We start from the raw sequence: 71585 nt of genomic DNA on the forward strand, positions 1-71585 counted from the left end.
TCTGCCGAGCATTGCTCCCTGGATCTCGATGGCAGTGTTGCGAGAATCCGTAGTCGCTGGGTCCATTGTGGTCGGATCTTTCTGTTATGCTGGTGAATGAGGACCCAAAAGCGACTTAACAAAAACAGAGTCTTTATTCCAGTCTTAAACAAAACGGTACTCCAGGATATATCTTAGATGACACCTGCTCACACGCAGCATCTGTTGAAGGCAAAAACACGACAGGGCGGAACCAGGACACAGAACAGCAAACATCAAACAAAGATCCGACAAAGACAGAAGCGGAAAACAGAGGGAGAAATAGGAACTCTAATCAGAGGGCAAAATAGGGGACAGGTGTGAAAGATTAAATGAGGTAGTTAGGAGAATGAGGAACAGCTGGGAGCAGGAACGGAACGATAGAGAGAGAGCGAGAGAGGAAGAGAGGGAGGGGAAGAGAGAGGGATAGAAAGAGGGAAAGAACCTACTAAGACCAGCAGAGGGAGACAAATGGAAGGGAAGCACAGGGACAAGACATGATAATCAAATGACAAAACATGACATATTGCTTGCTTAAACCTTAACATTAACACCCTATACTGTATTAATTTGACCTGCACCATCTTCCTCATCGTCATTCCTGACCCTCTACCCTCTATTCACTCATTCACGGGAAATGCTCACTTAGACATAACCACCTTTTGTCTTTTCGCGGCTTAAAATGTTAATAGCAAAAGTTCAGTAGTCAAACCAACCTCAGTCAGTTTAGTAGTCAAACCAACCCCAGTCAGTTCAGTAGTCAAACCAACCTGTCAGTTTAGTAGTCAAACCAATCCCAGTCAGTTTAGTAGTCAAACCAACCTCAGTCAGTTCAGTAGTCAAACCAACCCCAGTCAGTTTAGTAGTCAAACCAACCTGTCAGTTTAGTAGTCAAACCAATCTCAGTCAGTTTAGTAGTCAAACCAACCTCAGTCAGTTCAGTAGTCAAACCAACCTGTCAGTTCAGCAGTCAAACCAACCTCAGTAAGTTCAGTAGTCAAACCAACCTCAGTCAGTTTAGTAGTCAAACCAACCTCAGTCAGTTCAGGATTCAAACCAACCCCAGTCAGTTCAGTAGTCAAACCAACCTGTCAGTTCAGTAGTCAAACCAACCCCAGTCAGTTTAGTAGTCAAACCAACCTGTCAGTTTAGTAGTCAAACCAACCTGTCAGTTCAGCAGTCAAACCAACCTCAGTAAGTTCAGTAGTCAAACCAACCTCAGTCAGTTTAGTAGTCAAACCAACCTCAGTCAGTTCAGGATTCAAACCAACCCCAGTCAGTTCAGTAGTCAAACCAACCTGTCAGTTCAGTAGTCAAACCAACCTGTCAGTTCAGCAGTCAAACCAACCTCAGTAAGTTCAGTAGTCAAACCAACCTCAGTCAGTTTAGTAGTCAAACCAACCTCAGTCAGTTCAGGATTCAAACCAACCCCAGTCAGTTCAGTAGTCAAACCAACCTGTCAGTTCAGTAGTCAAACCAACCCCAGTCAGTTCAGTAGTCAAACCAACCCCAGTCAGTTCAGTAGTCAAACCAACCCCAGTCAGTTTAGTAGTCAAACCAACCCCAGTCAGTTCAGTAGTCAAACTAACCTCAGTCAGTTCAGTAGTCAAACCAACCTCAGTCAGTTTAGTAGTCAAACCAACCTCAGTCAGTTCAGTAGTCAAACCAACCTCAGTCAGTTCAGTAGTCAAACCAACCTCAGTCAGTTCAGTAGTCAAACCAACCTGTCAGTTCAGTTGTCGAACCAACCTCAGTCAGTTTAGTAGTCAAACCAATCTCAGTAAGTTCAGTAGTCAAACCAACCTCAGTCAGTTCAGTAGTCAAACCAACCTCAGTCAGTTCAGTAGTCAAACCAACCTCAGTCAGTTCAGTAGTCAAACCAACCTGTCAGTTCAGTAGTCAAACCAACCCCAGTCAGTTCAGTAGTCAAACCAACCCCAGTCAGTTCAGTAGTCAAACCAACCCCAGTCAGTTCAGTAGTCAAACCAACCTCAGTCAGTTTAGTAGTCAAACCAACCTCAGTCAGTTTAGTAGTCAAACCATCCTCAGTCAGTTCAGTAGTCAAACCAACCCCAGTCAGTTCAGTAGTCAAACCAACCTGTCAGTTTAGTAGTCAAACCAACCTCAGTCAGTTTAGTAGTCAAACCAATCCCAGTCAGTTTAGTAGTCACACCAACCTCAGTCAGTTCAGTAGTCAAACCAACCCCAGTCAGTTTAGTAGTCAAACCAACCTGTCAGTTTAGTAGTCAAACCAATCTCAGTCAGTTTAGTAGTCAAACCAACCTCAATCAGTTCAGTAGTCAAACCAACCTGTCAGTTCAGCAGTCAAACCAACCTCAGTAAGTTCAGTAGTCAAACCAACCTCAGTCAGTTTAGTAGTCAAACCAACCTCAGTCAGTTCAGGATTCAAACCAACCCCAGTCAGTTCAGTAGTCAAACCAACCTGTCAGTTCAGTAGTTAAACCAACCTGTCAGTTTAGTAGTCAAACCAATCCCAGTCAGTTTAGTAGTCAAACCAACCTCAGTCAGTTCAGTAGTCAAACCAACCCCAGTCAGTTTAGTAGTCAAACCAACCTGTCAGTTTAGTAGTCAAACCAATCTCAGTCAGTTCAGTAGTCAAACCAACCTCAGTCAGTTCAGTAGTCAAACCAACCCCAGTCAGTTCAGTAGTCAAACCAACCCCAGTCAATATAGTAGTCAAACCAACCTCAGTCAGTTCAGTAGTCAAACCAACCCCAGTCAATATAGTAGTCAAACCAACCTGTCAGTTCAGCAGTCAAACCAACCTGAGTCAGTTTAGTAGTCAAACCAACCTCAGTCAGTTTAGTAGTCAAACCAACCTCAGTCAGTTTAGTAGTCAAACCAACCCCAGTCAGTTCAGTAGTCAAACTAACCTCAGTCAGTTCAGTAGTCAAACCAACCTCAGTCAGTTTAGTAGTCAAACCATCCTCAGTCAGTTCAGTAGTCAAACGAACCTCAGTCAGTTCAGTAGTCAACCCAACCTCAGTCAGTTCAGTAGTCAAACCATCCTGTCAGTTCAGTAGTCAAACCAACCTCAGTCAGTTTAGTAGTCAAACCAACCTCAGTAAGTTCAGTAGTCAAACCAACCTCAGTCAGTTCAGTAGTCAAACCAACCTCAGTCAGTTCAGTAGTCAAACCAACCTCAGTCAGTTCAGTAGTCAAACCAACCTGTCAGTTCAGTAGTCAAACCAACCCCAGTCAGTTCAGTAGTCAAACCAACCCCAGTCAGTTCAGTAGTCAAACCAACCCCAGTCAGTTTAGTAGTCAAACCAACCTCAGTCAGTTTAGTAGTCAAACCAACCTCAGTCAGTTTAGTAGTCAAACCATCCTCAGTCAGTTCAGTAGTCAAACCAACCCCAGTCAGTTCAGTAGTCAAACCAACCTGTCAGTTCAGTAGTTAAACCAACCTGTCAGTTTAGTAGTCAAACCAACCTCAGTCAGTTCAGTAGTCAAACCAACTCCAGTCAGTTTAGTAGTCAAACCAACCTGTCAGTTTAGTAGTCAAACCAATCCCAGTCAGTTTAGTAGTCAAACCAACCTCAGTCAGTTCAGTAGTCAAACCAACCCCAGTCAGTTTAGTAGTCAAACCAACCTGTCAGTTTAGTAGTCAAACCAATCTCAGTCAGTTTAGTAGTCAAACCAACCTCAGTCAGTTCAGTAGTCAAACCAACCTGTCAGTTCAGCAGTCAAACCAACCTCAGTAAGTTCAGTAGTCAAACAAACCTCAGTCAGTTTAGTAGTCAAACCAACCTCAGTCAGTTCAGGATTCAAACCAACCCCAGTCAGTTCAGTAGTCAAACCAACCCCAGTCAGTTTAGTAGTCAAACCAACCTGTCAGTTTAGTAGTCAAACCAATCTCAGTCAGTTTAGTAGTCAAACCAACCTCAATCAGTTCAGTAGTCAAACCAACCTGTCAGTTCAGTAGTCAAACCAACCTGTCAGTTCAGCAGTCAAACCAACCTCAGTAAGTTCAGTAGTCAAACCAACCTCAGTCAGTTTAGTAGTCAAACCAACCTCAGTCAGTTCAGGATTCAAACCAACCCCAGTCAGTTCAGTAGTCAAACCAACCTGTCAGTTCAGTAGTCAAACCAACCTGTCAGTTCAGTAGTCAAACCAACCTCAGTAAGTTCAGTAGTCAAACCAACCTCAGTCAGTTCAGTAGTCAAACCAACCTGTCAGTTCAGCAGTCAAACCAACCTCAGTAAGTTCAGTAGTCAAACCAACCTCAGTCAGTTTAGTAGTCAAACCAACCTCAGTCAGTTCAGGATTCAAACCAACCCCAGTCAGTTCAGTAGTCAAACCAACCTCAGTCAGTTCAGTAGTCAAACCAACCTGTCAGTTCAGCAGTCAAACCAACCTCAGTAAGTTCAGTAGTCAAACCAACCTCAGTCAGTTTAGTAGTCAAACCAACCTCAGTCAGTTCAGGATTCAAACCAACCCCAGTCAGTTCAGTAGTCAAACCAACCTGTCAGTTCAGTAGTCAAACCAACCTGTCAGTTCAGTAGTCAAACCAACCTCAGTAAGTTCAGTAGTCAAACCAACAAGTCAGTTCAGGAGTAAAACCAACCTGAGTCAGTTTAGTAGTCAAACCAACCTCAGTCAGTTTAGTAGTCAAACCAACCTCAGTCAGTTTAGTAGTCAAACCAACCCCAGTCAGTTTAGCAGTCAAACCAACCTGTCAGTTTAGTAGTCAAACCAATCCCAGTCAGTTCAGTAGTCAAACCAACCTGTCAGTTCAGTAGTTAAACCAACCTGTCAGTTTAGCAGTCAAACCAACCTCAGTCAGTTCAGTAGTCAAACCAACCCCAGTCAGTTTAGTAGTCAAACCAACCTGTCAGTTTAGTAGTCAAACCAATCCCAGTCAGTTTAGTAGTCAAACCAACCTCAGTCAGTTCAGTAGTCAAACCAACCTCAGTCAGTTCAGTAGTCAAACCAACCTGTCAGTTCAGTAGTCAAACCAACCTGTCAGTTCAGTAGTCAAACCAACCTCAGTCAGTTCAGTAGTCAAACCAACCTGTTAGTTCAGCAGTCAAACCAACCTGAGTCAGTTTAGTAGTCAAACCAACCTCAGTCAGTTTAGTAGTCAAACCAACCTCAGTCAGTTTAGTAGTCAAACCAACCCCAGTCAGTTTAGTAGTCAAACCAACCTGTCAGTTTAGTAATCAAACCAATCCCAGTCAGTTTAGTAGTCAAACCAACCTCAGTCAGTTCAGTAGTCAAACCAACCCCAGTCAGTTCAGTAGTCAAACCAACCCCAATCAGTTTAGTAGTCAAACCAACCCCAGTCAGTTTAGTAGATAAACCAACCCCAGTCAGTTTAGTAGATAAACCAACCCCAGTCAGTTTAGTAGATAAACCAACCCCAGTCAGTTCAGTAGTCAAACCAACCTGTCAGTTTAGTAGTCAAACCAACCCCAGTTAGTTTAGTAGATAAACCAACCCCAGTCAGTTTAGTAGATAAACCAACCCCAGTCAGTTTAGTAGATAAACCAACCCCAGTCAGTTTAGTAGATAAACCAACCCCAGTCAGTTCAGTAGTCAAACCAACCCCAGTCAGTTCAGTAGTCAAACCAACCTCAGTCAGTTCAGTAGGCTCGGGATAAGCAAAATCCGGATTTCCTGCATATTCTCTCCCGATTCCGGGAATCTTCCAACTGGGATATATGGGAAACCTAAACATTTTGGAAAAGTTACCGGACCAGGACAGGACTATGTTTTTTGTCAGGCCAAGAACACGTTTTTGGAGCACTACAATACGGTTCAGTTCAGAAGAGAGGAAGTCCCTTAAACTTTTATTCCATAGTTTGGGATCCGGACTGCGTTTGATGCAAGAGCGCATTGTTCACTTCCTGTTGAATCTGCAGACGTGTTGCTGTGCGTTTTGTTGCTGTGCGATTTGCTGCAAACTTTACTTTACTTTGCTAGCTGACAACTTTACGTTTTTTGTTTTGTTTCTGTTTTTAATTACCGTTTATATTTTTAGTTTTTCCATCGCAACTTTTTTCCCTCATTCAACCTTTTCACTCCGGACGCTTTATCTGGACATGGTTCGTCAACACCTTCAACAACCGAAGCTAAGTAGTAACATTAACATGATGTCTTCTAATTGCAGTCGCTGTACTCATAATATACAGGAGAACGATCGCCTTAAGGCGAAAATAGCTGTGCTGCAAGCCCAGCTTCAGACGCAATCGTTAGGCAAGGGTATTTTCAGTGTAGGAAAGGAAGAAACAGCGTCTGTGCCACCAGTAAGTACAGATAGTAACGTTAGTATAAATCCCCCCGCACAGTCCCCGCAGCCGGACAACTTTCTCATGGCTTCTGGAGGGAAATGCTGTTGGAATGCTCAACCGGTGTCGCTCATTCAGCCGACAGAAACTTTCAACCGGTTTTCCCCATTATGTAGCGAGTCGGAGTCTGAGTCTGAGTCTTCTCTTGTCTCTACTCCTCCCGTTACGGGGTCTGAGACGCCGAAGGCTCCCACCGTTAGCTCTGACAAATTGAAAACCCTAGTCATTGGCGACTCCATTACCCGCAGTATTAGACTTAAAACGAATCACCCAGCGATCATACACTGTTTACCAGGGGGCAGGGCTACCGACGTTAAGGCTAATCTTAAGATGGTGCTGGCTAAAGCTAAATCTGGCGAGTGTAGAGAGTATAGAGATATTGTTATCCACGTCGGCACCAACGATGTTAGGATGAAACAGTCAGAGGTCACCAAGTGCAACATAGCTTCAGCGTGTAAATCAGCTAGAAAGATGTGTCGGCATCGAGTAATTGTCTCTGGCCCCCTCCCAGTTAGGGGGAGTGACGAGCTCTACAGCAGAGTCTCAGCACTCAATCGCTGGTTGAAAACTGTTTTCTGCCCCTCCCAAAAGATAGAATTTGTAGATAATTGGCCCTCTTTCTGGGACTCACCCACAAACAGGACCAAGCCTGACCTGCTAAGGAGTGACGGACTCCATCCTACCTGGAGGGGTGCTCTCATCTTATCTACCAACATAGATAGGGCTCTAACTCCTTTAGCCCCACAATGAAATAGGGTGCAGGCCAGGCAGCAGGCTGTTAGCCAACCTGCCAGCTTAGTGGAGTCTGCCAATAGCACAGTCAGTGTAGTCAGCTCAGCCATACCCATTGAGACTGTGTCTGTGCCTCGACCTAGGTTGGGCAAAACTAAACATGGCGGTGTTCGCCTTAGCAATCTTATTAGGATAAAGACCTCCTCCATTCCTGCCATTATTGAAAGAGATCGTGATACCTCACATCTCAAAATAGGGTTACTTAATGTTAGATCCCTCACTTCAAAGGCAGTCATAGTCAATGAACTAATCACTGATCATAATCTTGATGTGATTGGCCTGACTGAAACATGGCTTAAGCCTGATGAATTTACTGTGTTAAATGAGGCCTCACCTCCTGGTTACACTAGTGACCATATCCCCCGTGCATCCCGCAAAGGCGGAGGTGTTGCTAACATCTACAATAGCAAATTTCAATTTACAAAAAAAAAAATGGCGTTTTCGTCTTTTGAGCTTCTAGTCATGAAATCTATGCAGCCTACTCAATCACTTTTTATAGCTACTGTTTACAGGCCTCCTGGGCCATATACAGCGTTCCTCTCTGAGTTTCCTGAATTCCTATCAGACCTTGTAGTCATAGCAGATCATATTCTAATTTTTGGTGATTTTAATATTCACATGGAGAAGTCCACAGACCCACTCCAAAAGTCTTTCGGAGCCATCATCGACTCAGTGGGTTTTGTCCAACATGTCTCTGGACCTACTCACTGCCACAGTCATACTCTGGACCTAGTTTTGTCCCATGGAATAAATGTTGTAGATCTTAATGTTTTTCCACATAATCCTGGACTATCGGACCACCATTTTATTACGTTTGCAATCGCAACAAATAATCTGCTCAGACCCCAACCAAGGAGCATCAAAAGTCGTGCTATAAATTCTCAGACAACACAAAAATTCCTTGATGCCCTTCCAGACTCCTTCTGCCTACCCAAGGACGTCAGAGGACAAAAATCAGTTAACCACTTAACTGAGGAACTCAATTTAACCTTGCGCAATACCCTAGATGCAGTTGCACCCCTAAAAACGAAAAACATTTGTCATAAGAAACTAGCTCCCTGGTATACAGAAAATACCCGAGCTTTGAAGCAAGCTTCCAGGAAATTGGAACGGAAATGGCGCCACACAAAACTGGAAGTCTTCCGACTAGCTTGGAAAGACAGTACCGTGCAATACCGAAGAGCCCTCACTGCTGCTCGATCATCCTACTTTTCCAACTTAATCGAGGAAAATAAGAACAATCCAAAATTTCTTTTTGATACTGTTGCAAAGCTAACTAAAAAGCAGCATTCCCCAAGAGAGGATGGCTTTCACTTCAGCAGTAATAAATTCATGAACTTCTTTGAGGAAAAGATCATGACCATTAGAAAGCAAATTACGGACTCCTCTTTGAATCTGCGTATTCCTCCAGGGCTTAGCTGTCCTGGATCTGCACAGCTCTGCGAGGGCCTGGGATCGGGAGAGACACTTAAGTGTTTTAGTACTATATCTCTTGACACAATGATGAAAATAATCATGGCCTCTAAACCTTCAAGCTGCATACTGGATCCTATTCCTACTAAACTGCTGAAGGAGCTGCTTCCTGTGCTTGGCCCTCCTATGTTGAACATAATAAACAGCTCTCTATCCACCGGATGTGTACCAAACTCACTAAAAGTGGCAGTGATAAAGCCTCTCTTGAAAAAGCCAAACCTTGACCCGGAAAATATAAAAAACTATCGGCCTATATCGAATCTTCCATTCCTCTCAAAAATTTTAGAAAAAGCTGTTGCGCAGCAACTCACTGCCTTTCTGAAGACAAACAATGTATACGAAATGCTTCAGTCTGGTTTTAGACCCCATCATAGCACTGAGACTGCACTTGTGAAGGTGGTAAATGACCTTTTAATGGCGTCAGACCGAGGCTCTGCATCTGTCCTCGTGCTACTAGACCTTAGTGCTGCCTTTGACACCATCGATCACCACATTCTTTTGGAGAGACTGGAAACCCAAATTGGTCTACACGGACAAGTTCTGGCCTGGTTTAGATCTTACCTGTCGGAAAGATATCAGTTTGTCTCTGTGAATGGTCTGTCCTCTGACAAATCAACTGTACATTTCGGTGTTCCTCAAGGTTCCGTGTTAGGACCACTATTGTTTTCACTATATATTTTACCTCTTGGGGATGTTATTCGAAAACATAATGTTAACTTTCACTGCTATGCGGATGACACACAGCTGTACATTTCAATGAAACATGGTGAAGCCCCAAAATTGCCCTCGCTAGAAGCCTGTGTTTCAGACATAAGGAAGTGGATGGCTGAAAACTTTCTACTTTTAAACTCGGACAAAACAGAGATGCTTGTTCTAGGTCCCAAGAAACAAAGAGATCTTCTGTTAAATCTGACAATTCATCTTGATGGTTGTAAAGTCGTCTCAAATAAAACTGTGAAGAACCTCGGCGTTACTCTTGACCCTGATCTCTCTTTTGACGAACATATCAAGACTGTTTCAAGGACAGCTTTTTTCCATCTACGTAACATTGCAAAAATCAGAAATTTTCTGTCCAAAAATGATGCAGAAAAATTAATCCATGCATTTGTTACTTCTAGGTTAGACTACTGCAATGCTCTACTTTCCGGCTACCCGGATAAAGCACTAAATAAACTTCAGTTAGTGCTAAATACGGCTGCTAGAATCCTGACTAGAACCAAGAAATTTGATCATATTACTCCAGTGCTAGCTTCCCTACACTGGCTTCCCGTCAAGGCAAGGGCTGATTTCAAGGTTTTACTGTTAACCTTTAAAGCGTTACATGGGCTTGCTCCTACCTATCTTTCCGAGTTGGTCCTGCCGTACATACCTACACGTACGCTACGGTCACAAGACGCAGGCCTCCTAATTGTCCCTAAAATTTCTAAGCAAACAGCTGGAGGCAGGGCTTTCTCCTATAGATCTCCATTTTTATGGAACAGTCTGCCTACCCATGTGAGAGACGCAGACTCAGTCTCAACCTTTAAGTCTTTACTGAAGACTTATCTCTTCAGTAGGTCATATGATTGAGTGTAGTCTGGCCCAGGAGTGTGAAGGTGAACGGAAAGGCTCTGGAGCAACGAACCGCCCTTGCTGTCTCTCCAGGGCCGGTTCCCCTCTCTCCACTGGGATTCTCTGCCTCTAACCCTGTTACTGGGGCTGAGTCACTGGCTTGCTGGTGCTCTTTCATGCCGTCCCTAGGAGGGGTGCGTCACTTGAGTGGGTTGAGTTACTGACGTGAACTTCCTGTCTGGGTTGGCGCCCCCCCTTGGTTGTGCTGTGATGGAGACCTTTGTGGGCTATACTCGGCCTTGTCTCAGGATTGTAAGTTGGTGGTTGAGGATATCCCTCTAGTGGTGTGGGGGCTGTGCTTTGGCAGAGTGGGTGGGGTTATATCCTTCCTGTTTGGCCCTGTCCGGGGGTTTCTTCGGATGGGGCCACAGTGTCTCCTGACCGCTCCTGTCTCAGCCTCCAGTATTTATGCTGCAGTAGTTTATGTGTCGGGGGGCTAGGGTCAGTTGGTTATACCTGGAATACTTCTCCTGTCTTATCCAGTGTCCTGTGTGAATTTAAGTATGCTCTCTCTAATTCTCTCGTTCTCTCTTTCTCTCTGAGAACCTGAGCCCTAGGACCATACGTCAGGACTACCGGGCATGCTGACACCTTGCTGTCCCCAGTCCGCCCGGCCTTGCTGTTATTCCAGTTTCAACTGTTTCTGCCTGCGGTTACGAAACCCCTACCTGTCCCAGACCTGCTGTTTTCAACTCTTAATGATCGGCTATGAAAAGCCAACTGAGATTTATTCCTGATTATTATTTGACCATGCTTGTCATTTATGAACATTTTGAAAATCTTGGCTCTCTCTAATTTTCTCCTTCTCTCTTTCTCTCGGAGGACCTGAGCCCTAGGACCATACGTCGGGACTACCGGCCGTGGTGACTCCTTGCTGCCCCCAGTCCGCCTGGCCTTGCTGCTATTCCAGTTTCAACTCTTCTGCCTGCGGTTATGGAACCCCTACCTGTCCCAGACCTGCTGTTTTCAACTCTTAATGATCGGCTATGAAAAGCCAACTGAGATTTATTCCTGATTATTATTTGACCATGCTTGTCATTTATGAACATTTTGAAAATCTTGGCTCTCTCTAATTTTCTCCTTCTCTCTTTCTTTCTCTCGGAGGACCTGGGCCCTAGGACCATGCATCGGGACTGCCGCCCGTGGTGACTCCTTGCTGTCCCCAGTCCGCCTGGCCTTGCTGCTATTCCAGTTTCAGCTGTTCTGCCTGCGGTTATGGAACCGCCACCTGTCCCAGACCTGTTGTTTTTCAACTCTTAATGATCAGCTATGAAAAGCCAACTGAAAATTATTCATGATTATTATTTGACCATGCTTGTCACTTATGAACATTTTTGAACATCTTGGCATAGTTCTGTTATAATCTCCACCCGGCACAGCCAGAAGAGGACTGGCCACCCCTCATAGCCTGGTTCCTCTCTAGGTTTCTTCCTAGGTTTTGGCCTTTCTAGGGAGTTTTTCCTAGCCACCGTGCTTCTACACCTGCATTCTAGCTGTTTGGGGTTTTAGGCTGGGTTTCTGTACAGCACTTCGAGATATTATCTGATGTACGAAGGGCTATATAAAATAAAATTGATTGATTGATTGATTGAAATGTTAATGTTAATAAAGTGAAAGACATAAAAGTATGGTGATACAAATCACAGCAATAGAATATCTTCAACTCCACAATAGATGTGAATTTATTGAAGACTATACAGGTTTGGATCACATTGGCATGTGAAAGACAGATATTTTAGGCCATTGTTGAATACAAAAGTACATTCAAGTCAATTTAAGAGTAGGCTTTTTACCCCCTAATGTGAGAGATAATGTCTATTTTATAAACAGTACCAGTCAAAAGTTTGGACACACCTACACCTACTCATTCAAGGGTTTTTCTTTATTTTTTACAATTTTCTACATTGTAGAATAATAGTGAAGACATCAAAACTATGAAATAACACATATGGAATCATGTAGTAATCAAAAAAATGTTAAACAAATCAAAATACATTTTATATTTGAGATTTTTCAAAGTAGTCACTCTGACTTGATGACAGCTTTGCACACTCTTGGCATTCTCTCAACCAGCTTCACCTGGAATGCATTTCAATTAATAGGTGTGCCTTGTTAAAAGTTAATTTGTGGAATTTCTTTCCTTAATGTGTTTGAGCCAATCAGTTGTGTTGTGACAAGGTAGGGTTTGTATGCAGAAGATGGCCCTATTTGGTAAAAGACCAAGTCCATATTATGGCAAGAACAGCTCAAATAAGCAAAAAGAAGCGACAGTCCATCATTACTTCAAAACGGAAAATTCCAGAACTTTGAAAGTTTCTTCAAGTGCAGTTGGAAATACCATCAAGCGCTATGATGAAACCCTCCTCTCATGAGGACCGCTACAGGAAAGGAAGACCCAGAGTTAGCTCTGCTGCAGAAGAAAAGTTAATTAGAGTTACCAGCCTCAGAAATTGCAGCCCAAATAAATGTATCACAAAGTTCAAGTAAGAGACACATCTCAACATCAACTGTTCAGAGGAGACTGCATGAATCAGTCCTTCATGGTTGAATTGCTCCATAGAAAACACTACTAAAGGACACCAATAAGATGAAGAGACTAGCTTGGGCCAAGAAACACGAGCAATGGACATTAGAACGGTGGAAATCTGTCCTTTGGTCAAATTTGAGATTTTTGGTTCAATCGCTGTGTCTTTGTGAGACGCAGAGTAGGTGAACGGCTGATCTCCGTAAGTGTGATTCCCACCGTGAAGCATGGAGGAGGAGGTGTTGTTCCCACCGTGAAGCATGGAGGAGGAGGTGTGATGGTGTGGGGGTGCTTTGCTGGTGACAATATCTGTGATTTATTTAGAATTCAAGGCACACTTAACCAACATGGCTACCACAGCATTCTGCAGCGATACGCCATCCCATCTGGTTGGCACTTAGTGGGACAATCATTTGTTTTTCATCAGGACAATCACCCAACCTCAACCCAATTGAGATGGTTTGGGATGAGTTGGTCCGCAGAGTGAAGGAAAAGCAGCCAAGATGTGGGAACTCCTTTAAAACTGTTGGAAAAGCATTCCAGGTGAAGCTGGTTGAGATAATGCCAGGAGTGTGCAAAGCTGTCATCAAGGCAAAGAGTGGCTACTTTGAAGAATCTAAATGCTAAAATATATTTTGATTTGTTTAACACTTTTTTGGTTACTACATGATTCCATAAGTGTTATTTCATAGTTTTGATGTCTTCACTATTATTCTACAATGTAGAAAATAGTACAAATAAATAAAAACCCTTGAATGAGTAGGTGTGTCCAAACTTTTGACTGGTACTGTATAAAAAATAGATATCAGAAAGGATAATCTAATGCAGTCACTCAGAGAAGATCTCATGTTGCCTATTCTCTCTGAGAGACATGGTTAAGATCTAAGTAGAACCCTATTCTCTCTGAGAGACATGGTTAAGATCTAAGTATAGAACCCTATTCTCCCTGAGAGACATGGTTAAGATCTAAGTAGAACCCTATTCTCGCTGAGACATGGTTAAGATCTAAGTAGAACCCTATTCTCTCTGAGAGGCATGGTTAAGATCTAAGTAGAACCCTATTCTCCCTGAGAGACATGGTTAAGATCTAAGTAGAACCCTATTCTCCCTGAGACATGGTTAAGATCTAAGTAGAACCCTATTCTCTCTGAGAGACATGGTTAAGATCTAAGTATAGAACCCTATTCTCTCTGAGACATGGTTAAGATCTAAGTAGAACACTATTCTCCCTGAGAGACATGGTTAAGATCTAAGTAGAACCCTATTCTCGCTGAGACATGGTTAAGATCTAAGTAGAACCCTATTCTCTCTGAGAGACATGGTTAAGATCTAAGTAGAACCCTATTCTCTCTGAGACATGGTTAAGATCTAAGTAGAACCCTATTCTCTCTGAGACATGGTTAAGATCTAAGTATAGAACCCTATTCTCTCTGAGACATGGTTAAGATCTAAGTATAGAACCCTATTCTCTCTGAGACATGGTTAAGATCTAAGTATAGAACCCTATTCTCTCTGAGACATGGTTAAGATCTAAGTATAGAACCTTATTCTCTGTGTACAGTACCTATGGGATTTTGGTAGGGAGCTATTAGGACCTTGCTGTCTATAGTGTCTACCTTCACCCCCCCCCAGAAAACCAGGAAAACAATAGCAAAGAGGCCTCATTCACTACAAAGGTCGTAGTGCAAAGGCATGGTTATTGTATATTTTGACGGAACCTGGTGTGGCTCTGAAATAATTATTTTCAATGAGCAGAATACACTTCATGACATTCTGAAGACAAGGAAATATTTCAACGATATTACATGTATAGAAGCAACATTCGTGATTTCTTGTCAGATTAGTTATTTCTTTTTAAAACAGAGAAGAACAATGAAGCTAAAAAAAAAACACATATCCCAAAGATACAGCATATAAACTTGAAAAATATAAACATTTGATTACTTTACAGACAGGGCATTTTGATAAAACAATATACTCTTCCCCACAGTCATTGAAGAAAGGCATTTCAGTCTTCATAACTTGTAGCTTTACAGATGTGTTTCGAAAGCTTCACTTCACAGAAGACTGCTCCCTATTTTTACCTCTAGGTATCTTTGTACATTTCATTTTTTTTTTTTTTACGTTAAACCTAGAGCTAATAAAGCTTTGCTCCAATGTTTGTCTCTTGTGGATCTTGTGCTCTGCCCTTGTGGTTGTTTTTATCCTGGGAGGACCTCCTCTTCATCATCACCTCTACAGAGTCACGACAGAGTCCTTCATCGCTGGCGGCTTGGAGGCTGTCGAAGGTCCCCTGTCTCTCCCCATTGGTCCTCAGGGTCTTCTCCTGCCTCCTCCTCCTCTTACACTGCTCCGTACAGCGGTCCAGGTAGCTGAACTTACATCTAGTGTCGGTGGTGCAGGCGTACATCCCCACGGGCACCGCCAGCACCATGGCACACATGATCACAACAATATGGATGAACTTCTCCCGTTGTTCCAGCTGGCCGATGTCACTTCCTGTTAAGAACACGATGCACTGACCGGCGCGAGGTGTCTGGTTCTTCAGCGTCACACACACCTCGTATTTACTAACCGGTAGGAGGTCGTTGACCTCATAGGTGTTGATGCCCGGTCCGATGTATGTCAACTCCTTTTTGTCAGAGTCGTATTTCCCCAAGTGGATGGTGAACCAGGTCTCTGCCGGGTTGTCCGTCGCAGCGTACCACTCCAGAGTGATGCCGTAGACCGTCTGCTTGGAGATACGGATGTCGATGTAGACGTTCTCGTCAGTTGAGGACAGCGGGAACGGGGGACGAGACATGGCGGTACCGCCGGAGGAGGAGGCGTTGAAAGACTTGATGTTGATTAGGAAACTGACGGAGAAGTTGCCGATAAAGTTGTTGGCGAAGCAGGTGTAGACGCCTCGGTCTTCCAGGTGCAGGGATGGGATGATCAGCTGAGATCGGATGGTCTCATCGTCCATACGGGTCTCTGACACTGAAGAGGGAGAGAAAAGGAGAATTATCCCACTTGGCATACACTGGTTGAATCAACGTTGTATCCAAGTCATTTAAGTGAAATGACGTTGAACCAACGTGGAATAGACGTTGAATTGACATCTGTGCCCAGTGGGATGTTACAACTTAATAAACAAGAAAGATCTGCATTCATTACTGTGGGTGTTGAGATGTTGGTGTTTAAACATGCACATATTGAATATTTACAGTATTATGTTGCATTAGGAAAAGGGAAAGAGGGGGATACCTAGTCTTTATTGTATATTTACAGTATTTACAGTAATATGTTGCATTAGGAATAGGGAAAGAGGGGGATACCTAGTCTTTATTGTATATTTACAGTATTTACAGTAATATGTTGCATTAGGAATAGGGAAAGAGGGGGATACCTAGTCTTTATTGTATATTTACAGTATTTACAGTAATATGTTGCATTAGGAATAGGGAAAGAGGGGGATACCTAGTCTTTATTGTATATTTATGTAACAGTCCTGACCTATTTATGTTAGTTTTTATGTGTTTTTGGTCAGGGCATGTGTTTTGGGTGGGCAGTCTATGTTACCTGTTTCTATGTTGGTTTCGGTTTGCCTGGTATGGCTCTTGATTAGAGGCAGGTGGTTTGCATTTTCCTCTAATCAAGAGTCATATTTAGGTAGGGCATTATCACTGTGTGTTTGTGGGTGATTGTCTCCTGTGTCTGTGTTATGTCTTACACCATACGGGATTGTTTCGGTTGTTCGTTTCGTTTCGGTTTATGTAGTCTGTTCCTGTGTCAGCGTGCTTCGTGTATATGTAAGTTCGTTTGTTCAGGTCTGTCTACATCGTTTTGTTATTTTGTTAGTTATATCCAGTATAGTTCGTTTTCGTCTTTGTCTATTTTGTTTATTTAATAAATCATTATGTGTTCAAACTTCGCTGCGCCTTGGTTCCCTCAATACTCCTCCTTTTCCGAAAATGGAGAGGAGGAGGAACGCCTTAACAGAATCACCCACCAACCCAGAGCCAAGCAGCGGAGTCAAAGGAGAAAGGGACAGGAAAAGAAGGAGCAATGGACATGGGACGATGTTTTGGACGGAAAGGGTTGCTACACTTGGGAGGAGATCCTGGCTGGTAGAGATCGCCTCCCATGGGAACAGCTGGAGGCACTGAGGAGAGCGGAGGCTACCGGAGAGAGGAACCGGAGCTATGAGGGAACGCGTCTGGCACGGAAGCCGAAAAAGCCCGTAAGTAATTCCCAAAAATTTCTTGGGGGGGGGCTAGGAGATAGTGGGCCAAGGGCAGGTAGGAGACCTGCGCCCACTTCCCAGGCTTACCGTGGAGAGCGGGAGTACGGGCAGGCGCCGTGTTACGCAGTAGAGCGCACGGTGTCTCCTGTACGAGTGCATAGCCCGGTGCGGGTTATTCCACCTCCCCGCACTGGGAGGGCTAGATTGGGTATTGAGCCAGGTGTCATGAGGCCGGCTCAACGCGTCTGGTCTCCAGTGCGTCTCCTCGGTCCGGCATACATGGCACCGGCCTTACGCATGGTTTCTCCGGTTCGCCTACATAGGCCGGTGCGGGTTATTCCACCTCCCCGCACTGGTCGGGCAACCGGGAGCATTCAACCAGGTAAGGTTGGGCAAGCTCAATGCTCAAGAGTGCCAGTACGCCTCCACGGTCCGGTATTTCCGGCACTACCTCCCCGCCCCAGCCTAGTACCTTCAGTGTATACACTACGCACTAGGCTACCAGTGCGTATCCTGAGCCCTGTTCCTCCTCCACGCACTCTCCCTGTAGTGCGTGTATCTAGCCCGGTGCCTCCAGTTCCGGCCCCACGCACTAAGCTACCAGTGCGTCTCCAGAGCCCTGAACACACTGTATCTTCTCCCCCTACTAATCCTGATGTGCTTGTCCTCAGCCCGGCGTCACCAGTGCCGGTACCACGCATCAGGGATAGAGTAGGCTTTGAGAATACAGTGTGCCCTGTCCCTGCTCCCCGCACTAGTAGGAAGGTGCTTATCATTAGCACGGTGCCTCCAGTTCCGGCACCACGCACCAGGTCTACAGTGCGCCATATCCGGCCAGAGCCATCCGTCTCCCCAGCGCCATCTGAGCCATCCGTCTCCCCAGCGCCATCTGAGCCATCCGTCTCCCCAGCGCCATCTGAGCCATCCGTCTCCCCAGCGCCATCTGAGCCATCCGTCTCCCCAGCGCCATCTGAGCCATCTGTCTCCTCAGCGCCATCTGAGCCATCCGTCTCCCCAGCGCCATCTGAGCCATCCGTCTGCCAGGAGCCTGCAAAGCCGCCCGTCTGCCATGAGCCTGCAAAGCCGCCCGTCTGCCATGAGCCTACAGAGCCGTCAGCCAGACAGGAGCCGCTAGAGCCATCAGCCAGACAGGAGCCGCTAGAGCCGTCAGCCAGACAGGATCTGCCAGAGCCGCCAACCAGACAGGATCTGCCAGAGCCGCCAACCAGACAGGATCTGCCAGAGCCGCCAACCAGACAGGATCTGCCAGAGCCGCCAACCAGACAGGATCTGCCAGAGCCGCCAACCAGACAGGATCTGCCAGAGCCGCCAACCAGACAGGATCTGCCAGAGCCGCCAACCAGACAGGATCTGCCAGAGCCGCCAACCAGACAGGATCTGCCAGAGCCGCCAACCAGACAGGATCTGCCAGAGCCGCCAACCAGACAGGATCTGCCAGAGCCGCCAACCAGACAGGATCTGCCAGAGCCGTCAGTGAGCCATGAGCAGCCAGAGCCGTCAGTGAGCCATGAGCAGCCAGAGCCGTCAGTGAGCCATGAGCAGCCAGAGCCGTCAGTGAGCCATGAGCAGCCAGAGCCGTCAGAGAGCCATGAGCAGCCAGAGCCGTCAGAGAGCCATGAGCAGCCAGAGCCGTCAGAGAGCCATGAGCAGCCAGAGCCGTCAGAGCGCCATGAGCGTCGTGAGCCGTCAGCCTGCCATGAGCGTCGAGAGCCGTCAGCCTGCCATGAGCGTCGAGAGCCGTCAGCCTGCCATGAGCGTCGAGAGCCGTCAGCCTGCCATGAGCGTCGAGAGCCGTCAGCCTGCCATGAGCGTCGAGAGCCGTCAGCCTGCCATGAGCGTCGAGAGCCGTCAGCCTGCCATGAGCGTCGAGAGCCGTCAGTCTGCCATGAGCGTCGAGAGCCGTCAGCCAGCATGGACCTGCCAGAGCCGTCCAAACAGGACCTGCCAGAGTCCTTCAGCCGGGATCTGCCCCTTGTCCCGGTGTTGCCCCTTGTCCCGGTGTTGCCCCTTGTCCCGGTGCTGCCCCTTGTCCCGGTGCTGCCCCTTGTCCCGGTGCTGCCCCTTGTCCCGGTGCTGCCCCTTGTCCCGGTGCTGCCCCTTGTCCCGGTGCTGCCCCTTGTCCCGGTGCTGCCCCTTGTCCCGGTGCTGCCCCTTGTCCCGGTGCTGCCCCTTATTCCAGTGATGGTCCTTATCCTGGTGCTGCCCCTTGTTTTTGTGCTGCCCCTTGTCCCGGTGCTACCCCTTGTCCCGGTGCTGCCCCTTGTTCCGGTGCTAGCTGATTATTTAGGGGAAGGTAATGTTTGGGTGGTCAGGTGTAGGGGTAGACAGAAGAGGGGAGTGACTATGGTGGTATGGGGACAGCGTCCGGAACCGGAACCACCACCGTGGTCAACTGCCCACCCGGACCCTCCCCTGGACTTTGTGCTGGTGCGCCCGGCGTTCGCACCTTGGGGGGGGGGTACTGTAACAGTCCTGACCTATTTATGTTAGTTTTTATGTGTTTTTGGTCAGGGCATGTGTTTTGGGTGGGCAGTCTATGTTACCTGTTTCTATGTTGGTTTCGGTTTGCCTGGTATGGCTCTTGATTAGAGGCAGGTGGTTTGCATTTTCCTCTAATCAAGAGTCATATTTAGGTAGGGCATTATCACTGTGTGTTTGTGGGTGATTGTCTCCTGTGTCTGTGTTATGTCTTACACCATACGGGATTGTTTCGGTTGTTCGTTTCGTTTCGGTTTATGTAGTCTGTTCCTGTGTCAGCGTGCTTCGTGTATATGTAAGTTCGTTTGTTCAGGTCTGTCTACATCGTTTTGTTATTTTGTTAGTTATATCCAGTATAGTTCGTTTTCGTCTTTGTCTATTTTGTTTATTTAATAAATCATTATGTGTTCAAACTTCGCTGCGCCTTGGTTCCCTCAATACTCCTCCTTTTCCGAAAATGGAGAGGAGGAGGAACGCCTTAACAATTTACAGTATTTACAGTACTATGTTGCATTAGGAATAGGGAAAGAGGGGTATACCTAGTCTTTATTGTATATTTACAGTATTTACAGTAATATGTTGCATTAGGAAAAGGGAAAGAGGGGGAAACCTAGTCTTTATTGTATATTTACAGTATTTACAGTAATATGTTGCATTAGGAAAAGGGAAAGAGGGGGATACCTAGTCTTTATTGTATATTTACAGTATTTACAGTAATATGTTGCATTAGGAAAAGGGAAAGAGGGGGATACCTAGTCTTTATTGTATATTTACAGTATTTACAGTAATATGTTGCATTAGGAATAGGGAAAGAGGGGGATACCTAGTCAGATGTACAACTGAATGCATTCAACTGAAATGTGTCTTCCACATTTAACCCTCTGAATCAGAGAGGTACGGATGGAGCTGAAATAATCGACATCCACATCTTCGGGCACCTGGGGAAAAGTTGGTTAACTAGGCGGTATTGTTGAGTTTGCCTAACAAGAAAAGCTGTGACACACAGTTGCAATCAATCTTTGGCGGCTTTTCTACTTAGAAACATGGAAACATCAACAGCCTACCAAAGTCATGAATGACATACACATGAATTAGCATGCTTGTCCCCAAATCCTATCATCAAAGTGGTGTAGTTTACAATAAACTATGACTGACATATGATAGCATGGTAAATACCCCACTGCAGCAAAGTCACAGCAATCTAATGGACGGTAGCCTAGAATTTGCAATTAAATAAAACCTTACCAGTAAATCCCTTTATAATCTTCAGGTTGTATGACCAATGGATGGAGGGTTCAGGCCTGGCTTTGACTAAGCACTGGAGGGTTACCTTGTCCCCCAGTGACACTGTCATGTTGGTTTCTGAGGCGGACGCCTCGGGCGTCATACATGTTTTCAAACCGACTTCGTGGAAGAACTTCCCCGCCCTGGAACTCGGGCCTGTGCACGTCAGGTACGAGTTCATCAGAATCAGAGGTGGACTAATGGTTTTGATAAACTCAACGAAACCTTTGAGGCGGCAGTCACATAGCCAAGGGTTGTCGTGCAGCGCTAAAACGACGTTGGCCTCTCCACTGCTGGCCTCTTTACGTCCTTTTCTCTCCTGCCTGTTGATGAGAGGCCAGTTGAGGAAGACATCCCTGGATATGACAGTAAGCTGATTGAAGGATAGGTCTAAATAGGTCAAGCCTGGTAGTTGTCTCAGGGCGGATTCCGGGAGCACGTCTAGTCGATTGAGTTTCAGGTCCAAAATGTTCAGGTTCGGCGTGTCCTGGAATGCTGTCCATGGGACTGAACGCAGCTTGTTTCCCTGGAGCCGCAGTTCCGTTAAATTCGTCAGCCCTTCGAGACTCTTGATGTTCATTAGGGTGATGTCGTTGAAATTCAACCATAGAGACGCCAAGGCAGTAACTTTAGAGAAGGAGCCACGGGGTAATTCGGTCAGGTGGGAATTCTCTATTCGAATTTTACTGAAATAATTTGGGACGTTGTCTGGGATTCGTCCCATGGCGGTTTCCATACAAAGTAAGGATCTAAAAATAAAACCAAAACATTCTGGGTTATGGAAGTACGGTTAGAGGAAGTTATCTATATTCCTTTAATAGACACATGTGGCAGGTAGCCTAGCGGTTAAGTGCCGACTTTGTGGAAAACCTGTGGATGTGCTCCTGTAAATCGCTCTGGATAAAAGCGTCTGCTAAATGACTAAAATGTAAATGTAAAATGTTATCTCTCCATATTGTCCATTGTTAAAACCAGTCATGAAAAGCCACCATTGAGTTCAGTAATAGCCTACACTTGATCAGTCAATACTGCATAATGTACTGACACGGTAATGAAACTCGGGTACAAAATTAGCTAGCTCGCCTACAAAAGAACTAACAACAAACAACTTACCTTCCCAAGTTATCATTTGTACAAGAGCAGCCGTGTAAACAAGATGTCGAGGCAGGAGTTACTTCATAGAATACCCAAGCTATAGCTAATACTGTATACAAGGTGGCCATAATTCCTTAGACAGAAACCCATGTGAAACATTAGAGCAGAGCATCTCCACAGGGAGGGACGGACGGTAGAGGTAAACCTATTACCTTAATCTTCCTTGATGCAATCCCTTTAAGACACCAAGTGATATGTTAAAACACGCTGGAAGTTTGTCTTTTTTAGCTATAATCCTCATTGTGGGGTGGCAGGTAGCATAGTGGTTAGAGGGGCAAGCCAGTAAACCGGAGAGTTGCCCGTTTGGAAACCGGGTCCTACTGGAAGAATCTGTCAGGAAGTGAGCTGGCAACCGGAGGGTTGCTGGTATCAAATAAATCCTAGATGCCATTATCTGCCGTTATGCCCTTAACCCCCCACCCCACAACAACAGTTTACCGGTCGCCCAGTGTGGTAGTCCCTTGCACTTCTCCAAAAAACCTACATGTACGGTATGTATGTCTTTCGGAGGGGTTGGGTTAGCAACGGAAGTCAAATTTCTGTTGAACCTTGTGTGCAATTGACCAATAAAGCGATCTCTTGAGAGACTGTCTGTGTCACTACATGTATGTTCCCTAATCACTAATAAATGAACGGGACATTTCAGAAAATAATATGATTTTTCAGAAAAAAGTATTACTTGATATTAAAAATGCACTGACAGTGATTTAGAGCATCGGGAAGTCCAATATGCAATCTATAGATCAGCGCTACTGCAGACCATTTAGAAAAGGGCACTATATACCCAACGTCTATCATTTGTAGACTGCATGAAACAAAAGGATCCATGGCTATTAAATTGAGGAACAAAGGGAAGAGGTCTTCAGACACATATGTACGTAGTCTGCAAACGATACTGTACAAAGTAAAACGACCACAGTGGCCAAGACGAACGATCAAGTTGTGATCAGCACCGTGGACAGCGGCACTACGATACGCTAAACAAAACATAGGCTATCATGTGAAGCTATCCATGTTGCTGTGTACTAAGACTTAGCTTATGCTATTGCCCGAGCATACTGGTGCTATGCCATGCTGTGGCTTGGCACCTTAATGTTTACATCTGCCTGTTTTCACCTCTTGATAATTGACTATTGACACCAGATGGATATCACCCCATTAGGATGTTCTATATCTTTGAAAACAGAACCTATCCTCGGATTTGCTTGTAAAAAAATGGTTGTAAAAGTGTTCTGGGGAGGAATATGCTGTTATAGAGCAGGTAAGGATTTAAGAGGACACAAACATTTATAAAAATGATTTATTTATATACATACAGTACCAGTCAAAAGTTTGGACACACCTACTCACTCAAGGGTTTTTCTTTATTTTGTACTATTTTCTACATTGTAGAATAATAGTGAAGACATCACAACTATGAAATAGCACATATGGAATCATGTAGTAACCAAAAAAGTCTTAAACAAATCAAAAATATATTTTAGATTCTTCAAATTAGCCACCCTTTGCCTTGATGACAGCTTTGCACACTCTTGGCATTCTCTCAACCAGCTTCAAGAGGTAGTCACCTGGAATGCATTTCAATTAACACGTGTGCCTTGTTAAAATTTATTCCAGCATTTGAGCCAATCAGTTGTGTTGTGACAAGGTAGGGTTGGTATACAGAAGATAGCCCTCTTTGGTAAAAGACCAAGTCCATATTATTGCAAGAACAGCTCAAATAAGCAAAGAGAAACGACAGTCCATCATGACTTTAAGACATGAAGGTCAGTCAATCCGTAACATTTCAAGAACTTTGAATGTTTCTTCAAGTGCAGTTGCAAAATCCATCAAGCACCATGATGAAACTGGCACTCATGAGGACCGCCACAGGAAAGGAAGAACCAGAGTTACCTCTGCTGCAGAGGATACGTTCATTAGAGTTAACTGCATCTCAGATTGCAGCCCAAAGAAATGCTTCACTGAGTTCAAGTGACAGACACATCTCAACATCAAGTGTTCAGAGGAGTCTGCGTGAATCAGGCCTTCATGGTCAAATTGCTGCATAGAAAACACTACTAAAGGGCACCAATAAGAAGAAGAGACTTGCTTGGGCCAAGAAACACGAGCAATGAACATTAGACCGTTGGAAATCTGTCCTTTGGTCTGATGAGTACAAATTGGAGAATCTTGGTTCCAACGGCCGTGTCTTTGTGAGACGCAGAGTAGGTGAACGGATGATCTTCTCATGTGTGGTTCCCACCGTGAAGCATGGAGGAGGAGGTGTGATGTGTGGGGGTGCTTTGCTGGTGACACTGTCAGTGATTTATTCAGATTTCAAGGCACACTTTACCAGCATGGCTACCACAGCATTTAACAGCGATACGCCATCCCATCTGGTTTGCGCTTAGTGGGACAATCATTTGTTTTTCAACAGGACAATGACTCAACACACCTCCAGACTGTGTAAGGGCTATTTGACCAAGAAGGAGAGTGATGGAGTGCTGTATCAGATGACCTGGCCTCCACAATCACCCGACCTTAGCCGAAGTGAGATGGTTGGGGCTGAGTTGGACCACAGAGTGAAGAAAAAGCAGCCAACAAGTGCTCAGCATATGTGGAAACTCCTTCAAGACTGTTGGAAAAGCATTCCAGGTGAAGCTGGTTGAGAGAATACCAATAGTGTGCAAAGCTGTCATCAAGGCAAAGAGTGGCTACTTTGAAGAATCCTATTTTGATTTGTTTAACACTTTTTTGTTACTACATGATTCCATATGTGTTATTTCATAGTTTTGATGTCATTACCATTATTCTACAATGTAGAAAATAGTTTTAAAATAAAGAAAAACCCTTCAATGAGTAGGTGTGTCCAAACTTTTGACTGGTACTGTATATCAGATCAGATCATAGATACATATTACAAAATATATAGTATGTTAGGTTTGATTGGGCAGTAAAACCTGGCACATTAACTTTTATGGTAAATACACAGAGGTACAAAATATCACTACAGATATGAGTTGCTTCACCAATACTCTACATGTTGTCACGTTCCTGACCTGTTTTCTGTTGTTTTGTATGTGTGTGATGGTCAGGGCGTGAGTTTTGGGTGGGCAGTCTATGTTTTCTGTTTCTATGTTGGTTATGGGTTGCCTGGTATGGCTCTTAATTAGAGGCAGGTGTTTTGCGTTTTCCTCTAATTGAGAGTCATATTAAGGTAGGTTGTTCTCACTGTTTGTTTTGTGGGTGATTGTCTCTGTGTCTGTGTTTGTTGCACCACACGGTACTGTCTCGTCTCGTTCTTTCGGTCGTTCCTGTTCATGTGTTCTTCGTTTCATGTAAGTTCGTAGTTTAGGTCTGTCTAGTTCGTTTTGTTATTTTGTATATTTAGTCAAGTGTATTTCGTGTCTGTCTTCGTCTTACAATAAAGTATTATGTATTCATCACCCGCTGCGCCTTGGTCTACTAACTGTCCGAAAGACGACCGTTACACATGTACATTATTTTGTCAAATAAAAACTACCAGAATTGTGAGGTTAGATTCATTTCAGAATAACTGTCATTACTCTTCCTCCTTACAAATCTACGTTAAAAAGATGGGTTTCACGTATTCTGGTAGAACGTGCCATTTTGGGTTCCTTATTCCACCAAGAATATCTGGAAAACCTGGGAATTTTGCAAAAGTTACCATAACTGTGTAACCCTAGTGCCATTTCAGAGAAAGGCAACTGCTTACACTATGTACCCCCTTAAAAGTGCATGACAAATATAAAATGCTTTATTCCCACATTTTAAATTAAAAATGAGTTTCTGTTTTTTTACAGTTCACCAGGTCAAGGTTGGCCTGTATTTCTGCAAGGCTGTATAATCACAGTTATGTCAGCATTTATTTATCCTATTTATCTAGACTCACATATCTACCACACTTGTCCATGCAACTGTCCGTTGATTTCTGCCCAGTCTCTGAGTAGTTTCACTCATCTACAGTACATCACTTGCCAGAAGAGACCAACCAACCAACTTAAGTTCTGCTTGGAAAGGACAGACTTCTCTGCCCTGTACAAGTTGAGGCCTTCATTTGGTATCAACAAAAGTACTCATTAGGGGGTCCCTCATTCCTACAAGTAGCCTCAGAGTCCACACTGGACCTAGCAGAGAGCAGTCTGTTGGACTCGCCTGGCTGTTGCCTGGCAAGGTACTCCCCCTCCATCCCCTTAGGCTTCTGTCCCGGGGAGAGGGTCTCAAATGTTACGTATGAGTCTTGAATATCTTTGGATTTCCTCCCCAGTAGCTTTTTACAGCGCTTCTTGAGTGCCCCGCAGCAGACGATCAGTGTCAGGGGGACAGCGATCACGCAGGCCACGGTGATCACCACCACGTTAATGAGTTTCTGGGTGCCGCTTGCGCTGGCCGCCTCGTCCGTTGAAAAGATTACACACTGCTCTTTCTTAGGGATCAGGCCTTTGACGCAGACGCAGGCGATGTACTTTGTCCTTGGCACAAGGCCGTCGATGGTGATACGGTTCTTTCCCACGCCTACGTTAATCCTCCGCATGTCCCTCTCGCCGAACACGGCATACAGGACGCTGAACTCGGTGGTGTTCTTGGCCGTCGGGGACCGCCAGTTCAGGGAGACGGTGTGATCGGTGTCCCCGATCACCTTCACCGATCGTACCACCCGTTTCTCCGGCGGCGCCGGTGCCTGCAAAGAAGAGGCGTTGGCTGCCAGGTTGCTAAGAACCTCCTTCTCCACTTCGTTAATCGCCGGCTCCATGGCAGGAGGACCGGGCGCCTGTCCATCGGCCACACTGTCCAAAATACTGTAGCTCTCGATATCATACTTCCCTGTGAAACCACTCGGTCCTAGTGGCTCGATGATGGGCGTGGCTGCCGTGGTGGTTAGTGGAGGTACGTATCTGGCAACAAGTTTCTCCTGGTAGGCAGCTTTCCCAAATCCACCGGTTTTCCGTCCTCTTTGGTTTCTAGTCTTGGAGCTGCCACCTTGTTCCTCATTTTTAAAGGAGTCTGTAATAACCAGGGAGATGATGGCATCTGCAGTCCCCACGAAGTTGGTGGCTTTGCACATGTATTTCCCAGAGTCCCGGTAAGAGACGGCAGGCACACTCAGGATGGACCAAATTATTCCCTCCTTTGAAACTTCTTCCTGAACTGTAAAATGTATACAAACAAAAAAGTAGTTAGAAGGATTAGGGAAAAGAAAACCGTCCATCCATCTGTAATCTAGGCTATTTCAGCTTCTGACTTTACAACACCAAAAATAGATGTCCTAAGTACTGGCTACTTATTCAGGCAACAGGCATATGCCTAGCCTTCAGTCATGGCAGGTCTTAGCCTGATCCCAGATCTGTTTGTGCTGTCCTGCCAACTATGCCAAACAGTTTCCAAGACAGCGCAAACAGATCTGGGATCAGGCTAAGACCTGCCATGACTGGAAATAAGTCAAGTATCCTTCATTCCTTTTTAACGTATGTAGCCACTGCTTGTCCTTGGCTGTATATCTATGTGTTACACATTAAATAAATTCAATCAATCAATAAATCAATCAATGAATCTCACCAGTGCCGTTCATCTGTTTGCCGTCTGCCCGAGTCCAGGACAGCTCTGGTACTGGGACTCCGATGGTCCCACAGCGTAGCAGGACGTTGTTCCCCAGGGAGCTCCTGACCCGAGCCACAGCCGTGTGGACACGGGGCCCCTGGCACCTCTGGAGCTCCGTCTCGCTGAACTGCACCCCCGACAGGCTCTCCGGATCAGCACAGCGCAGCTTGGTGTCGATCAGAACCACAGAGGACGACGGAGACTTCTGGAACTGGACCAGGTCATAGAGGCGGCAGTCACAGAGCCATGGGTTGTCATGGAGACCTATAGTGATGAAGAAAATAAATAATTTCACCAGAATATAAACATTTTAGTCATTTAGCAGATGCTCTTATCCAGAGTGACTTAAAGTCAGTACATTCAGCTAAGGTAGGTAAAGAAACTACAATGGTAGCTAAAAGAAAATAAATAATCAACACCACTTTTATCAATAGATACCATTACTTTTAGCATTGCAATATAAAACATTACTTTTAGCATGGCAATAGATAACATTACTTTTAGCATTGCAATAGATAACATTACTTTTAGCATGGCAATAGATACCATTACTTTTAGCATGGCAATAGATAACATTACTTTTAGCATGGCAATAGATAACATTACTTTTAGCATGGCAATAGATAACATTACTTTTAGCATGGCAATAGATACCATTACTTTTAGCATGACAATAGATAACATTACTTTTAGCATGGCAATAGATACCATTACTTTTAGCATGGCAATAGATAGCATTACTTTTAGCATGGCAATAGATAACATTACTTTTAGCATGGCAATAGATAACATTACTTTTAGCATGGCAATAGATAACATTACTTTTAGCATGGCAATAGATAACATTACTTTTAGCATGGCAATAGATAACACCAGTTCTACCTTGGTAGTAGATAATACCAGTTCTACCTTGGTAGTAGATAATACCAGTTCTACCTTGGTAGTAGATAACACCAGTTCTACCTTGGTAGTAGATAACACCAGTTCTACCTTGGTAGTAGATAACACCAGTTCTACCTTGGTAGTAGATAACACCAGTTCTACCTTGGTAGTAGATAACACATTTTAGACAACTGTTCTTGCAACGTCTGAACTATAACCTTATGTTATGTGTGTATAAAGTCATTTTAGCGAGACGTAATAGTAAGTAGAAGTAATCATGCTAGTTTGAAGTGAGACTAGTGAATGTATTCTCATTAACGCTACAGTATGGCTACCTTTCCTTCAATTAGAGTAATCATTTTTACTACTCTCAAATGTCCGATGCATGTCTCCTCCAACGTTTCATTTAACGCTACGTAACACACCACAAGTACTCATGCAATGCATTTTGGGATTAAACCACCCTGGTTTGTAATGTTGTGGATGGCATCGTTTCTTTCTCACGTTTCCTGTGTATCAATTGCATGTAATTTAAGGCTTCTATTTCATCCTGGCTTGCAAACCAAATGGGATTCCCTAAAAGGTCAATACAGATTGTTTTTAATTTGCCGAGCAGATCCTTACCTAGAATATATTTGGAACTGTCCCCATCTTCTTGAGACGGCTTCACAGATAACCACATAGAGAGAACCTCAGGAGGAACCGTGGCTAGGCTGTTGCTAGATAAGTCCAGGTAGGTCAGGTTCTTGATATAAATGGTCGCCTCGGCCGGGATCGACGATATCTTATTATTATGCAGGTCCAGTAGCCTCAGGTCGGGCATATCAGTCAGAGATTCCCAGGGGAAAGAGGTGAGAGCGTTCCCTTCCAGTCTCAGCTCATCCAGACTTCTCAGGCCACGGAAGCTGTCTACATTCAAAGAGTTCAGAGAATTGAAAGACACTCGGAGAAATTCCAAACGGGTGAGGTAGTGAAAAGTTTCGCCGGAGATTTTTGTGATGGCAGTCTTCTCGATCCGCAGTTTGGAGGTGTCTGCAGGGAAGTTGGGTGGGACCAGAGTAATCTGTGGGTCATTGCAAAGTACGCTCCTAGATAGATGGAGAGAAAGGTAAACATTTTTATTGAAAGTCACTGTATAACCGATTGTAACATGTTAATTTAGATAACTCAACTTTATTACAAGTTTAACTGAATTTAACCATGGCCTTGTATGGGTTCATGACAGAGGGTAGACGTACAATTACTGCATAAATAAATCAGCCTACATATTGTTTTATTTTATCTGTTAAATCTTTAGTTTTCCCTTCTTTTTTGTTTTTTCCCTCGGTCTAAACGTTAGTAAAACATGGTTTAGGGCTATTCATTAGAACCAAAGAAAGAGGCTTAGAGCATTGCAAATTAATCCTTGGGTCTATATATATATATTTTTTAAAGAGAGTAGAAGAGAAACTGAGCTCATACTATCTGCATACTACGCACCACCACACAACAAAAATAATGTAGACTAGAAGTTGTTCACGTTCACAATTTTAATAGTTGTAATAATTTATCTGGCTTTTACCTTGCTTTGGATCCATCTGATAATTTGTGAAAGAAACAGTTACATTGAGACGGACAAGCGCTGCAAACAAACGGTCCGAAGCAAAATAATGCCAAACAGAAACCCAGACTAAAACCTCGAAACATTGTCTCTCCCAAACTATAATATACCAAAATATAGGGCTACTATCAACCTAAACTACAAGATCTTTTGAAAAAAAAAAATTATGTTTATTTCGTTCTTCCAAGCCAGCGATGCATCGTGTTGCTATCTCAGTGCCTCATACAGGTCTGAACGTCGTTCTGAAACCTGAGAGATTAAAAGGACAGTCATGGATTAGTGGAAAGGATTTATTTTCATTGACACGATTATTGCCCCCATGGCAAATGACAGACAGGCTGTGTCGTTTCGCTTTGTTTATATACAGAGTAAAACCCTTCCGTATAGTTTATTGGAGGGTTTATTATGGAGATTGGAGTGGACGGTTCATTGCCTGTTATAGTCGCGCTGTATGCTATGGATTCTATTGAATGTTAAATTAAGTGCAATGCAAAAGGAATCTGTTGCCCATTGATAATTGTTACCCCCAAAAATATAACCATGTAATAAATAGTATACATATGTTTAATTTACGGGATTTGCTTCAATACATTTATGAAATATTTTGAGAACCTCATTATTAGCACAAATTTACTCCCAAACCCCTAATTTTTATTTTTCACGTCAAACTCAGTCAGGTCAAAACGAAAACAGCCATCAGGGATTCTAAGGGATCAGAAAACATTTCGTTTTTCTTTTTAAATCGATAATTATTGTATTATTATATAGAGTATACGGTTGCATACCATAGATTTGACAGATAATGTCCGGAATCCCGCTGAGGATGGTGCCTCTTCCTGTTCGGGCGGCGCTCGGCGGTCGTCGTCACCGGCCTACTAGCTGCCATCGATTCTCTTCTTTTTGTTTCTGTTAGTTTTGGGCTGATTGGGTGCACCTGTTTTGAGTTTAGTTTGGTGGGTAGGCTATTTAAGGGCAGTAAGCCCGCTGGCTTTTGTGCGGGCTTGTTTATCTGTTATTTGGTGTTGGATTGTGATGTGGATTTTATTATTTTCTCTGGACAGTTTAGTCCGGTGTTTTTGGACTCGTCTTTTCATGCGCCCGTGTGTTTAGGGCATGATCGTTTTCCCTGTCAATTGGAAAATAAATCCACTTTCTTGTAACCCTGCTCTCTGCGCTTGACTCCTCCACCCAGTACTCCTAGCAGCTCTGACAGATAACCCATTATTATTTGCCTCGTGACACTTTATATCAAAATACTGACCCCTCCTCCTGATACTTTATATCAAACTACTGACCCCTCCTCCTGATACTTTATATCAAACTACTGACCCCTCCTCCTGATACTTTATATCAAACTACTGACCCCTCCTCCTGCTACTTTATATCAAACTACTGACCCCTCCTCCTGATACTTTATATCAAACTACTGACCCCTCCTCCTGATACTTTATATCAAACTACTGACCCCTCCTCCTGACACTTTATATCAAACTACTGACCCCTCCTGATACTTTATATCAAACTACTGACCCCTCCTCCTGATACTTTATATCAAACTACTGACCCCTCCTCCTGATACTTTATATCAAACTACTGACCCCTCCTGATACTTTATATCAAACTACTGACCCCTCCTCCTGATACTTTATATCAAACTACTGACCCCTCCTCCTGATACTTTATATCAAACTACTGACCCCTCCTCCTGATACTTTATATCAAACTACTGACCCCTCCTCCTGATACTTTATATCAAACTACTGACCCCTCCTCCTGATACTTTATATCAAACTACTGACCCCTCCTCCTGATACTTTATATCAAACTACTGACCCCTCCTCCTGATACTTTATATCAAACTACTGACCCCTCCTGACACTTTATATCAAACTACTGACCCCTCCTCCTGACACTTTATATCAGACTACTGACCCCTCCTGACACTTTATATCAAACTACTGACCCCTCCTGATACTTTATATCAAACTACTGACCCCTCCTCCTGATACTTTATATCAAACTACTGACCCCTCCTCCTGACACTTTATATCAAACTACTGACCCCTCCTCCTGATACTTTATATCAAACTACTGACCCCTCCTCCTGACACTTTATATCAAACTACTGACCCCTCCTCCTGATACTTTATATCAAACTACTGACCCCTCCTCCTGACACTTTATATCAAACTACTGCAAACTACTGACCCCTCCTCCTGATACTTTATATCAAACTACTGACCCCTCCTCCTGACACTTTATATCAAACTACTGACCCCTCCTCCTGATACTTTATATCAAACTACTGACCCCTCCTCCTGATACTTTATATCAAACTACTGACCCCTCCTCCTGATACTTTATATCAAACTACTGACCCCTCCTCCTGATACTTTATATCAAACTACTGACCCCTCCTCCTGACACTTTATATCAAACTACTGACCCCTCCTCCTGATACTTTATATCAAACTACTGACCCCTCCTCCTGATACTTTATATCAAACTACTGACCCCTCCTCCTGACACTTTATATCAAACTACTGACCCCTCCTCCTGATACTTTATATCAAACTACTGACACTTTATATCAAACTACTGACCCCTCCTCCTGACACTTTATATCAAACTACTGACCCCTCCTGATACTTTATATCAAACTACTGACCCCTCCTCCTGACACTTTATATCAAACTACTGACACTTTATATCAAACTACTGACCCCTCCTGATACTTTATATCAAACTACAGACCCCTCCTCCTGACACTTTATATCAAACTACTGACCCCTCCTGATACTTTATATCAAACTACTTACCCCTCCTCCTGACACTTTATATCAAACTACTGACACTTTATATCAAACTACTGACCCCTCCTCCTGATACTTTATATCAAACTACTGACCCCTCTTCCTGATACTTTATATCAAACTACTGACCCCTCCTCCTGATACTTTATATCAAACTACTGACCCCTCCTCCTGATACTTTATATCAAACTACTGACCCCTCCTCCTGATACTTTATATCAAACTACTGACCCCTCCTCCTGATACTTTATATCAAACTACTGACCCCTCCTGATACTTTATATCAAACTACTGACCCCTCCTCCTGATACTTTATATCAAACTACTGACCCCTCCTCCTGATACTTTATATCAAACTACTGACCCCTCCTCCTGATACTTTATATCAAACTACTGACCCCTCCTCCTGACACTTTATATCAAACTACTGACCCCTCCTGATACTTTATATCAAACTACTGACCCCTCCTCCTGACACTTTATATCAAACTACTGACCCCTCCTCCTGATACTTTATATCAAACTACTGACCCCTCCTCCTGACACTTTATATCAAACTACTGACCCCTCCTCCTGATACTTTATATCAAACTACTGACACTTTATATCAAACTACTGACCCCTCCTCCTGATACTTTATATCAAACTACTGACCCCTCCTCCTGATACTTTATATCAAACTACTGACCCCTCCTCCTGATACTTTATATCAAACTACTGACCCCTCCTGATACTTTATATCAAACTACTGACCCCTCCTCCTGATACTTTATATCAAACTACTGACCCCTCCTCCTGATACTTTATATCAAACTACTGACCCCTCCTCCTGATAGTTTATATCAAACTACTGACCCCTCCTCCTGATAGTTTATATCAAACTACTGACCCCTCCTCCTGATAGTTTATATCAAACTACTGACCCCTCCTCCTGACACTTTATATCAAACTACTGACCCCTCCTCCTGATACTTTATATCAAACTACTGACCCCTCCTCCTGACACTTTATATCAAACTACTGACCCCTCCTCCTGATACTTTATATCAAACTACTGACCCCTCCTCCTGACACTTTATATCAAACTACTGACCCCTCCTCCTGATACTTTATATCAAACTACTGACCCCTCATCCTGATACTTTATATCAAACTACTGACCCCTCCTCCTGACACTTTATATCAAACTACTGACCCCTCCTCCTGATACTTTATATCAAACTACTGACCCCTCCTCCTGATACTTTATATCAAACTACTGACCCCTCCTCCTGATACTTTATATCAAACTACTGACCCCTCCTCCTGACACTTTATATATCAAACTACTGACCCCTCCTCCTGACACTTTATATCAAACTACTGACCCCTCCTCCTGATACTTTATATCAAACTACTGACCCCTCCTCCTGATACTTTATATCAAACTACTGACCCCTCCTCCTGACACTTTATATCAAACTACTGACCCCTCCTGATACTTTATATCAAACTACTGACCCCTCCTCCTGACACTTTATATCAAACTACTGACCCCTCCTCCTGATACTTTATATCAAACTACTGACCCCTCCTCCTGATACTTTATATCAAACTACTGACCCCTCCTCCTGACACTTTATATCAAACTACTGACCCCTCCTCCTGATACTTTATATCAAACTACTGACCCCTCCTCCTGATACTTTATATCAAACTACTGACCCCTCCTCCTGATACTTTATATCAAACTACTGACCCCTCCTCCTGATACTTTATATCAAACTACTGACCCCTCCTGATACTTTATATCAAACTACTGACCCCTCCTCCTGATACTTTATATCAAACTACTGACCCCTCCTCCTGATAGTTTATATCAAACTACTGACCCCTCCTCCTGATACTTTATATCAAACTACTGACCCCTCCTGATACTTTATATCTGTGAGTGTGGTTTCAGTGTGAGTACACTGTCTGTCCCCTGTACACTGTCTGTCCCCTGTCTCTATCCCAAAAGGCACCCTATTCCCTATGTAGTGCACTACTTTTGATCCGGGCCCATAGGACAGTAGTGCACTATTTAGGGAATAAGGTTCCTTTTGGGACTGGCCCATAAACAACCAGATGCTTTAACGATTTTAAGCAATTTGTGACGATGAGGCAGATCCCAGCCACCATACATCTACGTGTCTTTAATCCAGTCATCTAGCTATGTCCCTTATCATCTCAAATCAAATGTAATTGTATTAGTCACATGTGCCGAATATAACTGTGAAAGGCTTACTTACAAACCCTTAGGCAACAATACAGTTGTTTAGTAGCCTCTTGGACCTAGATATGGCGCTCCGGTACCGCTTGCCGTGCGTGAGCAGAGAGAACAGTCTATGACCAGGGTGGCTGGAGTCTTTGACAATTGTTATCCACTTTCATTCTGGAGGGTTTTTCTATAAAATAACCTGTGTGTGCGTGCGTGCGTGTGTGTGTGCGTAGCCTAAGTTCTATGAATCAACATTTGTAAAACAGGACTTTCCTGCTTTAATAATAAACTACAAATGAAGGAATGAGTTGAGTTTTTACATTTATATGATGAAATGTTTGTGTGTAATTCAGTGTCTGAAGTCTGAACTAAGGAAGCTGGAGTGACATCAACAGTGCAGCCTTTGTTATACTGCTGCATCATCAGATTATGACGGTAGGTGAAACTAATTGTGTCCTAACACATAGGCAACCCAGGCCCACTACACTAGCAGTAGAATTTAGACAAAGCCATATTGCAACCCTTTGGGTGCTGTTTCTCATGCCATAGAAGGCAGGGTCCTTGATTACAATGTAATATTACTACTTCAGATTACCTGGGATTCACACGGTTTCCTATTAACTGTTTGTAACGCACTACCGGTCCTGGTCAAGGTTAGTGCACTACTGGTCCTGGTCAAGGTTAGTGCACAACTGGTCCTGGTCCTGGTCAAGGTTATTGCACTACTGGTCCTGGTCAAGGTTATTGCACTACTGGTCCTGGTCAAGGTTAGTGCACTACTGGTCCTGGTCAAGGTTAGTGCACTACTGGTCCTGGTCAAGGTTAGTGCAAAACTGGTCCTGGTCCTGGTCAAGGTTATTGCACTACTGGTCCTGGTCCTGGTTAGTGCACTACTGGTCCTGGTCAAGGTTAGTGCACTACTGGCCCTGGTCAAGGTTAGTGCACTACTGGCCCTGGTCAAGGTTAGTGCACTACTGGCCCTGGTCCTGGTTAGTGCACTACTGGTCCTGGTCAAGGTTAGTGCACTACTGGTCCTGGTCCTGGTCCTGGTTAGTGCACTACTGGTTCTGGTCAAGGTTAGTGCACTACTGGTCCTGGTCATGGTTAGTGCACTACTGGTCCTGGTCAAGGTTATTGCACTACTGGTCCTGGTCAAGGTTAGTGCACTACTGGCCCTGGTCAAGGTTAGTGCACTACTGGTCCTGGTTAAGGTTATTGCACTACTGGTCCTGGTCAAGGTTAGTGCACTACTGGTCCTGGTCAAGGTTAGTGCACTACTGGTCCTGGTCCTGGTCCTGGTTAGTGCACTACTGGTCCTGGTCAAGGTTAGTGCACTACTGGTCCTGGTCAAGGTTAGTGCACTACTGGTCCTGGTCCTGGTCAAGGTTAGTGCACTACTGGTCCTGGTCAAGGTTAGTGCACTACTGGTCCTGGTCAAGGTTAGTGCACTACTGGTACTGGTCCTGGTCCTGGTTAGTGCACTACTGGTCCTGGTCAAGGTTAGTGCACTACTGGTACTGGTACTGGTCCTGGTTGGTGCACTACTGGTCCTGGTTAGTGCACTACTGGTCCTGGTTAGTGCACTACTGGTCCTGGTCAAGGTTAGTGCACTACTGGTCCTGGTCAAGGTTAGTGCTCTACTGGTCCTGGTTCTGGTCAAGGTTAGTGCACTACTGGTTCTGGTCAAGGTTAGTGCACTACTGGTCCTGGTAAAGGTTAGTGCACTACTGGTCCTGGTCAAGGTTAGTGCTCTACTGGTCCTGGTTCTGGTCAAGGTTAGTGCAATACTGGTTCTGGTCAAGGTTAGTGCACTACTGGTCCTGGTCAAGGTTAGTGCACTACTGGTTCTGGTCAAGGTTAGTGCACTACTGGTCCTGGTCCTGGTTAGTGCACTACTGGTCCTGGTCAAGGTTAGTGCTCTACTGGTCCTGGTCCTGGTCAAGGTTAGTGCTCTACTGGTTCTGGTCAAGGTTAGTGCACTACTGGTCCTGGTCAAGGTTAGTGCACTACTGGTCCTGGTCATGGTTAGTACACTACTGGTTCTGGTCCTGGTCAAGGTTAGTGCACTACTGGTCCTGGTCAAGGTTAGTGCACTACTGGTCCTGGTCAAGGTTAGTGCACTACTGGTCCTGGTCAAGGTTAGTGCACTACTGGTCCTGGTCAAGGTTAGTGCACTACTGGTCCTGGTCAAGGTTAGTGCACTACTGGTCCTGGTCAAGGTTAGTGCTCTACTGGTCCTGGTCCTGGTCAAGGTTAGTGCACTACTGGTCCTGGTCAAGGTTAGTGCACTACTGGTCCTGGTCAAGATTAGTGCACTACTGGTCCTGGTCAAGGTTAGTGCACTACTGGTCCTGGTCAAGGTTAGTGAACTACTGGTTCTGGTCAAGGTTAGTGCTCTACTGGTCCTGGTCCTGGTCCTCGTCAAGGTTAGTGCACTACTGGTCCTGGTCAAGGTTAGTGCACAACTGGTCCTGGTCCTGGTCAAGGTTAGTGCTCTACTGGTCCTGGTCAAGGTTAGTGAACTACTGGTTCTGGTCAAGGTTAGTGCACTACTGGTCCTGGTCAAGGTTAGTGCTCTACTGGTCCTGGTCAAGGTTAGTGCTCTACTGGTCCTGGTCAAGGTTAGTGAACTACTGGTTCTGGTCAAGGTTAGTGCACTACTGGTCCTGGTCAAGGTTAGTGCACTACTGGTTCTGGTCAAGGTTAGTGCTCTACTGGTTCTGGTCCTGGTCAAGGTTAGTGCACTACTGGTTCTGGTCAAGGTTAGTGCACTACTGTTCCTGGTCAAGGTTAGTGCACTACTGGTCCTGGTCTTGGTCAAGGTTAGTGCTCTACTGGTCCTGGTCTTGGTCAAGGTTAGTGCTCTACTGGTCCTGGTCTTGGTCAAGGTTAGTGCTCTACTGGTCCTGGTTCTGGTCAAGGTTATTGCACTACTGGTCCTGGTCAAGGTTAGTGCTCTACTGGTTCTGGTCAAGGTTAGTGCACTACTGGTCCTGGTCAAGGTTAGTGCACTACTGGTCCTGGTCATGGTTAGTGCACTACTGGTCCTGGTCAAGGTTAGTGCACTACTGGTCCTGGTCAAGGTTAGTGCACTACTGGTCCTGGTCAAGGTTAGTGCACTACTGGTCCTGGTCAAGGTTAGTGCACTACTGGTCCTGGTCAAGGTTAGTGCACTACTGGTCCTGGTCAAGGTTAGTGCACTACTGGTCCTGGTCAAGGTTAGTGCACTACTGGTCCTGGTCAAGGTTAGTGCACTACTGGTCCTGGTCATGGTTAGTGCACTACTGGTCCTGGTCAAGGTTAGTGCACTACTGGTCCTGGTCAAGGTTAGTGCACTACTGGTCCTGGTCAAGGTTAGTGCACTACTGGTCCTGGTCAAGGTTAGTGCACTACTGGTCCTGGTCAAGGTTAGTGCACTACTGGTCCTGGTCAAGGTTAGTGCACTACTGGTCCTGGTCCTGGTCAAGGTTAGTGCACTACTGGTCCTGGTCAAGGTTAGTGCACTACTGGTCCTGGTCAAGGTTAGTGCACTACTGGTACTGGTCCTGGTCCTGGTTAGTGCACTACTGGTCCTGGTCAAGGTTAGTGCACTACTGGTACTGGTACTGGTCCTGGTTGGTGCACTACTGGTCCTGGTTAGTGCACTACTGGTCCTGGTTAGTGCACTACTGGTCCTGGTCCTGGTTAGTGCACTACTGGTCCTGGTCAAGGTTAGTGCTCTACTGGTCCTGGTTCTGGTCAAGGTTAGTGCAGTACTGGTTCTGGTCAAGGTTAGTGCACTACTGGTCCTGGTAAAGGTTAGTGCACTACTGGTCCTGGTCAAGGTTAGTGCTCTACTGGTCCTGGTTCTGGTCAAGGTTAGTGCACTACTGGTTCTGGTCAAGGTTAGTGCACTACTGGTCCTGGTCAAGGTTAGTGCACTACTGGTTCTGGTCAAGGTTAGTGCACTACTGGTCCTGGTCCTGGTTAGTGCACTACTGGTCCTGGTCAAGGTTAGTGCTCTACTGGTCCTGGTCCTGGTCAAGGTTAGTGCTCTACTGGTTCTGGTCAAGGTTAGTGCACTACTGGTCCTGGTCAAGGTTAGTGCACTACTGGTCCTGGTCATGGTTAGTACACTACTGGTTCTGGTCCTGGTCAAGGTTAGTGCACTACTGGTCCTGGTCAAGGTTAGTGCACTACTGGTCCTGGTCAAGGTTAGTGCACTACTGGTCCTGGTCAAGGTTAGTGCACTACTGGTCCTGGTCAAGGTTAGTGCACTACTGGTCCTGGTCAAGGTTAGTGCACTACTGGTCCTGGTCAAGGTTAGTGCACTACTGGCCCTGGTCCTGGTCAAGGTTAGTGCACTACTGGTCCTGGTTCTGGTTAGTGCACTACTGGTCCAGGTTAGTGCACTACTGGTCCTGGTCAAGGTTAGTGCACTACTGGTCCTGGTCAAGGTTAGTGCACTACTGGTCCTGGTCCTGGTCAAGGTTAGTGCACTACTGGTCCTGGTCAAGGTTAGTGCACTACTGGTCCTGGTCCTGGTTAGTGCACTACTGGTCCTGGTCAAGGTTAGTGCACTACTGGTACTGGTACTGGTCCTGGTTGGTGCACTACTGGTCCTGGTTAGTGCACTACTGGTCCTGGTTAGTGCACTACTGGTCCTGGTCCTGGTTAGTGCACTACTGGTCCTGGTCAAGGTTAGTGCTCTACTGGTCCTGGTTCTGGTCAAGGTTAGTGCACTACTGGTTCTGGTCAAGGTTAGTGCACTACTGGTCCTGGTAAAGGTTAGTGCACTACTGGTCCTGGTCAAGGTTAGTGCACTACTGGTCCTGGTTCTGGTCAAGGTTAGTGCACTACTGGTTCTGGTCAAGGTTAGTGCACTACTGGTCCTGGTCAAGGTTAGTGCACTACTGGTTCTGGTCAAGGTTAGTGCACTACTGGTCCTGGTCCTGGTTAGTGCACTACTGGTCCTGGTCAAGGTTAGTGCTCTACTGGTCCTGGTCCTGGTCAAGGTTAGTGCTCTACTGGTTCTGGTCAAGGTTAGTGCACTACTGGTCCTGGTCAAGGTTAGTGCACTACTGGTCCTGGTCATGGTTAGTACACTACTGGTTCTGGTCCTGGTCAAGGTTAGTGCACTACTGGTCCTGGTCAAGGTTAGTGCACTACTGGTCCTGGTCAAGGTTAGTGCACTACTGGTCCTGGTCAAGGTTAGTGCACTACTGGTCCTGGTCAAGGTTAGTGCACTACTGGTCCTGGTCAAGGTTAGTGCACTACTGGTCCTGGTCAAGGTTAGTGCTCTACTGGTCCTGGTCCTGGTCAAGGTTAGTGCACTACTGGTCCTGGTCAAGGTTAGTGCACTACTGGTCCTGGTCAAGATTAGTGCACTACTGGTCCTGGTCAAGGTTAGTGCACTACTGGTCCTGGTCAAGGTTAGTGAACTACTGGTTCTGGTCAAAGTTAGTGCTCTACTGGTCCTGGTCCTGGTCCTCGTCAAGGTTAGTGCACTACTGGTCCTGGTCAAGGATAGTGCACTACTGGTCCTGGTCCTGGTCAAGGTTAGTGCTCTACTGGTCCTGGTCAAGGTTAGTGAACTACTGGTTCTGGTCAAGGTTAGTGCACTACTGGTCCTGGTCAAGGTTAGTGCTCTACTGGTCCTGGTCAAGGTTAGTGCTCTACTGGTCCTGGTCAAGGTTAGTGAACTACTGGTTCTGGTCAAGGTTATTGCACTACTGGTCCTGGTCAAGGTTAGTGCTCTACTGGTTCTGGTCAAGGTTAGTGCACTACTGGTCCTGGTCAAGGTTAGTGCACTACTGGTCCTGGTCATGGTTAGTGCACTACTGGTCCTGGTCAAGGTTAGTGCACTACTGGTCCTGGTCAAGGTTAGTGCACTACTGGTCCTGGTCAAGGTTAGTGCACTACTGGTCCTGGTCAAGGTTAGTGCACTACTGGTCCTGGTCAAGGTTAGTGCACTACTGGTCCTGGTCAAGGTTAGTGCACTACTGGTCCTGGTCAAGGTTAGTGCACTACTGGTCCTGGTCAAGGTTAGTGCACTACTGGTCCTGGTCATGGTTAGTGCACTACTGGTCCTGGTCAAGGTTAGTGCACTACTGGTCCTGGTCAAGGTTAGTGCACTACTGGTCCTGGTCAAGGTTAGTGCACTACTGGCCCTGGTCCTGGTCAAGGTTAGTGCACTACTGGTCCTGGTTCTGGTTAGTGCACTACTGGTCCAGGTTAGTGCACTACTGGTCCTGGTCAAGGTTAGTGCACTACTGGTCCTGGTCAAGGTTAGTGCACTACTGGTCCTGGTCCTGGTCAAGGTTAGTGCACTACTGGTCCTGGTCAAGGTTAGTGCACTACTGGTCCTGGTCAAGGTTAGTGCACTACTGGTACTGGTCCTGGTCCTGGTTAGTGCACTACTGGTCCTGGTCAAGGTTAGTGCACTACTGGTACTGGTACTGGTCCTGGTTGGTGCACTACTGGTCCTGGTTAGTGCACTACTGGTCCTGGTTAGTGCACTACTGGTCCTGGTCCTGGTTAGTGCACTACTGGTCCTGGTCAAGGTTAGTGCTCTACTGGTCCTGGTTCTGGTCAAGGTTAGTGCACTACTGGTTCTGGTCAAGGTTAGTGCACTACTGGTCCTGGTAAAGGTTAGTGCACTACTGGTCCTGGTCAAGGTTAGTGCTCTACTGGTCCTGGTTCTGGTCAAGGTTAGTGCACTACTGGTTCTGGTCAAGGTTAGTGCACTACTGGTCCTGGTCAAGGTTAGTGCACTACTGGTTCTGGTCAAGGTTAGTGCACTACTGGTCCTGGTCCTGGTTAGTGCACTACTGGTCCTGGTCAAGGTTAGTGCTCTACTGGTCCTGGTCCTGGTCAAGGTTAGTGCTCTACTGGTTCTGGTCAAGGTTAGTGCACTACTGGTCCTGGTCAAGGTTAGTGCACTACTGGTCCTGGTCATGGTTAGTACACTACTGGTTCTGGTCCTGGTCAAGGTTAGTGCACTACTGGTCCTGGTCAAGGTTAGTGCACTACTGGTCCTGGTCAAGGTTAGTGCACTACTGGTCCTGGTCAAGGTTAGTGCACTACTGGTCCTGGTCAAGGTTAGTGCACTACTGGTCCTGGTCAAGGTTAGTGCACTACTGGTCCTGGTCAAGGTTAGTGCTCTACTGGTCCTGGTCCTGGTCAAGGTTAGTGCACTACTGGTCCTGGTCAAGGTTAGTGCACTACTGGTCCTGGTCAAGATTAGTGCACTACTGGTCCTGGTCAAGGTTAGTGCACTACTGGTCCTGGTCAAGGTTAGTGAACTACTGGTTCTGGTCAAGGTTAGTGCTCTACTGGTCCTGGTCCTGGTCCTCGTCAAGGTTAGTGCACTACTGGTCCTGGTCAAGGTTAGTGCACTACTGGTCCTGGTCCTGGTCAAGGTTAGTGCTCTACTGGTCCTGGTCAAGGTTAGTGAACTACTGGTTCTGGTCAAGGTTAGTGCACTACTGGTCCTGGTCAAGGTTAGTGCTCTACTGGTCCTGGTCAAGGTTAGTGCTCTACTGGTCCTGGTCAAGGTTAGTGAACTACTGGTTCTGGTCAAGGTTAGTGCACTACTGGTCCTGGTCAAGGTTAGTGCACTACTGGTTCTGGTCAAGGTTAGTGCTCTACTGGTTCTGGTCCTGGTCAAGGTTAGTGCACTACTGGTTCTGGTCAAGGGAGTGCACTACTGTTCCTGGTCAAGGTTAGTGCACTACTGGTCCTGGTCTTGGTCAAGGTTAGTGCTCTACTGGTCCTGGTCTTGGTCAAGGTTAGTGCTCTACTGGTCCTGGTCTTGGTCAAGGTTAGTGCTCTACTGGTCCTGGTTCTGGTCAAGGTTATTGCACTACTGGTCCTGGTCAAGGTTAGTGCTCTACTGGTTCTGGTCAAGGTTAGTGCACTACTGGTCCTGGTCAAGGTTAGTGCACTACTGGTCCTGGTCATGGTTAGTGCACTACTGGTCCTGGTCAAGGTTAGTGCACTACTGGTCCTGGTCAAGGTTAGTGCACTACTGGTCCTGGTCAAGGTTAGTGCACTACTGGTCCTGGTCAAGGTTAGTGCACTACTGGTCCTGGTCAAGGTTAGTGCACTACTGGTCCTGGTCAAGGTTAGTGCACTACTGGTCCTGGTCAAGGTTAGTGCACTACTGGTCCTGGTCCTGGTCAAGGTTAGTGCACTACTGGTCCTGGTTCTGGTTAGTGCACTACTGGTCCAGGTTAGTGCACTACTGGTCCTGGTCAAGGTTAGTGCACTACTGGTCCTGGTCAAGGTTAGTGCACTACTGGTCCTGGTCCTGGTCAAGGTTAGTGCACTACTGGTCCTGGTCAAGGTTAGTGCACTACTGGTCCTGGTCAAGGTTAGTGCACTACTGGTACTGGTCCTGGTCCTGGTTAGTGCACTACTGGTCCTGGTCAAGGTTAGTGCACTACTGGTACTGGTACTGGTCCTGGTTGGTGCACTACTGGTCCTGGTTAGTGCACTACTGGTCCTGGTTAGTGCACTACTGGTCCTGGTCCTGGTTAGTGCACTACTGGTCCTGGTCAAGGTTAGTGCTCTACTGGTCCTGGTTCTGGTCAAGGTTAGTGCACTACTGGTTCTGGTCAAGGTTAGTGCACTACTGGTCCTGGTAAAGGTTAGTGCACTACTGGTCCTGGTCAAGGTTAGTGCTCTACTGGTCCTGGTTCTGGTCAAGGTTAGTGCACTACTGGTTCTGGTCAAGGTTAGTGCACTACTGGTCCTGGTCAAGGTTAGTGCACTACTGGTTCTGGTCAAGGTTAGTGCACTACTGGTCCTGGTCCTGGTTAGTGCACTACTGGTCCTGGTCAAGGTTAGTGCTCTACTGGTCCTGGTCCTGGTCAAGGTTAGTGCTCTACTGGTTCTGGTCAAGGTTAGTGCACTACTGGTCCTGGTCAAGGTTAGTGCACTACTGGTCCTGGTCATGGTTAGTACACTACTGGTTCTGGTCCTGGTCAAGGTTAGTGCACTACTGGTCCTGGTCAAGGTTAGTGCACTACTGGTCCTGGTCAAGGTTAGTGCACTACTGGTCCTGGTCAAGGTTAGTGCACTACTGGTCCTGGTCAAGGTTAGTGCACTACTGGTCCTGGTCAAGGTTAGTGCACTACTGGTCCTGGTCAAGGTTAGTGCACTACTGGCCCTGGTCCTGGTCAAGGTTAGTGCACTACTGGTCCTGGTTCTGGTTAGTGCACTACTGGTCCAGGTTAGTGCACTACTGGTCCTGGTCAAGGTTAGTGCACTACTGGTCCTGGTCAAGGTTAGTGCACTACTGGTCCTGGTCCTGGTCAAGGTTAGTGCACTACTGGTCCTGGTCAAGGTTAGTGCACTACTGGTCCTGGTCAAGGTTAGTGCACTACTGGTACTGGTCCTGGTCCTGGTTAGTGCACTACTGGTCCTGGTCAAGGTTAGTGCACTACTGGTACTGGTACTGGTCCTGGTTGGTGCACTACTGGTCCTGGTTAGTGTACTACTGGTCCTGGTTAGTGCACTACTGGTCCTGGTTAGTGCACTACTGGTCCTGGTCAAGGTTAGTGCTCTACTGGTCCTGGTTCTGGTCAAGGTTAGTGCACTACTGGTTCTGGTCAAGGTTAGTGCACTACTGGTCCTGGTAAAGGTTAGTGCACTACTGGTCCTGGTCAAGGTTAGTGCACTACTGGTCCTGGTTCTGGTCAAGGTTAGTGCACTACTGGTTCTGGTCAAGGTTAGTGCACTACTGGTCCTGGTCAAGGTTAGTGCACTACTGGTTCTGGTCAAGGTTAGTGCACTACTGGTCCTGGTCCTGGTTAGTGCACTACTGGTCCTGGTCAAGGTTAGTGCTCTACTGGTCCTGGTCCTGGTCAAGGTTAGTGCTCTACTGGTTCTGGTCAAGGTTAGTGCACTACTGGTCCTGGTCAAGGTTAGTGCACTACTGGTCCTGGTCATGGTTAGTACACTACTGGTTCTGGTCCTGGTCAAGGTTAGTGCACTACTGGTCCTGGTCAAGGTTAGTGCACTACTGGTCCTGGTCAAGGTTAGTGCACTACTGGTCCTGGTCAAGGTTAGTGCACTACTGGTCCTGGTCAAGGTTAGTGCACTACTGGTCCTGGTCAAGGTTAGTGCACTACTGGTCCTGGTCAAGGTTAGTGCTCTACTGGTCCTGGTCCTGGTCAAGGTTAGTGCACTACTGGTCCTGGTCAAGGTTAGTGCACTACTGGTCCTGGTCAAGATTAGTGCACTACTGGTCCTGGTCAAGGTTAGTGCACTACTGGTCCTGGTCAAGGTTAGTGAACTACTGGTTCTGGTCAAGGTTAGTGCTCTACTGGTCCTGGTCCTGGTCCTCGTCAAGGTTAGTGCACTACTGGTCCTGGTCAAGGATAGTGCACTACTGGTCCTGGTCCTGGTCAAGGTTAGTGCTCTACTGGTCCTGGTCAAGGTTAGTGAACTACTGGTTCTGGTCAAGGTTAGTGCACTACTGGTCCTGGTCAAGGTTAGTGCTCTACTGGTCCTGGTCAAGGTTAGTGCTCTACTGGTCCTGGTCAAGGTTAGTGAACTACTGGTTCTGGTCAAGGTTATTGCACTACTGGTCCTGGTCAAGGTTAGTGCTCTACTGGTTCTGGTCAAGGTTAGTGCACTACTGGTCCTGGTCAAGGTTAGTGCACTACTGGTCCTGGTCATGGTTAGTGCACTACTGGTCCTGGTCAAGGTTAGTGCACTACTGGTCCTGGTCAAGGTTAGTGCACTACTGGTCCTGGTCAAGGTTAGTGCACTACTGGTCCTGGTCAAGGTTAGTGCACTACTGGTCCTGGTCAAGGTTAGTGCACTACTGGTCCTGGTCAAGGTTAGTGCACTACTGGTCCTGGTCAAGGTTAGTGCACTACTGGTCCTGGTCAAGGTTAGTGCACTACTGGTCCTGGTCATGGTTAGTGCACTACTGGTCCTGGTCAAGGTTAGTGCACTACTGGTCCTGGTCAAGGTTAGTGCACTACTGGTCCTGGTCAAGGTTAGTGCACTACTGGCCCTGGTCCTGGTCAAGGTTAGTGCACTACTGGTCCTGGTTCTGGTTAGTGCACTACTGGTCCTGGTTAGTGCACTACTGGTCCTGGTCAAGGTTAGTGCACTACTGGTCCTGGTCAAGGTTAGTGCACTACTGGTCCTGGTCCTGGTCAAGGTTAGTGCACTACTGGTCCTGGTCAAGGTTAGTGCACTACTGGCCCTGGTCCTGGTTAGTGCACTACTTGTCCTGGTTAGTGCACTACTGGTCCTGGTCAAGGTTAGTGCACTACTGGTCCTGGTCAAGGTTAGTGCACTACTGGTCCTGGTCCTGGTTATTGCACTACTGGTCCTGGTCCTGGTCAAGGTTAGTGCACTACTGGTCCTGGTCCTGGTCAAGGTTAGTGCACTACTGGTCCTGGTCAAGGTTAGTGCACTACTGGTCCTGGTCAAGGTTAGTGCACTACTGGTCCTGGTCAAGGTTAGTGCACTACTGGTCCTGGTCCTGGTCAAGGTTAGTGCACTACTGGTCCTGGTCCTGGTTAGTGCACTACTGGTCCTGGTCCTGGTCAAGGTTAGTGCACTACTGGCCCTGGTCAAGGTTAGTGCACTAAACAGGGAGCAAGCTCTATTGTTAATGTCTTGACATTACAGTCATTTAGAAGATGCTTTTTTAACTGATGTGAAATGGCTAGCTAGTTAGCGATGGTGCACGGGTGACATCACTCGCTCTGAGATCTGAAGTATATGTTCCCCTTGCTCTGCAAGTGCCGTGGCTTTTGTGGCGCGATGGGTAACGATGCTTCGAGGGTGACTGTTGTCTATGTGTGCAGAGGGTCCCTGGTTCGAGCCCAGGTAGGGGCGAGGAGAGGGACGGAAGCTATACTGTTACACTCTTATCCAGAGAAACTTACAGGAGTGGTTAGGGTTACGTGCCTTGCTCAAGGGCACATCGACAGATGTTTCACGTAGGGGATTCGAACCGGCAACCTTTCAGTTCCTGGCCCAATGCTCTTGACCGCTGGGCTACCTGCCGTCCCCGACTGTTGTTATGTTATGAAAATACAATTTTTTGTGTTGTTGTTTTAGGAACTTTAGTCTGGTCTCAATTTATTGTTAAGATCTAGAGTAGTAGAATACACAAGGTGTGAGTTTGAAATCTGGTTGTGCATCATCAGTTTTTCTCTGGTTTTGTCAGTCACTGACAGTCTCTCAATTAGCCTTGTTAGCTAACCATTTTTTAGATTGGCAAGTTAGTCTAGCCAGTTATCTAAACTTGTAGTAATCGTGGCTGAATACCGACATGGCACGCAGGGCACGTGCCCAGGGGCCCTGATCTCCAGAGGGCCTGCATTGATATCATTAACATGGCATAAGTCATGGCAGAATGTGTAGAATTGTAGAAAATGTCCTTTAAAACTGCAAAAATTAAACTTTATGTATCATGGCTAAATGAGTATAGAATTGCAATAATTTTTTAAATAAAATTGTAAAAATAAATCTCTGCACAATGGCAAAATGTATAGAACAGCAGAAAACCTGCTTTAAAACTGCAACGTTTGGGATCTATGGATTAAGAATGAACCTGAACTAATGGTGTTGACTGTGATTTATCATGGGCTGTAGCCCCCTGTATGACGTTGTGTAGTGTCGACTGTGTTTTATCATGGGCTGTAGCCCCCTGTATGACGTTGTGTAGTGTCGACTGTGATTTATCATGGGCTGTAGCCCCCTGTATGACGTTGTGTAGTGTCGACTGTGTTTTATCATGGGCTGGAGCCCCCTGTATGACGTTGTGTAGTGTCGACTGTGATTTATCATGGGCTGGAGAGCCCCCTGTATGACATTGTGTAGTGTCGACTGATTTATCATGGGTTGGAGAGCTCCCTGTATGACGTTGTGTAGTGTCGACTGTGTTTTATCATGGGTTGGAAAGCTCCCTGTATGACGTTGTGTAGTGTCGACTGTGTTTTATCATGGGCTGTAGCCCCCTGTATGACGTTGTGTAGTGTCGACTGTGTTTTATCATGGGCTGTAGCCCTCTGTATGACATTGTGTAGTGTCGACTGTGATTTATCAAGGGCTGTAGCCCCCTGTATGACGTTGTGTAGTGTCGACTGTGATTTATCATGGGCTAGAGCTCCCTGTATGACGTTGTGTAGTGTCGACTGTGTTTGTTGTGTCTGTTCAGATTTGTGGTGTTTAATTTTTTTGTGTTGTGTGAAAAAATGTATAAAATGTTAGGTGACTCTGGGACATCACTAACAATGCTACATTCTTGGAACTAAGGTTTGCTTTCACCCACCCAGTTAAACCAGATTAAAGGATTGCTACATTTTAAACTTGTTGCATTGTTAAACCAATAATTCACTGGACAAGGGTCTCTCAGTCCATTCACTACGCAGTGTCGGCTTCCAACTGACACTTAGTTACTGTAGGCTTATGATGTCATGGATGGTTGAGGCAGCAGGTAGGTCCTACCTATCGAAATAAGAGAGAGATCCTTCATCTTCACATGGCATATAATGTTTAGCCTACTAAGTATACTAAGGATAAAGTATGACCTGTAGGTTTAGAGTTCAGTTATAATATAAAGTCTGTTATTGGTCATTAGTAGCCTACAATTTGAGATAGTCGGTTTCCCTGTCAGTTAAGCGCATGCAAAATTGGTGCGCAGAAACCACTTCAATTAAACACGACCGTTTGGGGAATAATGATTTTTTTTCTTCGGGAAAATAAGAAATAGTTGTTACCCAGTGTGTATCAAACTCTTCTGCTATTGCGCCACTTTTTTTAGTACATTCTTGTAGGGATTGGTAAGGGTTTTACATCAGATAAGTCCTTGCATGCGTTTTCACGTGAAAGAGCCTTTATAAGGAGTTCAGTCAAAACTCTGACACTTTCAGACGCGAGAATAAACGTCGAGGAACTATCTGTAGTGTCCGACAATCATAGTGGCCATCAAAAATGGCAGCATACACATTACCGGAGGGATTCTCCGATTTTGACATGTTTGCATTCGGTACCGCTCTTCTTGTTGGGGGTAAGTGAAATATTTTATGCCACATTTTTTAAAGAAAAGCTGTTATTTGCGTTAGCGAAATGGCATCCAGATGGAGCTACGTGGGATTTTAAAGATACCTTAAAGGGACAGGTCTACTGATTTTAAAGATACCTTAAAGGGACAGGTCTACTGATTTTAAAGATACCTTAAAGGGACAGGTCTACTGATTTTAAAGTCGGTAAAAAAAAGAAGTTTTTAATTGCCCGAGAATTGCTTTGAAGATTCTTTAAGTGATGACAGGAACTTAAAATCATGCCAAGATGTCACTGGAAGATGTGAATAATGCGCAAGGATGTGAAGATGTGGTTCTGTAAGGTTAAAATGTGAAATAGTAAAATTAAAGTCTGTGTAGTTAAAATTCAACAATATCTGACATTATAATATCCTATTCACATATAGGCTATATAATTTAACTGAAATGTTAAACGCCCATTTTTAGTCTGTGTCTTTCCCCATGATGATTTCTTTCTTTCTATGTGTCTTTTAGGTCTTGTTGGATTCTTCCTCAACGCCGTTTCAATATTGGCCTATATTAGCGTAAAGCAAATGCGAACTCCCAGTAATTTCCTTGTCTTTAACCTTGCTGTGGCTGACATTATGCTCAATACAACCGGCCTGATTGCTGCATACGCCAGCTTATCTTACAGGTATACATTATTATCCTTATCATACAGGTATACATTATTATCCTTATCATACATTATTATCCTTATCATACAGGTATACATTATTATCCTTATCTTACAGGTATACATTATTATCCTTATCTTACAGGTATACATTATTATCCGTATCTTACAGTTATACATTATTATCCTTATCTTACAGGTATACATTATTATCCTTATCATACAGGTATACATTATTATCCTTATCATACATTATTATCCTTATCTTACAGGTATACATTATTATCCTTATCTTACAGGTATATATTATTATCCTTATCTTACAGGTATACATTATTATCCTTATCTTACATTATTATCCTTATCTTACAGGTATACATTATTATCCTTATCTTACAGGTATATATTATTATCCGTATCTTACAGGTATACATTATTATCCTTATCATACAGGTATACATTATTATCCGTATCATACAAGTATACATTATTATCCTTATCTTACAGGTATACATTATTATCCTTATCATACAGGTATACATTATTATCCTTATCTTACAGGTATACATTATTATCCTTATCTTACAGGTATACATTATTATCCTTATCTTACAGGTATATATTATTATCCGTATCTTACAGTTATACATTATTATCCTTATCTTACAGGTATACATTATTATCCTTATCTTACAGGTATACATTATTATCCTTATCTTACATTATTATCCTTATCTTACAGGTATACATTATTATCCTTATCTTACAGGTATACATTATTATCCTTATCTTACAGGTATACATTATTATCCTTATCATACAGGTATACATTATTATCCGTATCATACAAGTATACATTATTATCCTTATCTTACAGGTATACATTATTATCCTTATCATACAGGTATACATTATTATCCTTATCTTACAGGTATACATTATTATCCTTATCTTACAGGTATACAATATTATCCTTATCTTACAGGTATACATTATTATCCTTATCCTACAGGTATACATTATTATCCTTATCTTACAGGTATACATTATTATCCTTATCTTGCAGGTATACATTATTGTCCTTATCTTACAGGTATTCATTATTATCCTTATCCTACAGGTATACATTATTATCCTTATCCTACAGGTATACATTATTATCCTTATCTTACAGGTATACATTATTATCCTTATCATACAGGTATACATTATTATCCTTATCTTACAGGTATACATTATTATCCTTATCCTACAGGTATACATTATTATCCTTATCTTACAGGTATACATTATTATCCTTATCTTACAGGTATACATTATTATCCTTATCTTACATTATTATCCTTATCTTACAGGTATACATTATTATCCTTATCATACAGGTATACATTATTATCCTTATCTTACAGGTATATATTATTATCCTTATCTTACATTATTATCCTTAGCATACAGGTATACATTATTATCCTTATCTTACAGGTATACATTATTATCCTTATCTTACAGGTATACATTATTATCCTTATCTTACAGGTATACATTATTATCCTTACCATATATGTATACATTATTATCCTTATCATACATTATTATCCTTATCATACATTATTATCCTTATCTTACAGGTATATATTATTATCCTTATCATACATTATTATCCTTATCTTACATTATTATCCTTAGCGTACAGGTATACATTATTATCCTTATCTTACAGGTATACATTATTATCCTTATCTTACAGGTATACATTATTATCCTTATCTTACAGGTATACATTATTATCCTTATCGTATATGTATACATTATTATCCTTATCATACATTATTATCCTTATCATACATTATTATCCTTATCTTACAGGTATACATTATTATCCTTATCGTACAGGTATACATTATTATCCTTATCATACATTATTATCCTTATCTTACAGGTATATATTATTATCCTTATCTTACAGGTATACATTATTATCCTTATCATACATTATTATCCTTATCATACAGGTATACATTATTATCCTTATCGTACAGGTATACATTATTATCCTTATCTTACAGGTATACATTATTATCCTTATCATACATTATTATCCTTATCTTACAGGTATACATTATTATCCTTATCTTACATGTATACATTATTATCCTTATCATACATTATTATCCTTATCTTACAGGTATGCATTATTATCCTTATCTTACATGTATACATTATTATCCTTATCATACATTATTATCCTTATCTTACAGGTTTACATTATTATCCTTATCATACATTATTATCCTTATCTTACAGGTATACATTATTATCCTTATCTTACATGTATACATTATTATCCTTATCATACATTATTATCCTTATCTTACAGGTATGCATTATTATCCTTATCTTACAGGTATACATTATTATCCTTATCATACATTATTATCCTTATCTTACAGGTATACATTATTATCCTTATCATACAGGTATACATTATTATCCTTATCTTACAGGTATACATTATTATCCTTATCTTACAGGTATACATTATTATCCTTATCTTACAGGTATACATTATTATCCTTATCTTACAGGTATACATTATTATCCTTATCTTACAGGTATACATTATTATCCTTATCTTACAGGTGTACATTATTATCCTTATCTTACTGGTATACATTATTATCCTTATCGTACAGGTATACATTATTATCCTTATCATACATTATTATCCTTATCTTACAGGTATACATTATTATAACTTGACTCTGCATTAATGCCTGTGGAGGTTTCCTAACTTATGTGTACAATAGTTGTTGTTAAAACGCTCTTATGCGTTGATCTAAAATTGGTTTACAGATAGGACATCAGGACAAATCATTCTAGAGAGGCACATTTTTCATGTATATCTGAATAGCTATGATGGATAGATGCTATACTACACAAAGCTGTAATGTTGAACACTTGTTAGTGTGTGCGATCATGACTTTATAGTTCAACTGAATAGAACCACAAATCAAAGTAAGTGTATTTGGTTTAACAATTTGCTGCAAAATGAGTCACCGTGTTAACGTAGGAATATAGCCATTCTAAAACTGGTTTATGCCCGATGGGATTAGAAACACTAAGGCTGAATTTACACAGGCAGCCCAATTCTGATCTTTTTACAATAATTGGTCTTTTGACCGATCAGATCAGGTCTCTTGCCAATAATCGGACAAAAGATCAGAATTGAGCTGCCTGTGTAAACGCAGCCTAAATGTGCTCTTCTCTTGTCACCCTAGACACTGGCCCTGGGGTCAAGACGGATGTAACAACCACGCCTTCATAGGGATGACAGCAGTCCTGGCCTCTATCAGCTTCCTGGCTACCATCGCCTGGGACAGATATCACCAATATGTCACCAGTGGGTAGTATCCTACTGTACAATTTTGTATTCATGGCATTTCATATATCTTTATCTATATACATCTACAAAGCTACAAACATATTCTTGCGAATTCCAATAAATATGACAACATTATTTTGTTCCAGATCAGAAGCTGTTTTGGAGCACGGCCTGGACTTTTTCTATCATTATCTGGGGGTTGGCCATCTTCTGGGCGGCCGTCCCTCTGACTGGTTGGGGAGTTTATGACTTTGAGCCAATGAGGACGTGCTGCACTCTGGACTACACCAAAGGAGACAAGTAGGCTACATTTTAAAGTGGAACTGACAGCGTTTCATAATAATCATAATATCAGTCAAAAAATATCATATTCCCAGTTTATTAAGCTACAAAACCAAACTTTATAAGAGGCTTTTAAAAAATAGGTTGTATTTGACTCACCGTTCCGTGACGTACACTAAGGCGTTGTTGGCGTAATCGATGGATGCAGTTCAATGCATGATTCATATCATTCACCAATACAGTTCTTTGCGAGTCCCCAAAACATATTAGTATCAGGTTGTAAAGCCCAGCTGGCCTGCTACACTGTTTTCTGCCTCCATTCGGGATGCACTGTTTCAGTTTTCAGTACTAAATATTTTGGTTAGCATTATTTGTTGATCTTTATTGTTGTTGATGTAAATTGCTGAGGGAGAGAGAGTCTATCTCTTCGTGGTTGTTTGATCAATAGGACTGTAAAGTTCCCAGATGTAAGAGGACTCCCGTTGTATTGTCATATTTGCAGAAATCCACTCAGGTGTGTATTTTGTGGCTTTTGGAAAATGCTTTCTAATGATCTAAAGTCATGCTGTTTTAACTGCCTGTAAACACACAGTCCAGTTCATAGTGAATGATGACAGGCCCTACTGCCTGTAAACACACAGTCCAGATCAAAGTGAATGATGACAGGCCCTACTGCCTGTAAACACACAGTCCAGATCAAAGTGAATGATGACAGGCCCTACTGCCTGTAAACACACAGTCCAGATCAAAGTGAATGATGACAGGCCCTACTGCCTGTAAACACACAGTCCAGATCAAAGTGAATGATGACAGGCCCTACTGCCTGTAAACACACAGTCCAGATCAAAGTGAATAATGACAGGCCCTACTGCCTGTAAACACACAGTCCAGATCAAAGTGAATGATGACAGGCCCTACTGCCTGTAAACACACAGTCCAGATCAAAGTGAATGATGACAGGCCCTACTGCCTGTAAACACACAGTCCAGTTCATAGTGAATGATGACAGGCCCTACTGCCTGTAAACACACAGTCCAGATCAAAGTGAATAATGACAGGCCTGTGTGGCAAATGTACCTCTGATTGGCTTTGGTGCACCGGTCTGCATAGACTCCGGTCTTCAACGAAAAAGAGAGTTTTATTTACTGCAGTGTCTATTAATTGTCCAAACGCATGGATGCTTTCCCACTCTATATTGCTAGAGAATTTTCACAAATGCCTTAATATACGTAATTCCCAAACATTCTAAGAATTTAGGAAAACGTGAAAATTACCATATCTAATTGCTCGCTTCACAGATTTTTTAAAAGTGTCTTGTTCTTCCTGGGGTTGTATATGAACAAATTATAATAAGATTTCATTTTGCTAAAATGCTGTCAATTCCACTATAAATTCACGTTTATATTTTGGTATTTTATCCAGAGCGACTTAGACAGAAATGATACGCCATGTTCTCTCTCGTCTGTGGTTCAGGGAATTCCACCATCGTGTTCTCTCTCGTCTGTGGTTCAGGGAATTCCACCATCATGTTCTCTCTCGTCTGTGGTTCAGGGAATTCCACCATCATGTTCTGTCTCGTCTGTGGTTCAGGGAATTCCACCATCGTGTACTCTTTTGTCTGTGGTTCAGGGAATTCCACCATCGTGTTCTCTCTCGTCTGTGGTTCAGGGAATTCCACCATCGTGTTCTCTCTCGTCTGTGGTTCAGGGAATTCCACCATCGTGTTCTCTCTCGTCTGTGGTTCAGGGAATTCCACCATCGTGTTCTCTAATGTCTGTGGTTCAGGGAATTCCACCATCGTGTTCTCTCTCGTCTGTGGTTCAGGGAATTCCACCATCGTGTTCTCTCTCGTCTGTGGTTCAGGGAATTCCACCATCGTGTTCTGTCTCGTCTGTGGTTCAGGGAATTCCACCATCATGTTCTCTATTGTCTGTGGTTCAGGGAATTCCACCATCGTGTTCTCTATTGTCTGTGGTTCAGGGAATTACAGACCTCTAAAGGTCATTTTTATTGTAGCTCAACAACTCCCTCACGTTACCTATGCGCTTATTTGTCGTTGATGTTTCACAAGATTTCTTTTTTAAAGACAGTTTTGATAAAAAGCGCAGACTTCCAGAACTCATAAATACCCTTCTGTTTTAACCAGCTGTTGACGTCACTGTTTGACTTTGTAAAATGTAAACAGTGGAATACAGAATCAGGGCTTTATTAAAACAATCAAACAGATTACCACAAAAGTAAGCTCTTTACCCTAGTTGAAAACATGCAGCGTTTCACACACAGAGAGAGGACTGCTAGAAATGTGTAATGGATTGGATTATTCATTTCAGACAATAAATCAAAAACTTTCTAACAATGTCTCCCACATACTAGGGTTCCAAAATTCTGGTAACACAATTCCCAGCTCTTCCAGAAATCCTGGAAGATTACGTATTTCCTGCTAATTCCCTCCTTATTTTGGGAATCCTCCAATCGCTATTTCTGGAACACCTGGTAATTTTGCAACCCAAGTCTGTGGATGTTTTTGGGTGGAAAATGACCAGAATTGAGCAACCCTAGACGTGTGAGAATGCCCCATTCATAGAGATGCACGGGATAATACAGTATGTCTTATGTCATTCTATGGTCCGTGTTCCTCTCCATTCAACAGGGACTACATCACCTATATGGGAGCCCTGACTGTCTTCTACCTTATCTTCCCTGCTTATGTCATGAAGTCTAACTACGACGCCATTTACGCATACTTCAAGAAGATCCACAAGCACAGGGTAAACCTTGGAACATTCTACCGTTTGAAGAACATTTGGAACGTGTTCTTTGGAACGTTGCAAAACATTTTAACAACATCATTCATCTTTGACCTTTTGGGGAGAAAAACATACTTGTCATTATATTACAAAGTGATACGTGTTTTTCAATCCTGGTAAATGAACATCGGGAAAGATGTTCCGTGAACTTCAGATTACAAGATAATCCTGTAGACAATATTTGCTGTAATTATTTCACCCTGCAATTATTTAAGTACGATGTCTAGAAGTTGTATGTGTGTACATAACAGTCATTATGTTCTGCTCTTTTATACATTTATCTTATGCTGATATTTTGAGTCTCTGTTATTGTTGTCATAGTGTAACTCAAAAGTCACATTTCATATTCAATACAACTTTATTGACTGTCGCTGTTTTCCAGTGGAACACCAGCATACCACTGAGGGTTCTGTTGTTCTGCTGGGGACCCTATGAAGTCATGTGTATCTACGCCTGCTTTGACAACGCCAAACTGGTCTCTCCAAAGCTGAGAATGGTGAGCGGCACTGCTTCTTCTTCGTTTTTTGAGAGCTTCTTGTTCTTCTTCTTTTGAGAGCTTCTTCTTTTGAGAGCTTCTTCCTTATTTTCATTTTCTCTATTGTCTTTTCACTTTCTGTGCTTGATAATGCTTTAGTTAAATAAAATGTCAATGGAGAGGTTTGTTTTAAATCCTTTTAACAAGAACATGTTTATTCATTTTGTAGTTGCTTCCTGTTTTGGCGAAAATGAACCCTACTTTCAACGCGTGTCTCTATTCCTTTGGGAACGAGTTCTACAGAGGAGGGGTGTGGCAGTTCCTGACTGGCCAGAAGTTTACAGAGCCCGTCGTTGTCAAGTTAAAAGGAAGATAAAGGAAGTTCTTGTTAGTTACAGTCATATAATTAGAATGGTCAGAGTTTCTATGTCCATTCTACTCATTCTAATTCTATGGTTACAGTACCGTACAGGCCATAGAATTAGAATGTTCCATTCTAATTCTATGGTTACAGTACAGTACATGCCATAGAATTAGAATGTTCCATGTTCCATTCTAATTCTATGGTTACAGTACAGTACAGGCCATAGAATTAGAATGTTCCATGTTCCATTCAACCATTCTAATTCTATGGTTACAGTACCGTACAGGCCATAGAATTAGAATGTTCCATGTTCCATTCAACCATTCTAATTCTCTGGTTACAGTATCGTACAGGCCATAGAATTAGAATGTTCCATGTTCCATTCAACCATTCTAATTCTCTGGTTACAGTACCGTACAGGCCATAGAATTAGAATGTTCCATGTTCCATTCTACTCATTCTAATTCTATGGTTACAGTACCGTACAGGCCATAGAATTAGAATGTTCCATGTTCCATTCAACCATTCTAATTCTCTGCTGAAGGCCATATTTAAACAACAACGCCATCCTCATGCACTCTCATTGCAATAGGTTTCACATTGGAAGAATGCTATCTGTACAAGGTTGTGAAGTCAATCTTAATTGTTTATTTAGTTGGTTTGAGAAACCATATGGCAATGTAGCTTGTCAGTAGCGATATGGTGACCGTCCATTCAAATAGACTTTGGGGGGAGGCACCTGTTCTTAGGTTAAATGATGTATCATGATTTACTAGAGATGATTGGCTAGACATGATTGACTAGACATTCATTGACCTGTGTTTTAGTAGAAATACCACAGTGCTCTTAATGCCATGTTCATGTTGAGTGATTTTTTTGAAGGTAGTAAAACCAGTGTAATCAACTTAAAGTGGACGAGAGTGAATTTTAGTGGAGTCATGATCATGTAAAACTGATTTTTATATCCAATAGCATTACAATTGGCTCATTCATCCCCCTCCTCTCCCCTGTAACTATTCCCCAGGTCGTTGCTGCAAATGAGAACGTGTTCTCAGTCAACTTACCTGGTAAAATAACGGTAAAAGAAATAAAATAAATAAAAAACTTCTAGAACTCTCCCTGATGTAGTCCTCTAATCGCTGTCAATAAACGCAGCAACGTATACTGCCACGTGTTGCTCTTCAATTTGACTCAACTGCCCATTGAACTGGTGGGATGCTCAACATGCCGCTTTACTGTACAGTTCCAACGGATGATGAGTTGGTTTACAATTACCATCATAGTCATAAAAACCAAAACATTCCTCTTTTAGATGATTTAGACTTCGTCTTCAGACGTCAAAAAGAGATGTACCTATCAGACCCGGGTTCAAATATCAGACTTCACAAAGAGATGTACCTATCAGACCCGGGTTCAAATATCAGACTTCAAAAAGAGATGTACCTATCAGACCCGGGTTCAAATATCAGACTTCACAAAGAGATGTACCTATCAGACCCGGGTTCAAATATCAGACTTCAAAAAGAGATGTACCTATCAGACCCGGGTTCAAATATCAGACTTCACAAAGAGATGTACCTATCAGACCCGGGTTCAAATATCAGACTTCACAAAGAGATGTACCTATCAGACCCGGGTTCAAATATCAGACTTCAAAAAGAGATGTACCTATCAGACCCGGGTTCAAATATCAGACTTCACAAAGAGTTGTACCTATCAGACCCGGGTTCAAATATCAGACTTCACAAAGAGATGTACCTATCAGACCCGGGTTCAAATATCAGACTTCACAAAGAGTTGTACCTATCAGACCCGGGTTCAAATATCAGACTTCACAAAGAGATGTACCTATCAGACCCGGGTTCAAATATCAGACTTCACAAAGAGATGTACCTACCAGACCAGGGTTCAAATATCAGACTTCACAAAGAGATGTACCTACCAGACCAGGGTTCAAATATCAGACTTCAAAAAGAGATGTACCTATCAGACCCGGGTTCAAATATCAGACGTCAAAAAGAGATGTACCTACCAGACCAGGGTTCAAATATCAGACTTCAAAAAGAGATGTACCTACCAGACCAGGGTTCAAATATCAGACTTCAAAAAGAGATGTACCTATCAGACCCGGGTTCAAATATCAGACGTCAAAAAGAGATGTACCTACCAGACCAGGGTTCAAATATCAGACTTCAAAAAGAGATGTACCTACCAGACCAGGGTTCAAATATCAGACTTCAAAAAGAGATGTACCTATCAGACCCGGGTTCAAATATCAGACGTCAAAAAGAGATGTACCTATCAGACCAGGGTTCAAATATCAGACTTCAAAAAGAGATGTACCTACCAGACCCGGGTTCAAATATCAGACGTCAAAAAGAGTTGTACCTATCAGACCCGGGTTCAAATATCAGACTTCACAAAGAGATGTACCTATCAGACCCGGGTTCAAATATCAGACTTCACAAAGAGATGTACCTACCAGACCAGGGTTCAAATATCAGACTTCACAAAGAGATGTACCTACCAGACCAGGGTTCAAATATCAGACTTCAAAAAGAGATGTACCTATCAGACCCGGGTTCAAATATCAGACGTCAAAAAGAGATGTACCTACCAGACCAGGGTTCAAATATCAGACTTCAAAAAGAGATGTACCTACCAGACCAGGGTTCAAATATCAGACTTCAAAAAGAGATGTACCTATCAGACCCGGGTTCAAATATCAGACGTCAAAAAGAGATGTACCTATCAGACCAGGGTTCAAATATCAGACTTCAAAAAGAGATGTACCTACCAGACCCGGGTTCAAATATCAGACGTCAAAAAGAGATGTACCTACCAGACCCGGGTTCAAATATCAGACTTCACAAAGAGATGTACCTACCAGACCAGGGTTCAAATATCAGACTTCACAAAGAGATGTACCTACCAGACCAGGGTTCAAATATCAGACTTCAAAAAGAGATGTACCTACCAGACCTGGTTCAAATATCAGACTTCAAAAAGAGATGTACCTACCAGACCAGGGTTCAAATATCAGACGTCAAAAAGAGATGTACCTATCAGACCCGGGTTCAAATATCAGACTTCAAAAAGAGATGTACCTACCAGACCCGGGTTCAAATATCAGACTTCAAAAAGAGATGTACCTACCAGACCAGGGTTCAAATATCAGACGTCAAAAAGAGATGTACCTACCAGACCAGGGTTCAAATATCAGACGTCAAAAAGAGATGTACCTACCAGACCAGGGTTCAAATATCAGACGTCAAAAAGAGATGTACCTACCAGACCCGGGTTCAAATATCAGACTTCAAAAAGAGATGTACCTACCAGACCAGGGTTCAAATATCAGACTATAAAAAGAGATGTACCTACCAGACCTGGTTCAAATATCAGACGTCAAAAAGAGATGTACCTACCAGACCAGGGTTCAAATATCAGACTTCACAAAGAGATGTACCTACCAGACCAGGGTTCAAATATCAGACTTCACAAAGAGATGTACCTACCAGACCCGGGTTCAAATATCAGACTTCAAAAAGAGATGTAGCTGCCAGACCAGGGTTCAAATACTATTTGAAATCTTTAAAGTACCTTAAGCGTTTACTTTAGCCTGCCCGGAGTGCCAGATGGGCGGAGTTTACTTTTTTGCTACTATTTCATTGGCTAAATTGTGCCAGGCAAGCTCAATCAAGCCAGGCTAATTAGTATTTGACATGATTTTGAACTATTATTTGAACCCAGTTCTGATTTAAGTAAAGCCATTTCATGTTTCATGGTGGTGGTTGTCTAGTTGGGTCACTTGGATCCTGTGGAGTTTTATGGTTTTGGCTCAAATGGCATCTTATTCCCCGTGGGCCCTCGCCAAAAGTAGTGCACTATATAGGAACTATGGTTCCATTGGGGACAGCTGAAACCTCTGACTATACAAAGCCTTCAGAAAGTATTCACACCCTGTGACTTTTTCCACGTTTTGTTATGTTACAGCCTTGATTTAAAATAGATTAAATGTTGATTTTGTTTTTGTCACTGGCCTACACAATACCCCATCATGTCAAAGTGGAATTATGTTTTTTTTGTTGTTTTTTTATGTTTACAAATGAATAAAAATGAAAAGATTAAATGTCTTGAGTCAATAGGTATACAACCTCTTTGTGATGACAAGCCTAAATAAGTTCAGGAGTAAAAAATGTGCTTAACAAGTCACGTAATAAGTTGTATGGACTCTGTGTGTAATAATAGTGTTTTTGAACGACTACCTCGTCTTTTAACCCCACACATCTGCCTCAGTCGAGCAGTGAATTTCAAACGAAGATTCAACCACAAAGACCAGGGAGGTTTTCGCCTCGCAAAGAAGGGCACCTATTGGTAGATGGGTAAAAAATTGAAAAACAAGCAGACATTGGAACATCCCTTTGAGCATGGTGAAGTTGTTAGTTACACTTTGGATGGTGTATCAATACAGTGTCTTGCAAAAGTATTCACACCCCTTTGGCATTTTTCCTATTTTGTTGCATTACAACCTGTAATTTTAAAGAGATTTTTATTTCGATTTCTTGTAATGGATATACACAAAATAGTTCAAATTGGTGAAGTGAACTGAAAAAAATGTAACAAAAAAAAACGAACGTAAAAGTGGTGCGTGCATATGTACAGTATTCACCCACTTCGCTATGAAGCCCCTAAATAAGATCTGGTGCAACTAATTACCTTCAGAAGTTACATCATTAGTTAAATAAAGTCCACTTGTTGCAATCTAAGTGTCACATGATCTCAGTATATCTACACCTGTTCTGAAAGGTCCCAGAGTCTGCAACACCACCAAGCAAGCGGCACCATGAAGACCAAGGAGCTCTCCAAACAGGTCAGGGACAAAGTTGTGGAGAAGTACAGATCAGGGTTGAGTTACATAAAAATATCCGAAGCTTTGAACATCCCACTGAGCACCATTAAATCCATTATAAAAAAAATTGAAAGAATATGGCACCACAACAAACTTGCCAAGAGAGGGCCGCCCACCAAAACTCACGGACCAGGCAAGTAGGGCATTAAGGAAGGAAACCGCTCAGGGATTTCACCATGAGGCCAATGGTGACTTTAAAACAATTCAAGTTTCATGGCTGTGATAGGAGAAAACTGAGGATGGATCAACATATTCCAAATGATGCATCCTGTTTGCAACAAGGAACTAAAATAATACTTCAAAAAATGTGTCAAGCAATTCACTTTTTGTCCTGAATACAAAGTGTTATGTTTGGGGCAAATCAAATACAACACATTACCACAGTACCACACTCCATTTTTTCAAACATAGTGGTAGCTGCATCATGTTATGGGTATGCTTGTAAACTTTAAGGACAGGAGAGTTTTTCAGGATAAAAAAGAAAGGGAATGGAGCTAAGCAAAGGCAAAATCCTAGAGGAAAAGCTGATTCAGTCTGCTTTCCACCAGACACTGGGAGATGAATTCATCTTTCAGCAGGACAATAACCTAAAACACAAGGCCAAATCTACACTGGAGTTGCTTACCAAGAAGACAGTCAATGTTACTGAGTGGCCAAGTTACAGTTTTGACTTACAATTACTTGAACATCTTTGGCAAGACCTGAAAATGGTTGACTAGCAATGATCAACAACCAATTTAACAGAGCTTGATACATTTTGAAATGAATAATGGGCAAATATTATTGGCAAACCATTATTAATTCAGGCCGTAACACAACAAAATGTGGAATAAGTCAAAGGATAGGAATACTTTCTGAAGGCACTGCATGTAGCAGCGTCTTTCTGTGGAGAAGTATTCGCTAAGTACTTAGTGTGGAGAAGTATTCGCTAAGTACTTAGTGTGGAGAAGTATTCTCTAACTACTTAGTGTGGAGAAGTATTCGCTAAGTACTTGGTGTGGAGAAGTATTCTCTAAGTACTTAGTGTGGAGAAGTATTCGCTAAGTACTTAGTGTGGAGAAGTATTCTCTAAGTACTTAGTGTGGAGAAGTATTCTCTAAGTACTTAGTGTGGAGAAGTATTCTCTAAGTACTTGGTGTGGAGAAGTATTCTCTAAGTACTTAGTGTGGAGAAGTATTCGCTAAGTACTTAGTGTGGAGAAGTATTCTCTAAGTACTTGGTGTGGAGAAGTATTCTCTAAGTACTTAGTGTGGAGAAGTATTCGCTAAGTACTTAGTGTGGAGAAGTATTCTCTAAGTACTTAGTGTGGAGAAGTATTCGCTAAGTACTTAGTGTGGAGAAGTATTCTCTAAGTACTTGGTGTGGAGAAGTATTCTCTAAGTACTTAGTGTGGAGAAGTATTCGCTAAGTACTTAGTGTGGAGAAGTATTCTCTAAGTACTTGGTGTGGAGAAGTATTCTCTAAGTACTTAGTGTGGAGAAGTATTCGCTAAGTACTTAGTGTGGAGAAGTATTCTCTAAGTACTTTGTGTGGAGAAGTATTCTCTAACTACTTAGTGTGGAGAAGTATTCTCTAAGTACTTAGCGTGGAGAAGTATTCTCTAACTACCTAGTGTGGAGAAGTATTCTCTAACTACTTAGTATGGAGAAGTATTCTCTAAGTACTTAGTGTGGAGAAGTATTCTCTAAGTACTTAGCATGATCATCCTTGAAGGAAATGGAGAAAACCACTCATGGAGGAAGTTTGTGAATGACCAACGCTCCCCGAAGAGCAAAAGGGATTAGATCAAGGTACTTAGTCTTACAATGTGTTACATAAGTTACCCCTATGTATTCTGGAGTAAATGGCTCACTTCAGTCGAAGAACTGAGCTAGATTAAACCTAATAATAATGTTTGGTGTTATTGAATGTGTTTTTGTTCTAATATTTAATAAAAAATAACATTTAGCACATACTTTTGTCCAAAGTGACTGACAGTCATAAAAGTTTTACCTTATGTAAAATACAGAACATCTACTCTATGGCAGTAGTTGACAATATAGTGTTTCTCAGTTTGGACGGGTTTCTTTTCTACTCACAATAATGTGTTCTGGTGCCAGGTGATGTAAGGCTAAGTAAGCACGTCAGACAGACATCAACACGGTGGTGTATTGGCCTAGCGCCTGTCACTGTGTCGTCTGAGCTGCTCAACACGGAGTCTCCAGTCCTGAAATAAACTATAGGAGTGGAGTGGACTACTGCAGCTCTTAAGTCCCTGTCACAGCAGCCCTGTGTGGCATAGCACCAGGGCATGTCAGAGCCACTTCATCCAGTCATCAGGGATGTGTCACAAATGGCAAGCTATTCCCTATATAGTGCACTACTTTTGACGAGCGGTGCACTATAAAGGGAAAAGGGGACCCCATTTGAGACGCGGGCTGCAAATAGACAAGAGCTTTCCTCTGGGGGGAGGAGTCAGCTTTCTCCTAACTCACCTGAATGGTAGTTTGGCAGGTTTAGAGAAACCTGTTGACCAATGAAAAGGAAGCGCTCGGGGAGAAAGTACTGACTCCACACGGCCGTTACAGGAAGTTGTAGGTTGACAGATTGATGCAACCAACCGTTCCGTGGGGAAATAAATCAAGCGTGACTGTCTTTTTAATACATTAAGTCCACCATCTGTTCCTTGCTGTTTTTTGGCATTACATTGTGTTAGAATTCTTTTTATAGCATTATCCACATTATCCGAGCATTATGTGAAAATGTTTAACGGGACAACAATAACATTATTGTACCTCGTTATACAAATTGGGCAATTTCTGGTATGCATGCAAAATACAGTTCTGAGATTAATTTTGGTGAGAGCAGAACTGGTGGTAATGACAGAATGCCAACTAGATTAGCTAGAAATAATCCGGATAAATCAAAAAACGGATTTAATTAATCTCAAAGTGTTTTTTTTTTTTTTTTTTTAACACAACCCCACATGCTCTCCGAACCTTTAGACTTTAGTTTGATTGTGTAGCGTAGTTGCACGGTCGATAGCTGCAGCGTAATCTACTCAACAGATGGAGATGGAACGTCATACCCAACAACGTATGAAGGCTGTGTCCCAAATGACCCTCTTGATTCCTGGTCACAAGAAGAAAAAAAAACTCAAACAGGAAGTACCAGTGACGAGGCTCCATTCGGAAGTTGTCCTATGAAGCGGATGCTAAGCAACAGGACTGTTTCGTTAGCACAGACTGAAATATGTTTCGGGATTCATCCGATGGCGTTGAAGAATTTACCATGTCAGTTGGGCTTCATCAATAAGTGCATCGACAATGTCGTCCCCACGGTGACCGTACGTACATACAGGGCCTTCAGAAAGTTTTCACACCCCTTGACTTTTTCCAAATTTTGTTGTGATAAAGCCTGAATTTAAAATGGATCAAATTGAGATTGTGTGTCACCAGTCTACACACAATACCCCATGATGTCATAGTGGAATTATGTTTAATTCATAAAAAATGAAATGTCTTGAGTCAATAAGTATTCAACCCCTTTGTTATGGTAAGCCTAAATACAGTAAGTTAAGGGCTAAAACTGTACTCAAAAGTCACATAATAAGTTGCATGGACTCTCTGTGCAATAATTAACGTGATTTTTTAATGACCACCTCATCTCTGTACCCCACACATACAATTATCTATAAGGTCCCTCACTCAAGCAGTGAATTTCAAACAGAGATTCAAACACAAAGATCAGGGAGGTTATCCAATAACTTACAAAGTAGGGCACCTATTGGTAGATGGGAAGAAATAAGCATGGTAAATGATTAAATGTTGGATGGTGTATCAATACACCCAGTCACTACAAAGATACAGGTGTCCTTCCTCACTCAGTTGCCAGAGAGGAAGGAAACCACTCAGGGATTTCACCATGAGGCCAATGGTGACTTTAAAACAGTTACAGAGTTTAATGGCTGTGGTAGGAGAAAACTGAGGATGGATCAACAACATTGTAGTTACTCCACAATAATAACCTAAATTACAGAGTAAAAAGAAGGAAGCTTGTACAGAATAAAAATATTATGTTGCCGATGTGAGAAACACTTTTAAACAGGTTAAAATTCACAAGTCTCCAGGGCCAGGCAGATTACCGGAACACGTACTCAGAGCATGCGCTAACCAGCTGGCAAGTGTCACTGACATTTCAACCTCTCCCTCACCCAGTCTGTAGTACCTACATGTTTCGAGCAGACCACCATAATCTCTGTGCTCAAGAACTCCAAGGTAATCTCTGTGCTCAAGAACTCCAAGGTAACCTGTCTATCAGGGTGATAGACAGGTTACCTTGGAGTTCTTGAGAACAGAGATTATGGTGGTCTGCTCAAAACATGTAGGTATTACAGACTGGGTCAGGGAGAGGTTGAAAATGTCAGTGACACTTGCCAGATGGTCAGCACTCACATGAAATGCTTTGAAAGGCTAATCATGGCTCATATCAAAACCATCATCCCAGACACACTGGACCCACTTCAATTCTCATACCGCCCCAACAGATCCAAAGATGACGCAGTCTCTTTTGCAATCCACACCGCCTTTTTCTCACCTGGACAAAAGGAACACCTACGTGAGAATGCGGTTCATTGACTACAGCTCAGCGTTCAACACCATAGTGCCCTCAAAGCTCATCAATAATCTAAGGCCCCTGGGATTAAACACCTCCCTCTGCAACTGGATCCAGGACCCCCAGGTGGTGAGGGTATGCAACAAAACATCTACCACGCTGACCCTCAACACAGGGGCACCTCAGGGGTGCGTGCTTAGTCCCCTCCTGTACTCCCTGTTCACCCACGACTACGTGGCCGCGCACGACTCCAACACCGTCACTAAGTTAGACCTGATCACCGGCAACGATGAGACAATAATTGTAATTCCATTTTGTTCATTTGTTTCTGTGAGTTCGATGTGCAGTTTCTGTAGAGATAAATCAGATCCAGCCTGAACTGTGTGATTGTCACGATCGTGTGGTGGATTGACGGACCAAAATGCAGCTCTTGGAAAATAAGCCATCTTCTTTATTAAACAAAACACGAAGATGAACACGACACAAAAACTCTATACAAAATAACAAAACGACCGTGAAGCTACAAACGTTGTGCATAGACAGACAGGCTACAAACGTTCTGACATAGACAATTACCCACAATTAATGAGAGCCTATGGCTACCCTAAATAAGGCTCCCAATCAGAGACAACCGACATCAGCTGTCTCTAATTGGGAACTCATTCAGGTAACCATAGACTCTTCTAGATCACTCACCAACATAGACAACGCTAGACATCTACACTAAACACAAAACCATATTTTACACCCCATAACCCCTTTACCAAATAAACATCAAAAACCAACAAAACATAAACATTACCCATGTCACACCCTGACCTAACTAAAATAATCAAGAAAACAAAGAATAATAAGGCCAGGGCGTGACATAACCCCCCCCTTGAGGCGCGAACTCCGGGCGCACCATACACAGTCTAGGGGAGGGTCTGGGTGTGCTCCCCTCCACGGTGGCGGCTCCGGCTCTGGTCGTAGTCCCCACGTCACCACAGTACCTAACCACCTCCTAGGCCTCCTCCAAACGACCCCCCTCCACATTAACCCCATTGCATTCAGGGGCAGTTCCAGACTAAGGGGCAGTACCAGGGTAAGAGGCAGTACCAGGGTCAGGGGCAGTACCAGGATCAGGGGCAGTACTAGGGTCAGGGACAGTACCAGGGTAAGGGGCAGCACCAGGGTAAGGGGCAGCACCAGGGGAAGGGGCAGCACCAGGGGAAGGGGCAGCTCCAGGGTAAATGGCAGCTCCGGACTGAGGAATGGCAGCTCCGGACTGAGGGACTGCAGCTCCGGACTGAGGGACTGCAGCTCCGGACTGAGGGACAGCCCATGGCTGGCTGACAGATCTGGCTGCTCATGGCTGGCTAACTGATCTGGCTGCTCATGGCTGGCTGACGGATCTGGCTGCTCATGGCTGGCTGACGGATCTGGCTGCTCATGGCTGGCTGACGGATCTGGCTGCTCATGGCTGGCTGACGGATCTTGCTGCTCATGGCTGGCTGACGGATCTGGCTGCTCATGGCTAGCTGACGGATCTGGCTGCTCATGGCTAGCTGACGGATCTGGCTGCTCATGGCTAGCTGACGGATCTAGCTGCTCATGGCTAGCTGACGGATCTGGCTGCTCATGGCTAGCTGACGGATCTGGCTGCTCATGGCTAGCTGACGGATCTGGCTGCTCATGGCTAGCTGACGGATCTGGCTGCTCATGGCTAGCTGACGGATCTGGCTGCTCATGGCTAGCTGACGGATCTGGCTGCTCATGGCTAGCTGACGGATCTGGCTGCTCATGGCTAGCTGACGGATCTGGCTGCTCATGGCTGGCTGACTGATCTGGCTGCTCCTGTCCGGTTGGCGGCTCTGGCAGATCCTGTCTGGTTGGCGGCTCTGGCAGATCCTGTCTGGTTGGCGGCTCTGGCAGATCCTGTCTGACGGACGGCTCTAGCGGCTCCTGTCTGGCTGGCGGCTCTAGCGGCTCCTGTCTGGCGGACGGCTCAGTGGGCTCATGGCAGACGGGCGGCTTTGCAGGCTCATGGCAGACGGGCGGCTTTGCAGGCTCATGGCAGACGGGCGGCTTTGCAGGCTCATGGCAGACGGATGGCTCAGATGGCGCTGGGGAGACGGATGGCTCAGATGGCGCTGGGGAGACGGATGGCTCAGATGGCGCTGGGGAGACGAGCAGTTCAGTCAATGCTGTGCAGACGGCAGATTCCTGCCGGCTGAGGCGCACTGTAGGCCTGGTGCGTGGTGCCGGGACTGGTGGCACCGGGCTGGGGACACGCATCTCAGGGCTAGTGCGGGGAGCAGCAACAGGACGCACAGGACTCTGGGGACACACAGGAGGCTTGGTGCGTGGTTTAGACACTGGTGGTAAAGGGCTGGAGACACGCACCATATAGCTAGTGCGTGGAGGAGGCACTGGTGGTACTGGGTTGGGGCGGGGAGGTGGCGCCGGAAATACCGGACCGTGCAGGCGTACTGGCTCCCTTGAACGCCGAGCCTGCCCAACCTTACCTGGTTCTCTGCTCCCCGTCGCCTGACCAGTGCGGGGAGGTGGAATAACCCGCACCGGCCTATGTAGGCGAACCGGGGACACCATGCGTAAGGCTGGTGCCATGTACGCCGGCCCGAGGAGACGCACTGGTGACCAGATGCGTTGGGCCGGCTTCATGACATATGGCTCAACGCTCAGTCTAGCCCGGCCGATACGTGGAGCTGCAATGTACCGAACCGGGCTATGCACGCGTACAGGAGACACCGTGCGCTCTACTGCGTAACACGGTGTCTGCCCGTACTCTCGCTCTCCACGGTAAGTACAGGGAGTAGGCGCAGGTTTCCTACCTGACTTCGCCACACTCCCTTTAAGGCCCCCCCCAAGAAATTTTTGGGTTGTACTCACGGGCTTCCAGCCTTGTCTCCGTGCTGCCTCCTCATATCGCCTCCTCTCGGCTTTCGCTGCCTCCAGCTCTTCACGAGGGAGGCGATATTCTCCAGGTTGATCCCACGGCCCCTTACCATCCAGTATCTCCTCCCATGTCCAGAAATCCTTTATGGGTAGGTCCTGTTGCCGCCTTCCATGCCGCTTGGTCCTATGGTGGGTAATTCTGTCACGATCGTGTGGTGGATTGACGGACCAAAATGCAGCTCTTGGAAAATAAGCCATCTTCTTTATTAAACAAAACACGAAGATGAACACGACACAAAAACTCTATACAAAATAACAAAACGACCGTGAAGCTACAAACGTTGTGCATAGACAGACAGGCTACAAACGTTCTGACATAGACAATTACCCACAATTAATGAGAGCCTATGGCTACCCTAAATAAGGCTCCCAATCAGAGACAACCGACATCAGCTGTCTCTAATTGGGAACTCATTCAGGTAACCATAGACTCTTCTAGATCACTCACCAACATAGACAACGCTAGACATCTACACTAAACACAAAACCATATTTTACACCCCATAACCCCTTTACCAAATAAACATCAAAAACCAACAAAACATAAACATTACCCATGTCACACCCTGACCTAACTAAAATAATCAAGAAAACAAAGAATAATAAGGCCAGGGCGTGACAGTGATATAGTAGGGAGTTGTAGTTTCTGTAGAGATAAATCAGATCCAGCCTGAACTGTGTGATATAGTAGGGAGTTGTAGTTTCTGTAGAGATAAATCAGATCCAGCCTGAACTGTTTGATGTAGTAGGGAGTTGTAGTTTCTGTAGAGATAAATCAGATCCAGCCTGAACTGTGTGATGTAGTAGGGAGTTGTAGTTTCTGTAGAGATAAATCAGATCCAGCCTGAACTGTGTGATGTAGTAGGGAGTTGTAGTTTCTGTAGAGATAAATCAGATCCAGCCTGAACTGTGTGATATAGTAGGGAGTTGTAGTTTCTGTAGAGATAAATCAGATCCAGCCTGAACTGTGTGATATAGTAGGGAGTTGTAGTTTCTGTAGAGATAAATCAGATCCAGCCTGAACTGTGTGATATAGTAGGGAGTTGTAGTTTCTGTAGAGATAAATCAGATCCAGCCTGAACTGTGTGATGTAGTAGGGAGTTGTAGTTTCTCTAGAGATAAATCAGATCCAGCCTGAACTGTGTGATGTAGTAGGGAGTTGTAGTTTCTGTAGAGATAAATCAGATCCAGCCTGAACTGTGTGATGTAGTAGGGAGTTGTAGTTTCTGTAGAGATAAATCAGATCCAGCCTGAACTGTGTGATGTAGTAGGGAGTTGTAGTTTCTGTAGAGATAAATCAGATCCAGCCTGAACTGTGTGATGTAGTAGGGAGTTGTAGTTTCTGTAGAGATAAATCAGATCCAGCCTGAACTGTTTGATGTAGTAGGGAGTTGTAGTTTCTGTAGAGATAAATCAGATCCAGCCTGAACTGTGTGATGTAGTAGGGAGTTGTAGTTTCTGTAGAGATAAATCAGATCCAGCCTGAACTGTGGGATGTAGTAGGGAGTTGTAGTTTCTGTAGAGATAAATCAGATCCAGCCTGAACTGTGGGATGTAGTAGGGAGTTGTAGTTTCTCTAGAGATAAATCAGATCCAGCCTGAACTGTGTGATGTAGTAGGGAGTTGTAGTTTCTGTAGAGATAAATCAGATCCAGCCTGAACTGTGTGATGTAGTAGGGAGTTGTAGTTTCTGTAGAGATAAATCAGATCCAGCCTGAACTGTGTGATGTAGTAGGGAGTTGTAGTTTCTCTAGAGATAAATCAGATCCAGCCTGAACTGTGTGATGAAGTAGGGAGTTGTAGTTTCTGTACAGATAAATCAGATCCAGCCTGAACTGTTTGATGTAGTAGGGAGTTGTAGTTTCTGTACAGATAAATCAGATCCAGCCTGAACTGTTTGATGTAGTAGGGAGTTGTAGTTTCTCTAGAGATAAATCAGATCCAGCCTGAACTGTGTGATGTAGTAGGGAGTTGTAGTTTCTGTAGAGATAAATCAGATCCAGCCTGAACTGTGTGATGTAGTAGGGAGTTGTAGTTTCCAACAGTGTGCAAAGCTGTAATCAAGGCAAAGGGTGGCTACATTGACGATTCTCAAATATAAACTATATTTTCATTTGT

The 71585-nt window shown here is 44.0% G+C and overlaps 3 protein-coding genes across 3 annotated transcripts; 1 reads left to right on the forward strand and 2 right to left on the reverse strand.

The window, feature by feature from the left end:
* Positions 1 to 14219: 14219 nt before the first annotated feature.
* LOC129828576 (leucine-rich repeat, immunoglobulin-like domain and transmembrane domain-containing protein 2) lies at positions 14220 to 22359 on the reverse strand. The gene is made up of 3 exons (XM_055889622.1): positions 21851 to 22359; positions 20699 to 21486; positions 14220 to 15708 (listed from the first exon to the last, which is right to left on the reverse strand). Exons 1-3 carry the CDS (start codon positions 21958 to 21960, stop codon positions 14867 to 14869), a joined length of 1740 nt encoding a protein of 579 aa, XP_055745597.1. The 5' UTR covers positions 21961 to 22359; the 3' UTR covers positions 14220 to 14866.
* Positions 22360 to 23317: 958 nt separating this feature from the next.
* Positions 23318 to 30335, reverse strand: LOC129828578 (leucine-rich repeat, immunoglobulin-like domain and transmembrane domain-containing protein 1). Its single transcript, XM_055889623.1, has 4 exons — positions 29934 to 30335; positions 28997 to 29460; positions 27449 to 27754; positions 23318 to 27040 (listed from the first exon to the last, which is right to left on the reverse strand). The coding sequence occupies exons 1-4, from the start codon at positions 30056 to 30058 to the stop codon at positions 25956 to 25958; spliced, it is 1980 nt and encodes a 659-aa protein (XP_055745598.1). The 5' UTR covers positions 30059 to 30335; the 3' UTR covers positions 23318 to 25955.
* Positions 30336 to 48474: 18139 nt separating this feature from the next.
* Positions 48475 to 58481, forward strand: LOC129828471 (RPE-retinal G protein-coupled receptor-like). The gene is made up of 7 exons (XM_055889504.1): positions 48475 to 49047; positions 49556 to 49715; positions 52976 to 53097; positions 53226 to 53379; positions 56012 to 56129; positions 56551 to 56664; positions 56873 to 58481. The coding sequence occupies exons 1-7, from the start codon at positions 48972 to 48974 to the stop codon at positions 57017 to 57019; spliced, it is 891 nt and encodes a 296-aa protein (XP_055745479.1). The 5' UTR covers positions 48475 to 48971; the 3' UTR covers positions 57020 to 58481.
* Positions 58482 to 71585: the final 13104 nt, after the last annotated feature.

The sequence above is a fragment of the Salvelinus fontinalis genome, chromosome 30 (genome assembly GCF_029448725.1).
Source record: "Salvelinus fontinalis isolate EN_2023a chromosome 30, ASM2944872v1, whole genome shotgun sequence".
In the NCBI taxonomy this organism is placed as follows: Eukaryota; Metazoa; Chordata; class Actinopteri; order Salmoniformes; family Salmonidae; genus Salvelinus; species Salvelinus fontinalis.

What these genes read in the sequence shown, in the direction of transcription:
- LOC129828576 (XM_055889622.1), bottom strand. Translation starts at nt 21,960, where the DNA reads ATGGCCACCTTGTATACAGTATTAGCTATAGCTTGGGTATTCTATGAA. An exon ending in ACAAATGATAACTTGGGAAG is followed by an intron (nt 21,487 to 21,850) that starts GTAAGTTGTTTG and finishes TTTTATTTTTAG; the next exon opens with ATCCTTACTTTGTATGGAAA. An exon ending in GATTATAAAGGGATTTACTG is followed by an intron (nt 15,709 to 20,698) that starts GTAAGGTTTTAT and finishes CTCCCTCTTCAG; the next exon opens with TGTCAGAGACCCGTATGGAC.
- LOC129828578 (XM_055889623.1), bottom strand. Translation starts at nt 30,058, where the DNA reads ATGTTTCGAGGTTTTAGTCTGGGTTTCTGTTTGGCATTATTTTGCTTC. An exon ending in TCAGATGGATCCAAAGCAAG is followed by an intron (nt 29,461 to 29,933) that starts GTAAAAGCCAGA and finishes CCATCTATCTAG; the next exon opens with GAGCGTACTTTGCAATGACC. An exon ending in CAAACAGATGAACGGCACTG is followed by an intron (nt 27,041 to 27,448) that starts GTGAGATTCATT and finishes TACATTTTACAG; the next exon opens with TTCAGGAAGAAGTTTCAAAG.
- LOC129828471 (XM_055889504.1), top strand. Translation starts at nt 48,972, where the DNA reads ATGGCAGCATACACATTACCGGAGGGATTCTCCGATTTTGACATGTTT. An exon ending in TACCGCTCTTCTTGTTGGGG is followed by an intron (nt 49,048 to 49,555) that starts GTAAGTGAAATA and finishes TGTGTCTTTTAG; the next exon opens with GTCTTGTTGGATTCTTCCTC. An exon ending in ATATCACCAATATGTCACCA is followed by an intron (nt 53,098 to 53,225) that starts GTGGGTAGTATC and finishes ATTTTGTTCCAG; the next exon opens with ATCAGAAGCTGTTTTGGAGC.